General features: G+C 38.9%; 1 protein-coding gene across 1 annotated transcript; it reads left to right on the forward strand.

The window, feature by feature from the left end:
- The first annotated feature begins 6,344 nt into the window (after positions 1-6,344).
- On the forward strand, positions 6,345-58,778 carry l(2)37Cd (general transcription factor IIIC subunit l(2)37Cd). Its single transcript, XM_067146229.2, has 7 exons — positions 6,345-6,521; positions 17,255-17,519; positions 21,491-21,663; positions 25,822-26,025; positions 32,271-32,481; positions 45,610-45,824; positions 57,804-58,778. Exons 1-7 carry the CDS (start codon positions 6,402-6,404, stop codon positions 57,981-57,983), a joined length of 1,368 nt encoding a protein of 455 aa, XP_067002330.2. The 5' UTR covers positions 6,345-6,401; the 3' UTR covers positions 57,984-58,778.
- Positions 58,779-72,089: the final 13,311 nt, after the last annotated feature.

Below are 72,089 nucleotides of genomic sequence, written 5' to 3' on the forward strand. Positions count from 1 at the left end.
GAAGAACTGGAGTTATGTCAGCAGTGAGGATAAAAACACTAAGCGGAGGAAGCTGTCAACGCTCCGCAATATTTGAGCTTGTGAGTACGGTTCTTAAAGTGTTTCGTTTTTGTAAAGTGTGTATTTCTAAGTTCACTGAGTGCATTTACTGATGTGTGTGTTTCTTAGTACCATTTTACGAAGAGTGTGCATTTATCATAATCACCGTGTTGGTTAAATGTAGTGAACATGGGTGAAGTCATTCAAATTCGGACTCGCCCCCTTTTCTCTCGGCCTTCCCTTGACAGATACAGCTTTGCCGAGCTTTGCTAAAGTCACTGCCTGCTCGATCTGCATCCGATGGCTGCTTAAACTGCCTGCTCATTCCATACTCAAACGTGTAACACGCCTTACAAACAATCTGCCGCTAGATGGCAGCACCAAACGTACCCATTTACCGCGTGAATACAACTAGATAAGCATACCAGCAAATTTTAAAATCTGAAAGTAAGAGAAATATTAAAGAATTTTACGTATAAAGTGGTGCTCTAGAGAGTTATAGCTTCTGCACTTTTCGAGAAAGAGGTTTCGACGAACAAGAAAACATGGAAACTTTGTCTGTATGGTACTTCCCTACATTACTTAGTAGAGGTTTCACGACTTTGGCCACCACAGTTTCTGACACAAGTTCCTGGTGATTATTGTTACTAAAACACTTTAAAAACTTACATTGGCACAAAGAAGGTAGAACATAGTTTTTTATAGTCTGGAGCAGACTTGCAGATTTCTTGCAGTACGGTAGAGCCGCCTCAACAAATTTCTGAAGCCTCATAATTAGGCCAATAAATCGTTGCTAGGGCTAGCGCAGCTATCAATGGGGATGAATTAAATGAGGTAGAAACGTTATTCAAGCACGTGCTGCATTCTGTTTTTTCTTCGATTACACGCACTAAATAACCACACACTAATCCCTGGTAAGCAGTTTCCGAAGTGACACACACTGACTCAGGGGGCTCACGAAAATCTTCCAGTAAATCAAGTACATACTCAGGGAATGATAATAATAGACGGCCTATTAGGCGACTTGCATATCTGTGAAGATGAAAGCCCTACCTAGGATGATTTCTAATGCTGAAGATGCCACACACACCCCAACCCCCGAGCCACTGGAATTAACCAATTAACTAAATAGGCCCTACTTGCGTAAATAATAATAGTAATAAAAAGAGCAGTATATTGACACGATTTTATACTGCTAGCAAAAGACTCGTAATGGAATCTTAATCTGCTTACCCTCCAGGGTTGGGTTTTCCCTCGGACTCAGCGAAGGATACCACCTCTACCGCCTCAAGGACAGAGTCCTGGAGCTTCAGACTTCGGGTCGGGAGGATGAAACTGGGGAGGATGACCAGTACCTCGCCCAGGCGGCCTCACCTGCTATGCTGAACAGGGGCCTTGGAAGGGATAGACAAGGAAGGGTGAAGGAAGCTCCCGGCATTTGCCTGGAGGAGAAGTGGGAAATCACGGAAAACCACTTCCAGGATGGCTGAGGTGGGAATCGAACCCACCTCTACTCAGTTGACCTCCCGAGGCTGAGTGGACCCCGTTCCAGCCCTCGTACCACTTTTCAAATTTCGTAGCAGAGTCGGGAATCGAACCCGGGCCTCCGGCGTTAGCAGCTAATCACACTAACCTCTACACCACAGAGGCGGACAATGGAATCTATGACAGCATATTATTCTGTTTTATACTTTCACATTAACAGTACAGTGACCCCAGATATTATATTACTTAGTATGTAATACTTCAAACCTTACGCTTACCATTTTCTGCAATGGTGTTTGAAGAGCTCTTGTTAGACGTCTCTGTGCTTGAATCCCTTCTCTTAATCATCGCTGAAATTAGCGGTTGTTTATAAGCTGGATAATCAGGGAAAGGGCTGGGTAAAGATCCTGTTTTTAATTTTCGCGTTTTTCTGGTCACTTTGAAATCGTCATTTACGAAATGTAGACTGCAAACCACGGAATAATCAGAAGGAATCCATTTACTTCCCTTGCTGTTTCCTTCCCTGGATATAATTCTTAACCACTTTCGACGCAATTGTGTACTTGAAGGTATATCATGGAATGAAATATCACGGCATTCTGATTTCCCTTTCTTGTTTTCACTGAAAACAAGTACAGTCTATCCTATTTCCCGCTATTTCATCCGACAGGTCTGGAGCCGGTTGGTGCTGCCACCTGCTGTGGGTATTTGTAAACGGAGTGTTTCATTTAGTGCCATGTTAAAATGTTGCAATGAGCAGGCAGTGGCTAAAGTATTTGGCTTTGCCCACCGCCGTCTCGATCCGCCGTCTCGATCCTCTTATACTGCCTGCTCTATGCCGCTAGTTTAACACAGGAAGGCGCGACTACCAATAGTTCTCCAAATCGCCGTAAGAGTGCAGCAGTAGACGCACAATCTTCGCTGTCAGTGTGGGTGTAGCACTGTATTATTGGTGCATGCATGTGTGTGAAAACCTGAGTTATTTTGTACAATGAGTAAACGTGTCTGGTCACTTTCGTTCGTACAAGATATATTTTGAATAGAACTGTGAAATGAATTAATTATGTTATGTTTATAGATATTTCAAAAGTGATTTTAAGGTGTGGGTACTTGTTTTTTTCCGTTCGTGCAAGGTATATTTTTCGTAGAACTGAAACTTCAGATTCTTTCCCCGAAATATTCAACTGTTGTATACCATTTTGCCAATCTCGGCAAGGTCGTTCGCAGCCAGAAAATATACGACTCCATGAAATACCGTCTAGAACAGAATTGAGAGAAAAGCGGCTGTCGGCTTTATCTAGGCAAGGACCTAATGAAGGAAGTAATTGGATATCCTCAGATTAAGCTCGCATCTGTGCCTTTACACCTTATTTCAGAATTTGATGGAGCCTCCGCGGCTCAGGTGGAAGTCGCCGGTCTCTCACCGCTGGGTTCTGTGGTTCAAATCCCGGTCACTCCATGAGAGATTTGTGCTGGACAAAGCGGAGGCGGGACAGGTTTTTCTCCGGATACTCCGATTTTCCCTGTCATATTTAATTCCAGCAACACTCTCGAATATCATTTCATTTCATCTGTCATTCATTAATCATTGCCCCGGAGGGGTGCGACAGGCTTCGCTAGCCGGCACAATTCCTATCCTCTCTGCTAGATGGGGGCTTCACCGAGCTCGATAGCTGCAGTCGCTTAAGTGCGGCCAGTATCCAGTATTCGGGAGATAGTAGGTTCGAACCCCACTGTCGACAGCCCTGAAAATGGTTTTCCGTGGTTTCCCATTTTCACACCAGGCAATGCTGAGGCTGTACCTTGATTAAGGTTACGGCCGCTTCCTACCCACTCCTAGCCCTTTCCTGTCCCATCGTCGCCATAAGACCTATCTGTGTCGGTGCGACGTAAAGCAACTAGCAAAAAAAAAAAAAAAAAAAGATGGGGCTTCATTCATTCCATTCCTGGCCCGGTCGAATGACTGGAAAAAGGCTGCGGATTTTTTTCCAGAAGGTGATTAAAGCCGTGGAGGATAGTGGATTCCTTGTGATAAAAATTGTGACGGACAATCACAAAACGCCTTCATGTTCAGACATTTTGGACAACCTCAGATATCCAGACGACAATATTCCAATGAAACTAGAAAAAGGAAATCAAATTCTAACTTGCGGGTACCAGGTTCGTGTTGTTGAAGAGAGGATGGAGTGTGACATTTGTGTCAGCAACATTTCACTGCCTAGAGCTTCGACACCTCTAAATGGAACTGATTATACATCAGGACAGAGGAGGAGTTCGACACCCAAAACCTAGTTTTGTTGCTCTGGTGAAGCATCTCCAGGAGTTCGTTTAAACTGATGTGCCCTATTGTCGAAGTCCTTCAAGCGTACGAGCGTAATACGAGGACTTGCGACGTCTTCCCTTTCAGAATACTGGGCGAGTTGGCCGTGCGGTTAGGAGCGCGCAGCTATGAGCTTGCATCCGGGAGATAGTGGGTTCGAACCCCACGGTCGGCAAGTCTGAAGTTGGTTTTCCGTGGTTTCCCGTTTTCACACCAGGCAAATTCTGGGCTGTACCTTAATTAAGGCCACGGCCGCTTCCTCCCCATTCCTAGGCGTTTCCTATCCCATCATCGCCATAAGACCCATTTGTATCGGTGCGAGGTAACACAAATATTTTAAAAAAACTTTCAGTATGTGTTTTGTTACAGTATGAGGTCAAAGAACATTAGCAAAATGTTAGTGATATTATCCTCGCCAAGTTCGTAAGACCAAGGACCAAGGGGGATGTTTTCATTCCCCTCCCCGAAGGGGAGGGGCGGGCCACCTAGAAGGTTACGCCTTCTCTCTGGCCAGGAGATTTGGCGGGGTTTGGGGATTTGATGGGGTTTGTAGTTAAGAGGGAAGTAGCTTTTGGATTTGGAGATGTGAAGGAGTTTGGCCTCTTGGCTAAGTGTGCAGTATCTGCTCTTGTGCTTTTTATTAGGTAAGATACAATGGTGTTACATATTTACATTTAGAGATACATTGGTTATACATAGATACAATGGCGATTTTCATGTGGTTTACAATTTTGGTATTATACTAGGGGTTACAATTTTAGTATATGTGATTTGGGATTAGGTTTGACTGTGGGTAAGGTGGGATGACCATGGTTGGGAGCATGTGTGAGGTTAGGAGGTGGAGAGTGGTGGTACAGTTGTGAAGAGACAGGATGAGGTAGTGGAGGAGATCCAGTGAGGGTATGGGCGGCTGGTAGGGGCTAGAGTGGGGGAGAGGTGGGAGAGCTTGATGATATGGTGGAATTTGTGTAGGGGGTGGGCGGGGGCGGGGATGCATAGTGGCTGATGGTTGGCGGGTGGATGGGGGTGGTGAAAAGGAGGGTTCCACTCGGTGATATTCTCCGTAGATTTGTGCTCCGTTGTTGATGAGTTGTTGTACATCTCGTTCTGATGGTAATTGCAGGCGGACCATATAGGTAGGGCCGTGGATGTTTCGGATCCTTATGGCCTTCTTCACTGGGATGCCTGCAGTGCGGAGTTCCTGAATGATGGCTCTTGTAGGGATGTCCGGGTTGATGCCTCGCAGTACACAGCTGTGGATGGACATGGAAGATGGTGGCTGCTCGGTCGGCGTTGCTCGGTCGGTGTAGTACTCTTGTTCGGATGGTGTAACCTGGTCAGCGGTATAGTCCTGCAGAGTTATGTCGGACGTTGTTTGCTGTGGACTGGGGGGTTGGTAGATGGGAGGGGGGGGGAGGGTCGAGGTCATGACCGGGAAGGAGTGGCAAGGTGTGCTGATGGTGGTTATGGTTGTGGCAAGGGTGCTAGTAGTGGTTATGATGGTTGTGGTAGTGGTTGTGATAGGGAGGGAAAGTGGCATTGGTTTAGTCTTTATTGGAGGCTCGTGGAGGATGGGAATTAGTTCAGGTTTGGCTTGCAGTTGATCTATGATGTTCTGTGGCGGAGTTATTACTACGTAGTTGTAGTTCCGAAGGTTGACTCCCTGTAGTATTAGGCGGTGCACTTCTTGGTCGGTCCTGACTTGTAGTAGGAGGTGCTCTGAAGGTCTCTTCGTTCGGCCATCTATTACTCGAAAGGATTTTACAAATTGAGCATATTGTGATTTAAGTGTTTGCTGAATTTCAGTCTCTGGGATAGAGAGATCTACCCAGGGGAGGAGTACGTAGGGCATGGTATTGGGGAGGCGACTGCCAACTAGGCGTCTGCCTATTTGTGCTTTTTTGAGCTCGGCTGGGCTGCGATTAGAGATGTGGGCCACCCGGCCGAGAAAAAAAAGATTGGGATGAGTGATTTGCGCACTACGGAGATCGGAGAGGAGATGTCGTAAGACCTCTATTATTTCATATTGCGTTGGCAAGAACACAAAAAGTACGGTACCACTCCAAGCCTTCGTCCAGGAAAATCTTTAAATTGTGCATGAAGAGGCCAACTGCGACTTCGTGCAGATAATATTGCCGATATTTAATATTACTGATGTAATTTACGAGCTTAAGTGAACATATGACCATACTGCATAGTGTTTTGTAGGCTGTCGTCATTAGAATCAGTTTAGACCATTGTGCGTCTATGTCTGCCATCTAGCGGAGAAATTTTGTCGCAGCGTAGTCGCAAAAAGGCTCGCATAGAGCAGGCAGTATAGGAGGATCGAGACGGCGGTGGCTTTGCCAAGCGTACCTTCTGGCTTTAACTGTAGATGGCTCTGCCAGTGTATTTGAGCGGAGAAAATATTTCTGGGTTGGCTACTCTGCATGCAAGGATGTTGGTGAGATTGTTTATATTGTGTTTGTTGTTATTAATGCTGCCATGCTTTACCAGTGTATATGTTTGATGCATTAGTGGGTAATAGTATGTGACAGATGTATTTGACACTTTCGAAATGGACCACGAAGAGCCGAGTGGATTTAAAAAACAGTTTATTTGTGTGGAATACCCAGGAGTGGTCGTTAACGAAGAAAACATGTTGAGAACGTTAGGAGGAATACACAATATTTCGACGGTAGGCCTTTTATGCACATTAGTAAACTTGTAGGCTCCCATTTCTCCAGAATATGCACACATTTAATTCTTGTTAACCGTTAATTTAATATAGATTAGGTGGAATTTCCAATGTGTGTTAGTTGCCTATAACAGAACTGAGAATATAATTACGATTATGTTCTGTAAACTGAAATTTGAAGTAATGAGTAAAAGTAGATAAGTATGTGCATTTATTATTATTATTATTATTATTATTATTTTACGTGTTATCAGATTACACGACTTGAATGTTAGCCTATAGCTCTAATCTGAAGATCTGTTCTGACATCAGACTTTTTTTTTAAATCTGTCAATAGAACTTTATAAGTTTGTCTGTAAGTGTATGCTGTATAATTCATAAGAGGGTGCATAATTGATCTCTTTTTTCTTTATCAATTATTGTAGTGGACAGCATGTCAAAAATGTACAGTAGAAATTGCTTTGCCAATCAAAACAATCAGGGTACAAAACATTAGTCACAGTAGCCGAGATGAATGATATAGGCTTACACAATGGGAAGGTCATCATACATAATGAGAAGGTCTGGGAAAGTGTGTATTACAAACAACATTGCCTCTAAGACTAATGATTTGGTAGTCGAAAAGAAACGCAATTGTTTCCAGTAAAAGAAAGTAGGCCTACAAACCTTTACTTTCAAAACATTCTTCCAAGCAGAAATAAGGCACTATACTAGACTTAACTAAAGTTGGCGTCTGACAGGTAAGGTTGTAGGGAGGAGCACTGCACGAGCCATTTCACGATGTTGCCACATTCCAGCATTCCTTTCTACATACTCTTACCCCTGGCTTCCGGCTCACTTGTTCCCTCCTTCATTCTGACCGCTGTGATCTGTTGTAGACTACCTGGCCAGGCGGTGTCGTCCCATTTGCGATCACTCTTATACAAACAATCAGGTTCTTGACAGTGACAGGTTTGGCAACTTCCAGCAAGACGAACTGCCCTGAAGTTTTATCTCCATGGCAACCGCAGTCGCCCCACCCTCGTTTCCATGGCAACCATACAGCCACTCCCTTTATCCCGCCTTGGCAGGCAGTAAACGGACCTCCCTCTAAGAAATGTCAGACGCCAACTCTTATTATTAGCAGTATAAGTTAAAAGTCACGTACTACTCAAACTAAAAAGATAAGTTTTTGATTACGACACACATTAGAGTTAGTGAAATTCCTGCTAATTTCTGTTTTAAAAACAAGATCATGATGGCTTTAATGTAAATCAGTAGTAAAATTCAGTGACAGTTATAAAAAGTTTTTTTAGCCTAAAACATCAAAATCACCGGGCGAGTTGGCTGTGCGCGTAGAGGCGCGCGGCTGTGAGCTTGCATCCGGGAGATAGTAGGTTCGAATCCCACTATCGGCAGCCCTGAAAATGGTTTTCCGTGGTTTCCCATTTTCACACCAGGCAAATGCTGGGGCTGTACCTTAATTAAGGCCACGGCCGCTTCCTTCCAACTCCTAGGCCTTTCCTATCCCATCGTCGCCATAAGACCTATCTGTGTCAGTGCGACATAAAGCCCCTAGCAAAAAAAAAAAAAAAAAAAAAACCATCAAAATCTATATGTCCATACCCAATCAGTCATTAATGATATGCATTTAGGGCTGTTACCCAGGTGGCAGATAGTTTACCTAGATTTTTCTTAAAAGTTTTCAAAGAACTTGGAAATTTATCAAACATTTCCTTGATAATTTATTCCGATCCCTTATTACTCGTCCTATAATTAAATAATTGCCCCTATTTGTCCTCTTGAATTCCAACTTTATCTTCATATTATGACCTTTCCTACAATTAAGAGCTCTGCACAAGCTTATTCTTCTACTAATGTTATTCCATGCCATCTCTCCACTGGGAGCTCAAAAAATACCACATAGTTGAGCATCTCGTTTCCTTACTCCCAAGTTTTCCCACCCCAAAGTTTGCAAGATTTTCATAACACTGCTCCTTTGTCGTAAATCACCCAGAACAAATTGTGCTGCCTTCCATTGGATCTTTTCCAGTTCTCTTATCAAGTAGCTCTGGTGTGGATCCGATACACTGGAATCATATTCTGATTGGGGTCTTACCAGTGACTTATGCGCCCCCTCTTTTGCATCCTTACTACAATCCCTAAATACTCTTATAACCATGTTAAGAGATCTGTAACCTTTCTTAACAACCTTCTTAATATGACAACTATATCGTTGCAGACATGGCTTTCATGAGTGGTATATTGCGCCTGAACATGTCATCTTTTGTTGAGGTCCAGGGCTGATACAAAAGAATGTTGAGTGTATTCTGCGAAGTCTGAATATTCAGGCGCTGTGCTTGAACGTCGTCTTTTGTTACCTGCTGAGGTACAGAGCTGATGCCAAAGAATGCCAAGTACTGTGTCTGTGAAGTCTGAATATCTTTGTCCACGACTGGCACGGACGGTTCAAAGCAAGTAATGGAGGTTAAAAGTGTACAGGTGCTTTATTTCACAAAATATAACATCACCCCTGGACCAATAATACCATTAATTAACCAGTTACGAGCACAAGTCTATAACATGCCGTAATGCATTATCGTAATATGTTATTTTACAAGCAAGGAGTATCTATAATGAATGAAAGCAAAGGATATCTCAAAAGATAGGTTCTACATTCTCACAAGAAATTCTACATTTTACAAACAAAAGACTTCACAAAGCGCAGTGATCATATAAAGAAAGTTGTGTGCGATGTACATACACTGTATGTAATTGATGTATTTATGTTTTAATAATATTACTAGCCAAAAACTGTCAAAACATGTCATGGGGTAAATATTTAGTGAAGGATTTCCATATATGAGACATTCTTTGTACAATTACTTTTTGGCAGTATTAATAATTTAAAAAAATTATTACAGCCAATGGCCAAAAAGGAATTTACATTAATAATAAAAAGAGATTATTCATCTTTGCGAAAGGTTGTTAGAGATTCGTGCTGACAAGTACAATTCATAGCATGGTATCTTTCACAGATCTTGCCGCAACGTTCACACACAGTCCGTGACTGGTTGATGGAACTTTTTGGTTTTACACAACTTATAATGAAAGCCATGTAGGCTGTGGCGAAGCATGTAACCAAGTGTCTGGGTTCATATACCTTGCCAGTCTTTGTAGATCATCGAGTAAAATTCACTACATATATCTCTCTTCTTTGTGCCGGGCTGAATAGCTCATACGGGTGAGGCACTGACGTTCTGACCCCAACTTGGTAGGTTCGATCCTGGCTCAGTCTGGTGTGGTATTTGAAGGTGCTCAAGTATGTCAACCTCGTGCCAGTAGATTTACTGACAAGTAAAAGAACTGTGGAACTAAATTCTGGCACCTCGGCATCTCCAAAAACCATAAAAGTAGTTGGTGGGACGTAAAATCAATAACATTATTATTCTTCTCTCTTCTTTGCCCTTAATTTCTCTACAATCTGCAAATAAGTTGGCTTAATTGGTAGCGGCAAGTGATAACGAAGGCCCTCTACGAAGAAAGGTTCACATGTTAACTCGTACACGAGCCTTGAAGGTGTACATTTCAAGACACATAATCTTTCCCTTTTTTTTCAGAAAAATTGCTTTAATTTTTTCTAGTTGCTCTAACTACTTCATTTTCAGATGTGGCCATACAATTTCCAAACAACACGTGAGTATGGGTGTGACTTAGAGATCAATTTCAGGGCTGTTTTGATAGACAACTTATTGAGATTCTTTATGCCGTAACTCTATTCTGGCATGTTCTCAGAACAGTACATGCACTATGTAATACTGTACTTACACTGCAACTGTTATAACATTTGGATAGTTTGTCAGCTCTCACGGAAACCTGAGTTGTTACTGATGTGTGATGTATTGTCATGTCTGGTGGGTGGTTCGACCAAGGGGGGAAAGAACATGCGTAATAGGCAATCATACCATGCCTTGACATTCTAGACAGCAACATTTCATAGACTACAGTACTGTACGCTGACAGAAGGGAAGTTCTGTCATTGCCTGTTGGCAGGTCACTGAGGTCCCCTTTCATCTGAAGTACAGCCGTAAGGAGCTAGACAGAGGATTATACCGGAAAGATTCCAATTTCCTGTTTTCAGCAAAATAAGAAATAAAACTATGTTGCATCATTATGCAGACTTATTTTTATTAGTATTAAAATACAAATGATTACAATTATACAAATGATGATTATGATGATGTGAGATGGTGTGAGAGGGGGACAGGGGGCATACCCGGTATACACATGTATGAAAGTATGATATTTAACATCACTCCAAGCTATGTGTTATGTTTAAATGTCGTACTTTCATACATGTGTACGCCGGGTATGATCCACCCCCTCCTCACACTATCTCACATCATCATCATCTGCTGGTTTTCTCCATATACTTTCTTTCCATTCTTCAGCTGTGTTCTATCCTACCCTGATGTCTTCCGTTACTTTTATTAGTTTCTATTTCTTCTACCACATTCATCCCTACCAAGCTCGATAGCTGCAGTCGCTTAAGTGCGGCCAGTATCCAGTATTCAGGAGATAGTGGGTTCGAACCCCACTGTCGGCAGCCCTGAAGATGGTTTTCCGTGGTTTCCCATTTTCACACCAGGCAAATGCTGGAGCTGTACCTTAATTAAGACCACTGGCGCTTCCTTCCCAGTCCCAGCCCTTTCCAGTCCCATCGTCGCCATAAGACCTATCTGTGTAGGCGTGACGTAAAGCCAATAGCAAATAAACATTCATCCCTGATTTGTCTGATGTCCTCTCTGATACTTCTCAAGCATGCACGGTGTGATAGAACATCTCATTTGGGGCTTAATGTTGTCATCAGCTCTGGCTTGGAGCATTGTACCAGCATACAGCGAGCCACCTTTTGACAAACGAGCATACCACTACAATTCTCCAACAGTAAAATATTCTTAAATTCAAACCCTCATTATTGTAGAAGACTTCCTCGGGAACAGTCAAGATTTTCTTTTGAAGACGCTGAGCAAAGTGCTCTGCAAAACTTTACCTTGTTTTCTTGACACGGCATAAGCCCAAAAAATGATATAGATGTTGATTCCCATAGGGAACCTGAAATATTTGTCCCAAATGAGTAAATTTATAATACCAATATGGTCCGTTATTGGACATTGTAAATTTTCCAGCTAACTCATTCCTGGTTGCCAGCATTTTGCCTCCGTGTGCTAAGTTGGACTCATCAGTTGGTACTTAGCACACCCACCAAGATGCATGGCTAGTGCATACCGTGGAGGCCACTGCATAGGCTACTTGGAGCCATCAGCAGTGCCAATGCACTATGAGAGACTTCGTCTCATTACCAAAAATTGATGCCTGCTTGGCCATCAGATGATATAGATGTTGATTCCCATAGGGAACCTGAAATATTTGTCCCAAATGAGTAAATTTATAATACCATTATGGTATTATAAGCCCAATAGCCCATATCATATCTACAAGTATGAGCCATGAACCATCAATGTTAATGTATTTAGGGTTGTTAATACTATAATAAATAAAATCGTATTTAATAGCAATGGTATTTCCAGTTAGATTCCAGCTATTCATAAGTTAGAGCCCGCCAGAAAGATGTTTTGTTCAACTAAAACAATGATCCCCAATTCCTCAGCAAAAGATGCAATTAATCACATACAAGATAGGCCTACTATCAGTTATTAGCAGCTATGTTGTGCTTCATAATGCAGCATGGTATCTTCAAGATGGTTATGATGATGATGATGATGATGATGATGATGCAGAGAATGCTGTGCATCTTGGAAGAGAGGAGGAGCATGGTGCAAGAGTGAGACAGAGAGGATAGAAAACGAGAGAGGCAATTGCGAGAATAATGCACAATTAGTGGAAATAAATTTATTTTATTATTTAATAAATAGTTCTTTATCTGCCATTGAACCTACTTTGAAAGGATTTTGGTAAACACTGGCACAGGCAAGTACCAATTTAATAAATAAGTACTCGGGAATTTCAGTGCATCAAAATGTCCAAACTCTTATTATAACAATGATGTCCCTCTTTTTCTTTATTAATTTATTTGTTAATAGAAAAAATATAAGTTAGAAGAAGCAGAAAGTTATAATAAGCTTTCCTTCATCGTGATATATTATTACGAATAAAACACCGTCTTGTTTTCTTTCTCTAATTTATTTCAGGATGATCCAGGTAATGCACGCCCACACACATACGCACGCGCGCGCGCGCGCGCACACACACACACACACAAAATTCTATTCAGCTATGAATGGCCACACTCAATAATTGCTGTCTATTTACAAGTCACTGTTCCTTTCACACAGCAGGAAGTCCTGGCTCGTTGGAATTAACCTGAGAGAGCTATAATCCTATTCACAAGCTCACCTTGCTTTCACTTCTCCAAGTCCAGTCATGCCACACAGCAGCTGCGGGCTGACTGCTACTGGCTACAACAACGCACGATGACTGTTCCTTGGTTCGACTCCAGAGACAGTCTACTAATTCACACAGTCAAACACAGTGAACAACTAAACAGCAATAGCTCAACAGTGTTAAACAGCAGGACATTTCTCCTTTTAACAATGATCATTAACGCTGTTCCAATTACACTGACATTGGTCGAGTTGGCTGTGCAGTTAGGGTCGTGCAGCTGTGAGCTTGCGTCCGGGAGATGGATTCGAATTCCACGGTCGGCAGCCCTGTAGATGGTTTTCCGTGGTTTCCCATTCACACCAGGTACATGCTGGGGCTGTACCTTAATTAAGGCCACAGCTGCCTCCTGCCCACTCCTAGGCCTTTCCTGTCCCATCCCATCGTCGCCATAAGACCTATCTGTGTCTGTGCGATGTAAGGGAAATAATTTTTTTAAATTACACTCACAATGGCTGTTCCAATTGCTGATTCTACGGCAGTCCTCAGTCCACTGAAGTACACACACACACACACACAGTACTCCGACGCAGCAATAACTCCTCGTTCAGACCTTGGTGGGACACTGGCGATAGCTAACACCCTGTCACCTCAGCCCAGCCACTGAACCCCAATACACTGAGATTGTCTCCACCACACTGACTGACTATCCGTGACTAGCCTCCTTTTTATACCTCGGATGATGTGAACTGGAATATCTATATGTATAAAATAAGAGTTTTGTCTGTACATTGCTGAGAAATTCAAAAGGATGGCATTTATGTATCAGTCATGTCCACAGTAACAAGGAAATGCACTTTTCAATTTTCCGTAATTTCTGTCTGTACGTATGTATGTATGTATGTACACGCATCACGAGAAAACGGCTGAAGAGAATTCAATAAAAATCGGTAAGTCAGGGAATAAGCCGCTACAATCTAGGCTAAAAATAATTGTATTCATGCTGAGTGAAATGGTAGTTTAGGGGAAGGCCTAAAATTTAATTCTCATATATTTATGTTATTACAGGTCGTATTTTAATGAATTCCAGTATGCGAAGTCGGAGAATAAGTCGCTATAATCTAGGATATAAATAATTGTATTCACGCTGGGAAAAAATTGTAGTTTAGGGGAAGGCCTAAAATGTAATTCTCAAATATTTATCTTATTAGTGGTCCTATCTTAATAAAAAATCAGTATGCGAAGTCAGGGAATAAGTTGCTAAAATCTAGGCCATAAATAATTTTATTCACACTGAGTGAAATGGTAGTTTAGGGGAAGGCCTAAAATGTTATTCTCAAATATTTGTTATTAGAGGTCATATTGATAAATACTACATAACTAAAGATATATAGTATTAAATTTCCAATCATTAATGTCTTGCTCATTGTTATCGTAGCGGCTATGATCACAAATATATTCATATCAGCGCCGAGTCGCGAGAAAATTGGTACCGGTAAAGAGAATTTAATGAAAATCGGTATGTTAAGTCGGAGAATAAGGAACTACAGTCTACGCTATTTATTTATTTAATTGTATGGTGATTGTAACTACAAATTTATAAGTCCAGGTCCAAGTGTTTCAGTCACTCTACAGCACTTGAAAGATGAAACAGGTCGCTGGGGCTTCCGGAGTAGGCATGAAGAGGGCAGAGCAGGATGACATGGTCCATGGTCTGCTCCTCTTCATTGCATTCACACATTGGAGAATCCATCCAACCCTACTTATGGTGTAAGAAATTGCAGCATCCATGCCCAGTTCTCAGTCTCTTGAGGCGACACCATAGTTTTCTTGGGAGGTCGAATCCCTTCATTTTCAGGGTTGGATTTAGGTCATGAGCATTTGTTCCAGATGTTGAAATTGACCACTCATTATGCTAGCTCTCGTTTAGATTAAAATTATCCCTCAAGAGTCGGCCAGCGAGTATACTTGCTGGTCTCCTAGATCGAAACATTAACTGTCTCCATGTAATGAATAGAATTTAACTTTTGAGTCAAAAGGCTTAAATGAATATGAAAGACGACAAAATTCCTGGTGAACTGGTAATGAGGGAGATGACCAGATCTTCTTTGCTTCTCTCAGCAGAGCTTCCTTTCTCCTCAAGTGGGGTGGTGGGATATGACTAAGTACAGATAACCAGTAGGGAGGTGTTGACTTTACAGTACCAGTTATAATTAATAATTTTACACATCACAGAGCCGAAAGAAAACTAATTGTGAAGGCCTAAAAGATAGAAAGCTCATAACATTGATCAACAATAACATTACATTGACCATTGTTTGTTATGATGTGCTTTGTGTCTCCTATTGCCACTCATCTACGGTAGATAGGATTACTGTTGCGTACCGAGCATTTTCTTTATTTGCTTTAGGTCACACCGACACAGATAGGTCTTATGGCGACATTGGTATAGGAAAGGGCTAGGAGTGTGAAGGAAGCGGCCTTGGCACTAATTACTTAATTAAGATACAGTCCCAGCATTTGCCTGGTGTGAAAATGGAAACCACAGAATCCCATCGTCAGTGCTGCCGACAGTGGGGTTCGAATCTACTATCTCCCAGATGCAAGCTCACAGCTGTGCACCCCTAACCACACGGCCAACTCGCCCGGTCGTAGAGAGTGTAACAGCCTGCCTGAATATTGACGGGAAGTAGCTGGGGAGTTAGATATCTTTCTTCTTTAACATGCCATTCCTCTGGTTCATACATTTTCTGATACTACTGCTACGTAACACACTGGTTCATCATAGCATTCGAGTTATTTAATCCCTACTTTGAGGCAATGATTGAAATGAGCAGTGTGTATATTTAATGGAATAATGGCAGAGGAGTGTTCACGGCTGTCTGCAGCCTGGTCATTCCAGCTCTGGAACTTTGGACTGTTAGATCGACACCATAGTACTGGTTGTTAAAAATGATAAAATGTGCTATTTTTCATTTGGTCAAGTATTTTATATGAGAACATTGCTTTTAATTGCTAGATTCCTACTTCCGTTTTTGTAATGACCTATGTTGACCAGTTAGGAAAACCACAAAGTCAGTCTTTCTGAGAATCCTGTAGCGAAGCACGGGTACGTGAGCTAGTTTGCTATATGGCTAGAGACAGAACATTTTCGTTGCATCTCCCAAAAATTCACAGGGAAACCAGAAAGCAGAAAGGCCCGCGGGGAACTACCCGGTTGTATGACTTGCTAGCCCCTTCCAGGAAATACCAAAAGGGGCTACCTGAAGCCTGGCACGTAACTATATTATAAAATCTATTATATCTATAACACTATTTGGAAAATTTAAATTTAAAAAAAACAGGCCACCTGAGAACACTACACAATTACAACAAAGAAGTTTTTAAACAGTGAAAGAAAGAAAAGGTAGTACATGCAGGTAATACAAAACATGTGCATACTATTGAGGGACAAACTTCAACCACAGATTAAGATGATGTGGCTGTTCCTTAGGTGCATACATGTCCTACTCTGTAACCTTCATTTTTCAAACAAGCTGTTCTGTTTGTCTTTCCGGCATTGGCACAACAATGTGTTTGGTATCAAGAAGCCTTTGTGTTGTTGTGCATTAAGCCGCCATTGCATTGAGTCCCAGATCCGCTGATGTATCCCTAGAGTGTTGCATATACACGTAACAATACTAACATAGGGCATTTTGAACATTTCATGTAAGAAAGAGTTTTATGTGCCGGGCTGAGTGGCTCAGACGGTTGAGGCACTGGCCTTCTCAACCCAGCTTGGCAGGTTCGATCCTGGCTCAGTCTGGTGGTATTTGAAGTTGCTCAAATACGTCAGCCTCCTGTTGGTAGATTTACTGGCATGTAAAGTAACTCCTGTGGGACAAAATTCCGGCATCTCGTCTCCGAAAACCGCCAAAAGTAGTTAGAGGGACGTAAAAAACAATAGTGTCATCGTCAGGAGTTTTGTGTTATATACTGGTACGTTCTGTTCCTGTGTGTTTCCCATGATTAATGTACTATGTATAGTTCTAGAAAATGAGTTCAAACATGGTAATAAAATGTTTCCAGACCCATGTCCATATAACATATTTTATTCTTCTACGTGTGAGGAATGTGTCCTGAATATTTGGCCCTATCTTATTGTTGCACCCTGTATAAATATGGCAGTATATAAAGGTGTGGAATTGTCGTTATGTGTTATAATGTTTATCTTTGTCTCCTCTGTCTGTTGCTTGCTTATCTGTTATGTGTTCCTGTTTGTATTCCTGTTGAACTGTAAGAATGTTGATGTACATTCTTTTTTTTGTACTCAGTAAATTTTATGATAATTATTTACATTTTGTATTGTTTAGGCATACTTGGAGAAGAATCGGCGTCTGGAGTTGCGTTTTCGTCCTGATGATGTGTATAGTAAACCTGCCTGTGGTGAGAGGCAGAAGAAAACATCTCTGCTCATCAAAATAAAAGTTAAACGTAGAAAACGGCCATTGGAGCCTGAACAGCAATCCACACTACACGACTCAAAAGATAACGCTTGTGCATCAACATGTGATCCATCAATCATTAGTTCAGAAGTCATAATCATGGGAAGAATAGATACAATATTCCGCTTTGAGAGTAAGTGATAATAGTTGTTGTCTCTGTTTAATGTTTTTAGGATTGTTAGAAATTTAAATTTGACACTTTGGAGTAATATATTGTATGTGATTAATTGCATTAATTGTTGTATAATACATGTAAGTTGTAGAGAGTAATCTACTAAGTAAAGCAATATCTGATACACACACTCGCATATTAAGTACAAAAATACTGGAGGGAAAAATCAACAAGTTGAATAGCTCTGTGTGTTTATGCACTGGCCACAATGCGTCTCCTGTGGATGGATTCAGCAGGCAACAAATTGCAGTGTTGATTATCCTTGATAGGAGTTTAATGCTTGGATGCTGCCATTTTTCATAGGCTAATTGTGCTCCCTCCTCAATTTCTAGTCTAAATCACAGATACTTGTATTAGCATACCCTGAACTGCAACTTACTTAAATCCAGATGCAATAAATAACAAAGAACTGCACATGGGTTGAGAAAAAAATCCAGAAAGCACACGAAAAAAGAGACAAATATAAAAGGTTTATATACCTTATTTCACTGCATGATCACCCCACTTTTTATACCAAAATTTTTGAAAAAATTAGTAGGGTGCGACCATTACGCGAAGAATATTTTAGTATCATTATTTGTATTACTGAAAAAAATGTATAACTAAGTTGTATTTTATACAGGTTTAAGGTGCATGTGTATATACTGTACATCAAAATAATTCAAATAGCCCAAATCAAATGACATAATTTATTCGCAACAGTTCTAAGATAAAATTATAAAAGAATTTAATTGTATAAAGTCCACCTGTTCAATACACGTTTGCCATTTGATAAATGGCCTGTCTAAAAAGCTACATAGGACATGTTTCGACCTAGCCTAGAGGTCATCATCAGCTGAAATAACAAAAAGATGAAAGGCACACAAAAACAGTGATACATAAATAACTTGAGATAAAATACAATCAAAAAATGCAATGAAAAATCTATGTTTAAAATGTACATAGCTTCAATCTTGGACGAATTTAGTTGTAACAGGTGTGGGTCCGACCGTATTTAATACAACTATTTGTTGGCTGGAGGAAATACTTAAAGTTGTGAAGACTGTTAAATGTTGTTCTATTTGTCATGCTTCTGGAAACTGAGTGAAATTTTAAAAATCTGTTACATTTCTTCATGGAGAATACAAGTACAGCCAGGATTTCTCTTTCCTCCAGCCCTGTGCTTGTATAGATCTGGTTGGACTGTATACAATTAAATTTTTTTAGAATTTTATCTTAGATATTTATTTATCTTATTTATCTTATATTTTATCTTAGATATTTAAAGTCGCAACAGTTCGGCGAACGTTTTTCCAGTCTGAAAATAAAAATGAAATTACATTAATTGTTATTAATCGGAGCATTAAAATTAAAATATTACACTAGCAAAAAATTATTGCATTATTGTGAAATACGGACTTCCCAGTAAACAATTTACTCTAAATCTTCTAGGTTGTTATCGCTGGTTAGTGGTTTCGGTATCTATGTGTCGTCCTCGCTGGTGCTCATACCAGCATCAGATTCTTCATCACTGCCACACAGCGTCATTTTCGGATCTGTCTAGTGCGTTCAAGATCCCAGTCTTTTTGAAGCTCTTGGAGACTAGTTCAGGTGGTATAAGGTCCCAACTCCTCATTGCCCACGAACATAATAGGTCGAGGGATGGATGCCTAATATTTCCAGCGGGTGTCATGTTAGGCCACCGGGAATGACTACCTGTTGTCTTATTTTCATTGAGAAGTTGCTTCACTTCATTCATGAGGTGACCTCTGAATCTATCTAAAATAAGCAGAGCCGGCTGTTTCACTAGTGCACCAGGTCTTCTGTTCCACACAGTAACCCAGTCCAGCTTGAGTTCTACAACCATCAACCCTTTGGTTGCACTCGTACACAAACTCCAGGGGGAAACTTTATTTGCTTAAGAATCATTTTCCTCTTGAAAATTATGTAAGGCGGCAACTTTCTTCCGTCAGCTGTAATGGCATGTATTGCCGTGCATCATAATTTCTCACTACCGGTAGTTTTCGTAAATACACTCCATGATCCTTATAGTACAATAGTGCTGTTGCGAGGCATATGGTATCGAAAAAGACTGGAACCTGATCAGCGTTACAGATCTGAGAAAGTAAGTATAAATTTTTCTGGCATAAATGTGAAAATTTGCAATCTTGCCCATGTAATCAGTAAGCAATCTTTGACACACTGTTCTTCTCCTTCACACCAACAGACTGTGTCGTCACACGAACCTCCTAACCCACCCACAACTCGCCTTAAACTTAGTTATGGGAACGTTGTGTTTGCGCGCTATCTTCCATGCCTTCACTTGTAACATTTCATATGATTCACTGCAGCCAATGTTACGTATTTCATTGACGTACATGAACACTTTGTCAATTTTCGGACACTTCCCTGTTAATACCAATATAAATGTCCGTTATTGGACATTATAAATTCTCCGGCTAACTCATTCCTGGTTGCCAGCGTTTCGCCATTTACAGACATCTAAATGCACGTCTAGAATAATTTGTGTTTTTAGCTTGTTTCAATTTCTGCGAGTCACGCACCAAGTTTCCACACACTGAAAATTTTCTTCCCACAGCTGTTACCATGCTGTTCACTGAATACAATTACCTTTAGCTTGAAGGCCTCAGAAAGGTTTCTGTAATTATCCATAATTACAGATATATGCTTCATGCTTTAATGTGTTGCTGTGTAAATTACTGTCCGTAATTGTTCCGTATAATTGTATTCAAAAACGAAATATTTCTCCAAACATCCTGAAAACAAAATAAATTTTAAATTTTCATGCACACTTGTCTACAGTAATAAAGTCACTTACAAACACACACACATGCATGTGTACATTCCAGAGCAATCGATACTTCCGCGAGAGTACCTAATAAACCCTAAACGGGAAAAACCTGCATACCCTCCATAACGTGGAGAGGTCCACTAGAGGTGAATTACAAGGGTTGTAAGCAGGGGTGTACCTAGTCGTAAATTTCCCAGTATCGGAATGTTCGATTATGTATTATAGTAGACCACAAGAACATGACTATATTACGAAAAAAGAACGTATTCATTCTGATGTTTACCATTGATAAGAGCAAATATTAACTTTCTTTTTATCGTGAATAAGATTCTAAGTGGCTCATTTCGTCACTGTTTGCCTGCGCGTTCCGAAACCAGTGCACCCCTGATTGCAGGCTTTGAAAGCCTTGCTGGAAAATAAGTGTGTGCTGTGCCCTTATTTCCCGGCGACGTTGCCGATAAGAGATAACTTACAACCTTAAGTATTTCAAGTGGAAACTCGTAATATGTTACTGGTGTATAAATTGTACACTGTCTCAAGACCACGTCAAACTACCGGTAATCCAAACGCCATACGTATACTGGTATTTTTTATTAATTTATTTATCTATACGTTGTTTGACATCTCGCAAGCATGGATGTTGCCAAATTGCTGATTAACCATATTCGTATTTAAATTGCATGTTCATATGCAACTTAAATTGCAGTTCCACGTTTTAAACAGATTGATGAACAAAATTTGGATGTGCGACAATTATGCAATTAAAATTTAAAATCCGATCATTGTATTGAAAATAAAGATGCGACGATTATTTGGTGAAATACGGTAACTGACAAGAAATAAAGGTCAATCCCAAGAGAGGAGAAGGACCCTTTCACATATAATATAGGCCTAATATTTCAGAATTTTTAGAATTTGTTTATATGTTAAATTATAACAACAATAATCATCATTGTCACAAGTCTAATTTTTTAGTTCTACATCATATTATGTATGTCTTTTCTGAGTTGAATATTTACCATAATTTGTTATTTAGAACTGTCATCAGTTTGTTACAGTGAATTAATTATATTATCTTATAATTTTTTATTTTGTTCTTTTTCACATTTGATTCAAAGACAAATATTTTGTCTGTTCTCAGATCTGTGTGATTTTCAGTACCTGCCAATGAGTCTTGAATCAAATAACAAGGGCCCAATGCAGTGCATTTATGACACTTTAATGCCATCTGGCATCCCACCTGCTTCTTGGCTCTCTCTAAAAGCAAACTTGTTCTTGCCTCCAGCTGTCTTCTCTCGTATGGATTCTATGCAGGTAAATTAAGTTGTACATAATATATTCTGTTGTAATCCAAATTGTAGACCCAGTGCAAATATTATGTATCATAACAGTTCTATTATTACCATATTTACTCGCATATGGGCCGCACTTTGGATGCCAATTTTAAGGTTCCAAAATAGGGGGTGCTGCCTTTTTGCGGAAAATTTTCAGACAAAATTTTTTAAAAAACCTGGGGAGAAATGGTAGCCATTAAAACTATTATTAGAGAGGTATTAATATAGTAACAAAGAGATGCCGTGCTCTTACCAGTACAGCTTTTGACTAATACAACATTATAACAGGGGCTGAGATCGGTACATCCACCGTCATATTAAGCATGGTGAATATTGCTCAAAAACATAGTTAAAATGAGCAATGATTTCAATACAGCTTTACTAAAGATTGTAATGGAATTTAATGGCCTATCATTATGTATGACGACATCAGACTAGGATAATAGGCAAAACGTAAAGCGTTAGTCAGGGAGCATGGTCAAAGGGCGATGTGTTTTGACCAGCTTACTTGCACATCATCATGACAAAAGGTGAGTATAATTAACTTCAATCATAGATTTATTTTAATAAACCTTAAATTTGACATCAAGCTTGTAATCAGCCTAATAAACTAGTACAAGATGTGCATACTGTATGAAATGATGAAATGAATAATGTAGCCTGTGTTGTTGAACTCATCTCACAATATATTTTTTCGAATACACTCAAAAGTTTTTAACTTATTTACAAATGTACAAAAAACAAAGAAATTGAAACTATGCAGAGGCTATATATTGGTTTATATTCCATTCATAATTTACCAAAACTGTAGACCTTTCACTTGCAGAGGGGCTGGATTGTTTACTTTTTTAAAACTTGGAAGAAAAATTCATTATCACACAGTAGCATGTTATGAGAAAAACATTGCTTATGAATGTTTACTCAGAATCACAACCAGAGTGGCTAGTTTCACTTTCGTCTTGTGAATACCAATTAGGAATATGTTCTTCGGTAATGTTTTGCGTTTAAAAATAACATATGGAGGTAGTTTATAGCCGTCAGCAGTAATGGCCAACATCACCGTACAACATCATTTTTCGTTGCCGGTAGTTTTAATTAGAACATTTGCTGCTCCCTTCTCAGAAACAGTAGTGTTCCTTGGTATATCCAAATACACAGGGGTTTGGTCTACATTGCCAATCTGCAAGAGAAGATACAAGTTGTGCTGCCTTAACCTGATCATGTGCCTGTGAAACTCCGTAATTTTATTGGAACAGTGGTTAAGCATTTTTTGGCACAAAGATATTTTCCACCACAATGACATGTTATAATACCAATATAGTTGGTCCGTTATTGGACATTATAAATTTTCCATCTAACTCATTCCTGGTGTCAGCGTTTTGTCCCAGTGTGCTAAGTTGGGCTAATCAGTTGATAAATAGTGTACCTACCAAGACACATGGCTAGTGCATACCACGGAGGCCACTGTGTAGGCTAGTTGGTGCCACCGGCAGTGCCAATGCACTATGAGAGACTTTGTCTCATTTTCAAAAAATTGATGCCTGGTCTACATTGTCGATCTGCAAGAGGAGATACAAGTTCTGCTGCCTTAACCTGATCACATGTCTGTGAAACTCTATAATTTTAACGGAGCAGTCATTAAGCATTTTTTTGGCACAAAGACATATAGATGTTGATTCCTATAGGGAATATCATCTGATGGCCAGGCAGGCCCTTTCCCATCCTTGTGTCGCCAAAAACATTCAATGGGTTATTGCTACGTTTAACAACTACCAAATAAAAAATGAATATTTAACAACAAAAACATGATGGCAAGGTCAGTGTGGGAAGAAGGAAAAATAGAAAGGAAACAGAAAAGGACGAGTGCGTACTTATATACTGTATATATACACTTGGCTTCCTTGTGCAGTTCATGTCTTTTTGTGGTTGTTCTGTGATCCTATTTTTTTACCATCTGAATTCATCTTTATTGATTATATTTTCCTTTTTCCTTTGCTTATCCACCTTTTTTCTTATCTGACACTGCTCACATCACGATTGAAGTTTTTTTACAATTTTTTTATATCCCTCCACCATGGATAGGTTTTATGGCAACGACAGGATAGGAAAGGGCAAGGAGTGGGAAGAAAGCAGCCATGGCCTTAATAAACAGCCCCAGCATTTGCCTGGTGTGAAAATGGGAAACCGCAGAAAACCATCTTTAAGGCTGCCAACAGTAGAGCTCGAACGCACTATCTCTCAAATGCAAGTTCACAGCTGCGCAACACTAACCGCACGGCCAACTCGCTCAGTGATTGAAGGTCTATCAAGATGGCTCCCTCACTGTGAATCTTGAAACCTGTCTGCTGATGAAGCTGTGAAAAAATGAACTCATCGGGGGCTGAGAATAAGTGAGTGTATAAGAACTGGGACTGATGATGATGATGATGATGATGATGATGCTCGTTGTTTAAAGGGGCCTAACATCTAAGGTCATCGACCCACTGGGACTGATGACAGAGAGCCACCCTGTATGAAGATGTGGAGATTGTCGTCATCCTTTAGTGTTTCCTTTCTATTTCTCCCTCTTCCCATTCTGCCTTGTCATTGTGTTTTTCCTCTTGTCCTTGTCCTTTAGTGTTTCCTTTCTATTTCTCCCTCTTCCCACTCTTTTGTTCCTTCCTTTCATTGTTCCTGTCTTTCAATATAGGACTTGAACTGCACTTGTTTGTTCGGTACCATTACCTACTTGACTGTAAATTGACTATAAATGCAGTTGACCACATGGATCTGGAATTATTATTATTATCATTGTTTTTAAGTTTCAGAATTAAATTGGTAATAAACATGTACCGGTATCAAAATGCATTCTTTAAATTTTAAAATATAGATGATGAAGCAAAATAGTTGTAGAGTCCTTTTGTCAGACAGGTTATCAGCAGTGATATGATTGGAAAGGGCTGGGACTTAGAAACATCAATTAAGAACAATATCATGCAGAAAAATCTATTGAGAAACCCAGTTCTACCAGGATGCGAGGCGCAAACTATGAAGTGCAGCTCTTGCTCCAGAAAGCAAACCCCATTCTATAATGGGATGTTGTTGTGCTTGCTGAGGTATTGTATGGAAGGCATGGCTCGTAGATTTGTTTTTTCTCTGAATCTACTTCCATTGCTTGCTGTAGTTTGATCTCAGACCGAACAGTTGGATCCAAGACATAGACCATTGCTTCTGGTGTACTGCTAAAATATCAGCTGTCCTGTTGGAGCCATATAATGACACACAGTGTACATCCTCAAAGACTTACCATTTTCTAGATCGTATTGAAGAGGCCTATGCTCCTCATACACGGTGATGCCTGCTGCCGTTCATTCTTGGTACAGAATTCCAGTACATGACCAAGGGTTTCAGTCTTTCTCCATTCTTCACAGTTGCAAATTTTATATTATGATATTAGGTAATATAAGACTTTTGAAGCAGGGGAATATTGAAAACTTCATTCAAATTAATTTTGTGCAAAAATATAGTAAAAAACTTTTTCTTCAGTGTGTTTACACCAGAAAATATATGTGTTTATTAAAGATAAATAATCTGCTAAGGATTTAATAATAAAGTGGCTTCTACACAGGTTCATCATAAGTGCATCGTTTATGACAGGTTAAGAACTGAGTTATATAATCTGTATTTATCCAAATGGAAAACATATTTTTAGAAAGATAAAACATATCAACAGAACTTGTTTTCATGGAATACCGATTATTTTGATATTATCACCCGTTAGCTGGTGATCACATACCATTACTTCTGTTATCATTTTTTATGTTAAAATTCATGTTGAATTTAGTGTTCAGAATTAAGTCCATCCTAGAATGTTAAACTAAGATCTGTTCCTCTGTTCAAGATAAGTAATCCCAAGCAGCATATATACAGAGAGAGAGCTGCTTATAGACTTCTGACATTCTCACCTGTTTTGAGAAGTAGAATTAAAACAGTCCATTTCATTTTGTATTGGGGAGATGAAGGATTTTAGATTCATGTGGGTAGGTGGTGCTAATAGAGAACAAGAAACCCAGTTTTCTTATTGTTATAAATCTTTGTGATCATTATTGTTTCTAAATATAACACTTTTTCAATTCTCACTGTGTGTGGTCATTTTCAGACATACCTGTATCGCAAAGAAGCTAACGAGGACAACCCCAATATCCCACCCAATATCATTGGACGCACAAGACGAAGAAGATCAGGGCATGCTGTGTTTGTAACTTTTGACATAAGTAAAATACCAGATAAACCTCGAGATGTCGCCATCAAGTTCTTACATTTGAAATTCTTGGGTGAATTACACTTGAAAAAAATATCTAAGGTATGTTTCTAATTAAAATCAACTAATGTGGTGGCCTCAAAGATTACTGTTGTTTTCCTTAGAAGAAAAATACCCCTAATATCCCCCTCAGTTTTTAAATTTTGCAGTGTGTTGTAGTGGGCTGATATATAAGGGTCTCTTGTGCATTTACTTGCAGATAATCATTCTTAAGGTTTATTTATTTATTTATTTATTTATTTATTTATTTATTTATTTATTTATTTATCGTACGATGAATGTATGTACATATATATATAGTTTCAGAATAAATGTGCGTAGTCATAGGTCCGTACAATACTACAACTCTAGGTTTAGTATTTTAACCCAATCAACTGCTTCATCCGATGTGAGGTGAATGTCCATTAGCATTCCTTTGAAAGCTCGAATTGGGCAGTCAGCAACAATGTGGTGGATTGACTGAGAAGAGGCACCACAATCACAATCTGCAGAGCTAGTCCAACCCCATTTGCACAATATATAACCACATCTGCCTTGTCCAGTTCTTATCCGATTGATGATTCTCCACTGTCGTCTTGGAAGATCAAATCCTTGTATGCGTTTAGAAGGATTCATTCAAGTTAATCTTGTACAAAAATATTCTTAAAAAAACCTTTTTCTTCAGTGTGTTTATATGTATTAACTTGATGAGTCATATAATAATAGAGGCTAAAATTTCAGTAATATCTTTAAATATAGGTGAGTTGAGGCCGAAGGTTGCATTTTTTATTTTATTTTATGAAACACGATTTTTTCAATGTTCAAACGTAACCTTAGAGGATCTTAATTCAACCGGACCTAAAAGAAAATAATACCTGTGTAAGGATAACATACACGGATCAAGAAGGGTGTTAGGCGATTTTTTGAAAAGAAAGAACAGAAACCTCAAGCATCACACTATCAACGAAAGGTTAAAACAGGACTGGCGGGCACCACTGCCGAGCGATGTGTCAGACAACAAGCTGCATGCATCAACGGGGAAACGGGGCGGGGTCGGGAGGACGTGGATTCCGGTAGGGATAATATGCCAGCGTGTTGCGAACTGTTTTGTGTATTGGTTGATCTTTTGGAATTTTAAGCTTGCCAATTACTGAAATCAATAAATCAAATAAAATAGTAGGTTTTTCAGTAAGTTCATTAAGATTAAAATTTGGGTTGTAATACTGGTCCAAAAGAATGAAGAATTGCTCTGTTAGATCTAAAAGAGGCCCCTTGTTCAATATTTCAACGATATCCAAATCGTTGTTAATGCCGTAAAAGTTATGTTTATATCCGTGCGTATGCTGCCCTATTGCTGAAAATCTTTTGTATTTAATGGCGTTTATATGTTTGTTGTACCTGACTTTGAAAGATCTACCAGTTTGCCCTATGTAGACACTGAAACAATCATTACAGTGGAATCTGTACACTCCTGATTTATTGAAAGGATTGGGGCAGTTGACCTGGCTAGAATTATGGAATGTATCAAGGTTTCTATTGTTAGTTTTGAAGGCGATTTTTGTGTTTTTCTTTTTGAATATATTGGTAACACGGTAAATATCCGGGTTAAATGTGAAGGTTGCAAATGCTACTGGTTTCATTTTTTCTTTCTGTAAATTGGTCTTGGGTCGATGCTTAAACTTACGTATTATGCGTTCTATGAAACCATGATTAAAACCATTGTGTATTGCAATGTTACGTATAATATTAAGTTCTTTGTTCAGTTCTGCTTTTGACATAGGAACATTATAGGCACGATGCACTAAACTATTATAAGTAGCCCGTTTATGGCAAGAGGGGTGTAGGGAGTCTTGCTGTATGGTTAAAGCTGTATGCGTTGGTTTTCTATAGATTTTATATTTAAAAGCAAGTGGGAGTCTGGTGATAGTTACTGTAGGTCTAAGAAATTGAGGGTATTATTAATTTCAGACTCTATTGTGGATTTAATGTTAGCGTCAATGTCATTGAGATGTGCTAGGGTGGTAGCTGCATCGGTGTCACGTTGATCCATGATAATAAACGTATCATCTACAAACCTAGACCATAAGACTATATTGTTAAACTTCTTGTCTTTTTCTATTTTTTTTTTTTTTTTCTATTTTAGTGAGGGCCGATGACCTTCGATGTTAGGCCCCTTAAAACAACAAGCATCATCATCTATTTTAGTGTACTCTAAGTGATCAAGGTATATGTTGGCCAAAATGCCTGATGCCGGCGAACCCATGGCCAATCCGTCCTGTTTGTATATTATCTTATTGAATATGAAATAATTGTTACTAGTTAATAGTTTCATTATAGGCATGAAATCCGCTATTTCAAGTTGGCTGAGCTGACTATGAGAACGTAAGTTATTTAAAATAATTGGTGTAACTTTTTCTGGTTTGATATTTGCATATATGTTGGTAATGTCAAAGGTATGGTATGGTTGCAATTTAAATTTGTCTAGCCGTTGGATTAATTCAAGAGTGTTTTTGACTGATTTGTTCGCCTTGAAAGTGTAGTGCTTGCTCAAAAACTGTTGGGTGAATTGAGCTGTTTTGTAAAGTGGGCTAGGTCTGAAATTTATTATCGGGCGTATAGGAATTCCGTCTTTATGAATCATAGGTTGTGCTTTAACCGTTAGCAGGCCAGGGTTCATATTAATCAATTTATTCTTTTCACTATCCGTTAGTAGAAAATTTGTGTTTTTATGTACCTGTTTTAATTGTCTTTGAATGATCTGGGTAGGATCTTTGTCCACAACTGTGAAAGATTTATCTGTGAAGAAATTGTTTGTTTTTTCGATATACTCTGCTTTACATGTAATAAATATCATTTTTGGTCCGTATTGATGATATTTGATTGAAATAATAACATTAAGTTGGATGATTTACATAGATTTGTTAGCTAATAGTGGTACATGTTTTGCCTTCCCTGAAGGCATCATCAGCCATAGTCTTAACCTTAAATTAAAAATAAGCGTCTAAATAACATGTAGTAATGAAATGAATTTTAAAATCTTGAAGAGATTTGAAGTAAAATAACATTAAAAATAACAATGATGGTTTGAAAATACAATGTGATGAGATATAATAGTGGAAGTATTGACAAAATTAACTTAGAAGGTTGCTAAAATAAGTACAATGGATAAAACAACAGATTGTTATACAACAAGTAGTAAGATTGCATAAAAGTAAAGTTGATAGTCTGGCGGTTATAATTAGACGATGGCGAAAAATCGTATGTAATCAAAGTAAAGAAGAGAGAATAAAAGTCAAAGTTAGTCGAGAGATCCGGAGTTAATCATGATCTTGAAGATAAAAGACGAAAGTCAGATGCAGTCAACTTCTATTCACCAACTTCATAACCTCAACGTGTTCTACAACTTCACCATATGCATCTGACTTTCGTCTTTTATCTTCAAGATCATGATTAACTCCGGATCTCTCGACTAACTTTGACTTTTATTCTCTCTTCTTTACTTTGATTACATACGATTTTTCGCCATCGTCTAATTATAACCGCCAGACTATCAACTTTACTTTTATGCAATCTTACTACTTGTTGTATAACAATCTGTTGTTTTATCCATTGTACTTATTTTAGCAACCTTCTAAGTTAATTTTGTCAATACTTCCACTATTATATCTCATCACATTGTATTTTCAAACCATCATTGTTATTTTTAATGTTATTTTACTTCAAATCTCTTCAAGATTTTAAAATTCATTTCATTACTACATGTTATTTAGACGCTTATTTTTAATTTAAGGTTAAGACTATGGCTGATGATGCCTTCAGGGAAGGCGAAACATGTACCACTATTAGCTAACAAATCTATGTAAATCATCCAAGACGATTTTGTAATGATTAGGTGGTCTAATAAATAACTTAATGTTATTATTTCAATACTCTGCTTGGTCCATTACGACAGTAGCATTCCCTTTATCTTTTTTGGTGATAATGGTTTCTGAATTTCTGATTTTATCTTTAAGCTGAAGAATCTTTTTTCTGTTTGGAAGTTGTGTAGAAGATAAAAGGTGTGTCGGTATGCTGAAAATGTTGTTTATTTGTTTTTTAGCCTCGTGTCTGGTTTCGTCTTGAATATCGATGGGCAATTTATTAATGGCTGCTTCTGTCTCTATTACTAATTTTTCGGCCATGTTTGCTATATTGTAATTAGGCCAATTATGTTTAGGTCCTTTTGCTAAGATGTTTATTTCTTCTTTGTCAAAATTTGTTTTGGATAGATTGATAAATGGCGGGTGGAACTCGGGTAGGTGTTGGATTTGTGTATTAAGTGAATTTCTGTGCGGCTTGTTGTCTGCCTTGGCTTTGTTGAGAAGAACTTGAAGTTTATTATCTAGGGTGCACTGTTTTTGAAACAGGGTTGACCAAGGGAGGTCAGATAGGATAGATGAAAGTTCTCCTGCCCCCATCCCAAGGGGAGGACAGGAATGAACACTTATAGAGGGGCCATCTTGACAGCTCTTCAATCTTGACCCAGGAAGTGTAGGATAAGAAGATGATATGTTGATATAAGTTCTTTAAATCATTTCAGCAAAAGAATCATGTAAATCTTCATTGAATTGTAATATTAATATTGCAAACCATATTTAGCTGTAAAAATTAATATGCAAATTTGATTTTTTAAATTATGTGTACTTATTAAACCAAACCAGACCCCATGGCACTAGAGCCCTTGAAGGGCCTTGTCCTACCAAACAACTGCTGCTCAGTCCAAAGGCCTGCAGATTGCGAGATGTTATGTGGTCAGCACGACGAATCCTCTCGGTCGTTATTCTTGACTTTCTAGACCGGGGCCACTATCTCACCACCAGATAGCTCCTCGATTCTAATCATGTAGGCTGAGTGGACCTCGAACCAGCCCTCAAATCCAGGTAAAAATCCCTGACCTGGCCGGGAATCGAACCCGGGGCCTCCAGGTAAGAGGCAAGCATGCTACCCCTACACCACAGGGCTGGCATGTAATTACTAGGTTTTTAAAAAATCTTAGCATTGTTTCGTGAGTGTTAATGAACGTATTTTAATGATGCAAAATTTTCATTTCTAGCATTTCTAATTGCTGAGCTATAAAAATTTAAATTTTACTTAGTTAAACTGACTGATGCAATACAGCCTGGCATCAACGAGAAGAAAACTGAGTACATGTCATATACACAAGAAATGGGAGCCATCAAAGTAGACAGCAACAACATGCTGTGAGTGAGGGTTCCATGATAGCTGACAACAGCCGACTCATCGAGGAAGACAACACAATTAATGCAGCCTGGATTAAGTGGTGAATTACAACCAGCCACTTGTCAGCGCAGGATGATAGATTATCTAAAATCCGAAATCTGCTGTACTGTTACTCATCCTGACCAACTCTATGTCGCCAACTACAACTGAGACAAAACTCTGGCTTAGCGTAATGGAGACAAAGATGTTTGGGTGGGCAGCAAGCATCACTAAATTAGATCACAATTCCAACAACAGCATCAAGATGGCTTTGGACCAATCCACTAGAAAATGCATAAGAGCCATCTCCAATGATTGGGCATATTTTATGTACAGAAGTCGATGAAATTGCCAAGAGGTTGTCAGTAGAAGACCATAATAAAAACCTAAGCAATGTTGGGCTGACACACTACATAAAGACCTCAGGAGCAGCAATGTCAGTGACCATCCAGATGTGGCTCAAGAGACAGCAGATCCGTGTGGTGGACTCCACAACCAGGCAAAATAAACAATGAAGAAGAAAACTACCGGTACTTAGTTTAAGCCAGTGAAGGATGTACCTTGCCCTTTAGTTAAATGACTGCCAAGCTCGATAGCTGCAGTCGCTTAAGTGCGGCCAGTATCCAGTAATCGGGAGATAGTGGGTTCGAGCCCCACTGTCGGCAACCCTGAAGATAGTTTTCCATGGTTTCCCGTTTTCACACCAGCCAAATGCCGGGGCTGTATCTTAATTAAGGCCACGGCCGCTTCCTTCCACTTCCTAGGCCTTTCCTATCCCATCGTCGCCATAAGACCTATCTGTGTCGGTGTGACGTAAAGCAAATTGCAAAAAAAAAAAAAAAAATTTAAATGACTGTGTAATTGTCTAGTGATTTAAGCTCTTACATGCATTTTTGAATGATTAGTACCAAACCTAAAGTTTAAGTTCCACTTGCTTATTGGTATCTGGAAAGTCACAACAAAGGAGGTAAATGTTTATATAAAAACAAATTATTATTTCCTTAGGTTCTTCAGGTGTGTGTTAATGTGTGTGTAAATTTTATTTCCAGCTTTTTGCTCAGCGTCCAATCTGGTCTAAGAATGCTCTCATGTATCACACCAAGTATACAACCGACCAACTCAAGTTTCTGTTACCTGCTGTTGCATATTACTTTGTGACAGGTCCATGGAGGGTCATGTGGGTACGCTTTGGGTATGATCCCAGGAAAGATCCTAGTGCACGCAAGTACCAGACTCTGGACTATCGGCTTAGAACATCAGGTAAGGCATTCCAGATGAAAGTAAGTAAAAATCATGAAGGGTCAGTTCATGATCGTCCAATTAACCAAAAGCATAAATTTAATCCTCACCTTAGAAGTATGATAGCTGATTAACATCATCTTTAATTTTTAAATAAAAAGTCACTTATCAGAGTTTCATATTCCTCATAAAACTGGAGGTCCTAGTGCTCTGATCACAATATCTGAGATAAAAATACCTTACTTTGTCCCCCACTCTGCATGATTTTATTTAAATGTGTGTCTATGTTCCATTTTCAGATTTGTTGTGTGATTTTTCTTGATATTTATGAGTGGTAGGCTGGGCTGAATCTTAGATGTTAGGGTGCTACCCTTCTAAGTTCAAGTTGGCAGATTCCTTCACAGCTCACTCTGGTGGTATTTGAAAGTACTCAGACATGTCAGCCTTTAGTCTGTAGATTTACTGGCATATGAAAGAACTCGTATGATACCAATATAGTTGGTCTGTTATTGGACATTATCAATTTTCCAGCTAACTCAGTCCTGGCTACCAGCGTTTTGCCCCATTGTGCTAATTTAGGCTCATCAGTTGGTAAATAGCACACCTACCAAGACCCATGGCTAATACAAACCGTGATATGAGAATCAACATCTATATCATCTGAATCAATTTTTGAAAATGAGACGAAGTCTTTCATAGGGCATTGGTACTGCCGGTGGCTCCCAGTAGCCTACGCAGTGGCCTCCACAGTATGCACTAACTATGTGTCTTGGTAGGTGTACTATGTACCAACTGATGAGCCCAAATTAGTACACTGGGTCGAAACACTGGCAACCAGGAATGAGTTAGCTGGAAAATTTATAATGTCCAATAACAGACCAATTATATTGGTATTATAAATTCACTCATATTTCAGGTTCCCTATGGGAATCAACATCTATATCACCTGATGGCCAGGCAGGCATTAATTTTTAAAAATGAGACAGTCTTTCATAGTGCGTTGGGACTGTGGGTGGCTCCAAGTAGCCTTCCACGGTATGCACTAACTTTGTGTCTTGGTAGGTGTGTTATTTACGAACTGATGAGCTCAAAGCACACTGGGGCGAAACGCTGGCAACCAGGAATGAGTTAGCTGGAAAGTTTATGATGTCCAATAACAAAATTTACTCATATTTCAGGTTCCCTACAGGAATCAACATCTGTATCAACAAACTCGTGTGAAACAAAATTTTGGCACCTCAAATCTCCAAAAGACATAGAAGCAGTTAGTCTGATGTAGAACCAGTAATATTATTTGTGTGAAGGTGGATCAGAAAGTAATGCACAGCAATTCACAAAAAAGACATATAGGTTCTCTTGTAACATGAAAACCAAGTATCACCTCCCGTCATGACACTAAGTTAAATATGCCTCAGTTCTGTTCCCTGGGAATATACGTGCCTGCATGTAACTGATCTGATGTCTTCATCTGAACTGAAGTACTGACCTAGGAATTTCTACAGTGGTAAAAAGAGGTGAAAGTCAGAAAGTGCAAGGTCTGGACTGTATGAGTATCCCCCAGGCATGCTTCTCAGTTGTCTTGTGAACAGAAGCCATGCAGTCCAGACCTTACACCATCTGACTTTCATGTCTTCGGACCACTGAAGAAATTCATAGGAGGTCAATGTTTCGGTTCAGATGAAGAAATGAAATTGGTTGTGCACAGGTGGCTATACTCCCAGTGAATGGAGTCCTTTGAGCAAGGCATATTCAACATGGTGGTACAATGGGAGAAAAGTATCAAGAGACTTGGTTCCTGTGTTGAAAAATAGATATAACTTCTAATTTTTTTATGCATAACTTCTTTGTTTTTAGTACTCATTAAATATTTCGCAAATAAAATGTGTGTAAGATGTTGATTCACCCTTATATAGGCTCCGTGCGCTGATGGGAGAAATGCACCGCTGTGCTGCGAGTGGCGAACATTGTAAGTTAATGCGTTTCACCGCGCACATATCCGCTGTTGTCTCACTACATGCTGCCATGGCCGAGTATATAATAACAGTGGGATTTCAGAGTGTTTTATGCAGCAACAATTGGCCACATTATTCCAAACTTTCAGAAAGTGGTCATGTAATAAGTTAACAAAAAAAACAGTTCACAGGAAATAGGAACAGAGCAATAACTGCAAATGTGATCAGAAAGAAACATTGGTTCGTTAGATATCTTACCATTTTACGATAGAGGCAATATAGTAATTTATGTATTAGTAGTGGTGATAACAAGATTAGTGTTCATATACACATTCAACAATGCTGTCTTCAGAAAAATATCCTTGGTCTATTTCTAATGTGATACCCTGTTAGCATAGGTTAATGCTGCTAGGGAGGTGATTAATTTTAATTAATTTTAAACATGTAATTCATGAAGGCGAATAATTGTTTCCATGAAATGTAAGACTATTCCAGCTGTTGTTTACGCATTTTTCTCAGAACATGTAACCTCGCGTACTGATTGACCGTGTGAATGGTCTCGACCTCGCATCTTAAATGTAGGGAAAGAGATCTACAACAGGGGGAAGAAAGTAGAGAACCTTTTTCTGATAAAAAGGCTCAGGCTTGATGTCTGACCTATTGAAATTCCTGATATTGAAACCGCATGTTCACTATCAAAAATTATGCATGAGAACAAAAATTCAGAATCACTTAAAGTTGATATAGATGTTGATTCCCATAGGTAATCTGAAATATTTGTCCCGAATGAGAAAATTTATAATACCGATATAAATGGTCCGTTATTGGACATTATAATTTTTCCAGCTAACTCATTCCTGGTTCCCATCGTTTCGCCCTCGTGTGCCAATAAGTGATTATTTATATTGTGTGTCTGTATTTATAATATGATCAAGTCCATCTCTGCAATATAACGGTTGGTGCTACTAGCTGCCTTCCTCGGGGGCCCGGGCTTGAATCCTGACACTGCCAGAAACTTGAGATTGGCATGAGGGTTGGTATGTGGTTAAAGCGGTGCATGCAACTCATTTCCATTTGGGGTGTGCTTGGAAAGAAATGCACCACCTCGGGACGAGGACGTGAATTTACGGATGTAAAATATGGTATTTCTGTGAGCTATTGATATTGTGTAATGGAGGCCTATTTGTGTAATTATATTTGTCTACTGCCTTTCCAAATCCATTTCGTTAGGTTGTAACAGAATACTATAAAGTTTCACACTTTGGGCTGTAGTAGAGTACGGTATATTATTATTATTATTATTATTATTATTATTATTATTATTATTATTATTATTATTATTATTGTGGCTATAATTAAGACTATGGCAATACAATACATTGTGTATCTATTATGATGTGTGTGCTCTAAAAAAGATGGCCTACTGCAGCTTGCTTTGCAAATATAACATTGCAGTAATAATTTGTTTCTAATTGTTAACCTATTTGTAAAATGGTTAAAACACATGTTGTAAAGAGTTATTTTGTATTAATTAAAATGTATAAATCCCAAATTACTTCTTGCGATTTACTGCTATGATCCACTGTCTTTTCAAATGAATTTCATGAGGTCGTGAAGAAAACCTTTCTGTCACAGTATCTATTAATGCAGCCAACAACAAGCATATAGTTCTGCCCGAATGTTATGACATTAAAAATAATCATCTGATGATAGCATTGTAAATTGATTCTTCTTCTACTTATTCTACTTACTTTATTTTTGGGTTCCGCTTTCGCATTATACCCAGCCACTTGTTGTTTTATCGAGTAAAGCCAATGTTCTACTCTTCACGCCACAAACATGACTGGATCAACACATAGGGAATGTGGTCTTAGATTCTAATAATGGCTTTAGACAAAAACATAGAAAGGTTCAGTGATAGAGGGCCACTGTAAAATGATAGAATATATGTATCTAAACATCACACATATTCCAGCTTCTTATGGTCAGCTGTTGATGAAGGTGCCCCTAAGTAGTTCTCGTCATTTCCACCCGCAGCAGCACATTGCTAGATGCATGGAGCCTATATGAGTGATATTTTTTGTTTCATTATTATAATGTTTAAGGATTAATTTTTATATGATGGTTGATATCCCATAATAATGTCCTTGCCACCACTTTTGTCTGAAACACATTCTAATCACAATGGTAATTATAGTTTCAAAGGACCAAACTTTGAGATTATCCAACCCGAACCATCTTTTTATTTCTTCTACCCTCCTACTGTATACATACATGTGCTTCATTTCTGATGGCAAATTTTCTTCCTTAAGTGAACTACCACATCGATCATGTCGTGAAATGGGATTCATACTGCACCTTTTGCACACAAAGAGGAGAGCGAACAAATCAAATGAGATTCAATTCGTGATCTCCCAAATGACAATCCCAAACATAGGTTAAAGGAGGAAAACAGGAAGTGAACTCAGGATGCCATTGCAGTGAAATATTAACCTGGATCCGCCCAGCGTGCCATATATGGCACGGCAAACTACACCGTCTTCTTGGACTCTTATTATTGAAACTGCGTGCACTGTATTGTTTACTACAGTATTGTCGTGTTCAGAGAAGTCCCCCCTAACATCTTACATAGTTTATTTTAGTATATCGTACTCATTGGTACGATACAGCTATATAAAAGAGAAGTCTTGTTTTCACAAGTGCCAGTAATGGCTGCACCCTTTGAAATAAGTAACTCCTGGTTTACTTCTATAGTTATTTATATGGTCCCAGTTGTGCTATATTTTCTCTAAGGTCCTTATATGTATGAGGATTAGCTAAGATATGTCTTGGTGATGATAGGTGTCCTTTCATTTGAAGCAGAAATTTGGTGGTACTTATCTGGCACGCTGGGCGGAAGTGCTGTCTTTCTGTCCGGCACAACTCAGTGTATAATTTTTATAGTTCCGATGTTCCTTTCCGTTCATTTAACTTTTCTTTATCAACCTAGCAACGCACGATAGTATAAGCTGTAAATCACAGGATTTAATGTAACAATTTTTAATCACACAGAGTAAGTATTTCACATAAAATTGACACTACGTTGCGGTTTTCTTGATGAAATGTATCTTTTATGCAGTTATTCATCCTGTCTTTTCATATGCTTCACATCTATGGGTTCAGACATTTTTCTAAGTGAATTTCATTGCGAGAAGTACTCGACTTGTTGGAAAATTATGAACTTTCCGACGTAGAAAAAGTGTTCATGGAGCCTCCAGACACTGCAGCTTTGTCGGATGGTGACAGCGGGGATGAAACTGGAGGTGGCTTCACCGACAATTTACCTGGTAGCCAGCTTCAGCGAACTAATGCATAATGCATGGCAGCTGAAACACAAGTCTCGACAAGACATTTTTCACCTTGATTTTCGACGAACAATTGTCCAGACTTATCTTACATGCTACAAAGCTGCTCCCTTGTTCAGCAGATCTCAATGTTTTGGACAAAATGCAGTACAGGAACTTTGGTACGATGGAATGCATCACTGGCTTTCTATAATTCCAGGAGCGAGGAGAAAATTGCCTTGCTAGGCTTAGAACCTAGTGTAAAAAGTGCAATGTAGGTTTATATGTAGACTGTTTTACTTATTATCACTCGCACAAAGGTAATAAGTAGTCTCTACTTGCCTTTCAGAACATCACCGTTAGTGCTGTACTCACATGAACAGGTGACTTATCTCTGTACATACCGCTGCTATAATAATAATAATAATAATAATAATAATAATAATCATATGGCCTCAGCTACCGTGTGCAGACATTTCAATTTGACGCCATCTGGCTGTCTGCTCGTCAATTTCGACGTTCCGTTTTTACTCTAGGCCCACTAGATGGCAGACCGAGTAAACCGGAACTCTCTTGGGCGTCTATGGCTGAGATTTAATGAATTTTGTCGGGTAAACACCAAATGTGTCACCAGAGATCTTTTACATGCCGACATCGTACGACATGGAGTGTCGAATGGACTTCTTTCCGCCTTTCAAAAATCCGACTACCTCTGCCGGGTTTGAACCCGCTATCTTGGGATCCGGAGGCCGACACTCAAGATGTAATAAATGACTTGGGTAGCTTGTGAGGATTTTAGCATTATTATTTAAAATATAAATTCATTTCTTCTTACAATGAACAACTCAATTCATTTACAGTCCCGATAAAATCATCCCTAGCACAAAAATCAAACATCTAGGTATTTTTAATAGTTCTGGAACAACATTATTTTTGTAATATATGCAAATATTGAATAAAAACTTGTATACTGATGATTTACAAAAGAAAGTGTTGAATAAAGGCATATCTGTAAGCCGAATGCGGAATAACATCCATTCCCGTATGTGAAACAAAAGACAGCACTACCGCCCAGCGTGCCATATATGGCACAGGCCTTTTCTCGGAAGTTACTTGTCGAATAAATAAAATCAAAGCTTTTCTGGAATCTTCATTTGCACATTATCCAACGCTTAAAGTTGCAAGATGATTCTGAAAAAGTAAAATCTTGGGCGGATTCAGGTTAAGTGATAACAAAACAGTCTAGTCTGCAGAAAAGACCTGTGGAAAAGTATCAGGAAGGAAGAAAGATCAAGAAACGCCCTGGTGGAATGACAGGGTAAAAGATATAGTTAAAAGGAAGAAACAATCTTGGAAAAGATGGCTGAGAAACAGAACAACAGAATGCAAAACAGAATACAGGCACTGCAAGAAGGAGTGCTCCAAGGTGGTTCAAGAAGAGGAAAAGAAATGCTGGACAAAATTCACTGAATCTCTTCAAGAAGATACAACCGAAAACAAAAATATCTTATTCCCATGGATTAAAACGAAGAAAAACCCAGGTGAAGGTGCTAACTTCATTAAAAATGAACAGGAGGAAGTGATGACACAGAAGCAGGATATATTGCAGAGGTGGGGAAAATACTTTGAACAGCTTTACAACGTGCAAAATACCTCGGTACAAAGAGAAATCGACGAACCAGATTTAGTGCAGATGGAAGATAAGGAAAACGAGTTGTCCATGGCAGAGATTGAGTGGGCCACTAAAAGAATGAAAAGAGGCAAGGCAGCAGGAATTGACGAGGTCACCATTGAAATGATAATAGCAGCAGGAGTAGTTGGTCTACAATGGTTGTATAGTCTCTTCAGATTGATATGGAGAGAAAAGAGTGGATGAAAGGAGTCATTATACCAATTTTCAAGAAAGGAGACAGAAAGCAATGTGAAAATTACAGAGGAGTGACACTGATACCTCATACAGCTAAGATCCTTGAAAGAATCTTGGATAGACAGAATAGAGGGAAAATTCTGTGGCTTGGTTCTAAAAGGGCCAATGTCATTCTTTATCGAAATTGAGATATTAACTGATACAAACGCGTTTTATCCTGTCTTTCAACATGTTAAAAGGGCCAATGTCTCTGTAAGTATTAAATGAACAGTTAATGTTTAATTAAATAATGTTAGATTACCGATAAAGATTAGAGACCTGGCAATTTTTAAAGAATGTGATAGAAAAAATTAGCGTTTAATAAGGTGAATTCCACAAAGAACGTATAAAGTTATTTAAAGTTAGTTGTTGAAAAAAATAATTGGAAAACCATAAGCAAAACTTCAAACGCTCATAGCTCAAAAACAGGTTTTTTTGACATTGGCCCTTTTAGAACCAAGCCACAGAATTAGCAGAACACCAGTATGGATTCAATATTTACATTGAGTCAAATGATGGAAATGTATTGGGAATATGGAAAGGACATGGTAGTAACGTTTCTAGATATTGAAAAGGCATGTGACAGTGTCCCAAGGAATTTGGTATGGAAAACATTGACAGAGGCACAGATTGGGAATGAAACAATGCAGATGGTAATAGCATTGTATCAAAATTGCAGAAGCTGTGTTAGAACTAAAGTGGGTCAAACTGAATGGTTCAGAGTTGAGACAGGCTTAAGACATGGAAGTGTACTGTCTCCCTCACTCTTCATTATCATCATGGATAGAATTCTACGTAATATCAAGGAGAAGATGATGGATGAGCAGATAAAGTCTATGGTCTTTGCTGATGAGATTGTAGTTTGGGGAGATAATGAAGAGGAAGTACAGACACAAGTTGATTTATGGAATGAGGAGATAAGAAATTTTGGAATGAAGATTAGTACTGCGAAAGTAAGACTTTGATCATGACAAGAGGTAACAGAAAATCCAGGGGAGTGATTAAAAAAATAGGAAATGAACCTCTTGAAGTGGTGGAAAATATTAAATATTTGGGCAGCGTGTAATCACAAGATGGAAAGTTGGATGAAGAAATTGATTTAAGAATACAGCAGTCTGCAAGTTTCTACCATTGTGTGAGAGATGTTGTATGGAACAAAGATGTGCCAATCAAGTGCAAGAAGGTTTTATACTTGTCCTATTATAAAGCTATACTGACCTATGCTTCAGCAGTCTGGACGTTAACTAAGCAGAACCAAAGTAAGATACAAGCACCTGAAATGAGGTTCTTGAGGAGCATACAGAGAAAGGCAAGACAAGATAGAATACGAGATGAGGAAATAAGGAGAAGCATGGGAGTGTGTAAACTTCAAGAAGAGATTGATATAGCAAAGCTAAAATGGTTTGGACACATGATGAGAATGCCAGGAGAGAGACTGGAAAGAGGTCTAGGGGACGTCCTAGAATGAGATAGAGCAGCTCTGTTGTGGACTGCATTGCAAATAGAGGTGTTGATAGCAATAAAGTACTAGAAGAGAAATGGTGGAAAGATCGAGTAAGGTGGAGGGTTTTGGTACACTACCCTACCCAGAGAGAATCTGGAAAAAGGAATGGATGAAGAAGAAGTGAAAGGGGCATCAAAATTCACATATCATAAGAAAAATTATAGCGATTCAATTCAAAACATTCACTGAAGCTGATGCAAGCATGTGGTTTTTAAGTTGGTTGGAACAGTTAGGAATGTTGCCACAGCAAAATTTTGGGACCATAGAATGGGTAAAACTCGCACGGACAAGCCATGTATCACATGTAAAAGGCATGTGCCTTTAATGTTGTAACACACTGTAGTTGAGATCACATTTTTCTGAAGGAAATCCTTGTAGAACAATCTGACAAAACCGAAATAAACACAAACATTTGAAAAGATGGGTAAGGACCTGTAGAGCAAAAGCAAGTCCCCATGTTAGTGTGACATATGGGAATTGTAACAGTAGGGTGAAATTGGGTGCAACCTTCTTGGAGGTTGAAGATCATATGCCTGCTGAGGAATATAGATATGATGGACCTTTTGCCTTTCAGTTCAGACAGTCCAGAACATTCAGCTCTTCCTTGCTTCAATGCCTGTGTGCACACTTCCGTTCTGTTATCTATGAGCAAGTAAAGCTTCAAGTTCACTATCTAGTTGTGTGATCACTTTATCATTTTGTGGAACTGTGTCTAGTTGACAATCCAGCTGGTTCCTGTTGTACAAATAAAGAAGAACGAAGACTTTATCAACTGTGCTAAGTATTTGACAGTTTCTAAGGACATTTATCGGCCAACTTGAAGAGAGAATATGATTTAAATATTGGCCATTGTCAACATATCAGAGAAGAGTTTTTAAAGTTTATTCAAGAGATTGTTTTTAGTGTAGTTGGTACTTAAAATTTAGTAAATTATAGTTGAGTGTCTTCTTATTTCTTGTTGATTATTACTAATTTTATGCTATAACCTATCTCCACGCTCACCAAGTCCCTAGCATGAAGTAGGCCTATCAACCAGGATACGACAGTTATTACTTTTGTTTTAAATCTCGTTCATTCTAGCTTCAAATTATGTTCAGTGCAGTTTCTTTAGGCTGTTATTTTAAATCCACCACCATCATTATAATGGTTAGTATTGTATGTTCCCATCCAGCAGGTGAGGTTCACTTTCCAGGTCTCATCTCCTTCTCCATAGTGCTCTCTTCTGATGCCAACCTGCCATTGTGTTTATCCCACTATGCATTCCTCATGTTCCTATTTCTCTCTATATATATATGAGCCATTTTTTTTCCCCAAGTGTTACAAGTCCAAAATTGTCTGTTTTTCACTAACGCCACAAATGGGGTCCTTTATATACTGACAAAATGGTATATGTCACAATTTGAGAAGTTGCATGGTGAATGAAATGACTAAACACTTCAGGACCTAGAGGTTGTCTATATGCTTCCTATAATTTAAATCCAAGTCTTTAAATATCTCAGAACTGCAAATATGAATTTACACCATTTGGGGAAATAAACAGCTCATATATATGACTTGATTTGACATTTTTTTGTCCAGCACACTTGATCCGTATATATATATTTTTTTTTTCCTGGTTGTTTTACGTCGCACCGACACAGATAGGTCTCACGGCGACGATAGGAGAGGAAAGGGCTAGGAGTGGGAAGGAAGCGGCCATGGCCTTAATTAAGGTACAGCCCCAGCATTTGCCTGGTGTGAAAATGGGAAACCACCCATTTTCAGGGCTGCCGACCGTGGGGTTCGAACCTACTATCTCCCGAATACTGGATACTGGCCGCACTTAAGCGACTGCAGCTATCGAGCTCGGTGATCCGTATTCTTACGACGACATTGAAATAGGATAGTATTAGCACTAGGAAAAAAAGTGATCATGGCCTTAATTAAGATACAGCCCCAATATTTGCATAGTGTGAAAATGGGAAACCGTGGAAAACATCTTCAGGGCTGCTGAGAGTGTGGTTCAGTCCCACCATCTCCTGAATGCAAGCTCACAGCTACGTGGCCCAAACCACCTTCATTTTATATTTGAAATAAAGTCTAGTAATGTTTATGTTCTCTCCTTCAGTAAAAATAAATCCAGTTTGATTTTCCATAACTTTATTAATGGTTACTCTTGCAACCACATTGAAAATTTGTCCGACTGAAACTGAAGTTGAATTGTAATAGATGGCGAAGAAATATGAAAATCTGATTTTGAAACTATTTAGTCATTGATTTGCAATTAGAAAAATGACAAAATATTGTCTTGCTTTTGTTTTGTTTTCCATGTTATACTATAAAGCAATACTTTGCAAATAAATTCTTCTTTTCATTGGACCCTAAAATTCAGAAATTTTGAGAAAAAGTTATGTGGCAAATAGATTGCAGAAAAGCTCTCACTTTTACCAGCAAATAAGAATACTCCTCTGGGACCCCGAAGTTCCAACAAAGTCAAAGCTGGTGATGTTCAATCAATACTTCATAGCAATCTTAACCTATGGTATCGAAACATGCATTCTTACTAATAAGGATTCATCAAGGTTACAGACATCTGAAATGAAGTTTGTGAGGTCCAAAAAACTAAACTGGACAAGTTAAGGAATGACATGGTTAGAAAGGAAGCTGGGATTGGGACATTATTAGATCTGGTCATCATATCCAGAATGAAGGGGTTTGGGCATGTAGTTAGGATGGAACCTATAAGGGCAGCTTAATATGTTAACTTGGAGAGGTGTGTGGCAGGAAAACGGATGATGGGAAGATAAGAACCACTGAATTGACATCATAAAGATGGACATTGCAGATTGGGGAAGGACACTAGAGGATGTCATTAAACGTATCTCAATTAGACAGAGTGGAAGAGGCTTGTCAACAGTACCTTGGGAACTGGAACTGTAAAATAATGATGATGATGATGAATTATTATTTACTACCTTTTCTACTTCTTTCCATCTTCTATTCTAATACCGTTTTTCTCCAAATCCTAGAAGACCCCCACTTTTTCTTTAAGAAAAATAAATCAGGCCTAAAACGTGCTTTGTAAAATCATATGAATGCCTTTCTTGTGCACTACGCATTTTTAGACTATCTTTGTCTTCACGCCAACACCGAATATTGGCTTTACTTATGCCGTATTTTTGCAGGTTTAATAACCATTAACTTATAATTGGCATCTTAATATCAAAGAGAACCCATTGAAAATTTGCCGTTAAGACCTGTTCCACGCATCTCTACAATTCGATGTTCCATCAGGAAAATATTCCTGCTGTCTATAAAACTGTTACTTTTACTCAGCTTCAGGCACCGCTACATGCTCGTCTCACTTGCTGGGTTCAGCTGACTTCGGCTAGCGATGTGTAGGCCTAATAATGACGCTGACGTTGAAGGTCAATGAACAAGTTTATTGCCCCGTGGTATAGCCATTCCGCCCTTGCGTTTTTGCGTACATACCTCACAATTTCATCTTCTACTTCTTCAAAGTATCCTCATTGTGGGCCACTGAATGAATTTTTTGTACAGTAGGCCTACGCATTTTTAAGCTATTTTTGTCTTCACGCTAACGCCAAATATTGGCTTTAGTTAGACCCATGCCATATTTTCTTTCGGCTGTACAATTATTCTTCATTTTCGCAGCACTGTACAACCAGCTAGCGATGTATAATGATTGTCAAGGAGTCTTGTGGGGGGGGATAAAAAGAAGCTGCATGGTTACCTTAGTAGATACCAGTGGTGTTCATTACTGTTAGGTCATGAATGCAAGATGACCCTTGATTTTACACATGAGATTTTGGAAGAAAAAAAAACATCGCCTTGGGTTCAGAGAAATTTATTAATGTCTCCTCTTTTTCTCCCCCTCCTTTCAGCAATTAACCTTTCCTGTACTATTGGTTTTGTCACATTAGCTCAAGCAGGTCTTATGACGACATTGGGAGAGGACTAGGAAGAAAGTGATCATGGCCTTAATTAAGACAATGGGAAATGGCAGACCAAGGAAAATATCTTCAGGGCTGCTGACAGTGTGGTTCAAACCCACCATCTCCTGAATGCAGGCTCACAGCTACATGGCCCAAACCATGCAGCCAACTCAGTTGGTAATGAGTCTTTCCTTGTGTTCAAATTAGTTTATAGTGTCACACTACATGAGGCCCTTGTTCCTCTTGGACTAAGTAAATAGTAAATTTCCCGCACTATGCATCAGTTTTGTTTTTTTGTTTTTCATTCTTTCCTCCTCTTCATTCTATGTGCATCATCGTGTGCCTGATTTAAGGATTACAAGAACTGGTTTCAGTAATGTTTTGAGCTACCACTATACTTATGGGGGAATTAGCATCAAGTCAGGATGTAGATTTAAGCTTCCTCCGAGGAGCAGATTTGCTTGCATATTAACATTCATTACATGTATACTTTCAAGATAATCTCCTAATTGCATTTTCGTATTTTCAGGAGGACTGAAAACCAAAGTGAAAGCAAAACGAAGTTATTGCAATTACCTGCTGCCATATAAGTCAAGCCCTACTTGCCGACCTAAAACAGCTATCATCAGCAAGGAACATTTACAGAGTAAGGAAGCGAAAGGTAAAGAGAGTGAAAACCTAAATGAGAATATGTATGTGTTCCGACCAGGAATGCTGCCTCCATCCAGGCAAATGTTTTACCAGGTGAGTCCAAGTCTGTGAAGAAAATTCACTATATTTTATGAACTAAAGTTTTAACTTGACATTGTTTGGATTTTAAAATCTCATTCAGTAACAAATTATCTTACCAAGTCCTGTAAATGGCTCAGAATTTATAATAATGGACAAAATATAATAAACATATATTTTTGTAATAGATTGTTATCCTCTCAGCATTTATTCTGTGAGACTTATTGAATGATCTCACTGCCTTTGTAATCTCTCATTTGCTACTGGCACTATATTGTCTTCTATGCCCTGTACCTTGAAGTCTTTAAATCCTGGTTCTAAGCTCATTTCTCCTAGTGATTTCAAACATGGAATGGCCAGCCTATTTCTCCTAGAAAATCTCTCTTTCTTCATATCACACGACCCTACAATTGAAGCTGATTAATAATAAGTTACATATGTTAATAATAATAATATTTATTGATTTTGCACCCCACTACCTAATTTGGTTTTCGGACATGCCAGAATTTTGTCCAGCAATGGGTTCTTTCACGTGTCAGTAAATCTACCAACATGAGGATGACACATGAGTACCTTCATATACCAGTGGACTAAGCCAGGATCAAAATTACCATCTTCAGCTTATAAAACCTGTGCTCTACTATCAGCCATTACATCTAAAATTGACAGTAATTTATATAGTAGGAATATAACACCTATATGCTTAAAATGAATGCTTTAAAACTATGGACTATTATAAATTTATAGAATAAAAATGTAGTTTACTCAGTCTTAACTGTTAGAATTTGTTGATTCTAAAGTCCTCTCATTAAGCTTACATCAAGTGTGACGTAACTATTTTAGCAATTGGCAAATCATACTTCTTAGGTATTTCATTTTGCTGGGTTGAATTCTACTCTCATCCCGACTTGTCAATGTCCAGGTCTCAGCCGCATAAGTCAATATGGGTGCATAATACATTTTGTACATTATCCCTTTACACTTTCCTGGTACTTCCTTATTACCGACAGGGTCTCTTACACTCTGGTAGACCGGGCGAGTTGGCCGTGCGCGTAGAGGCGCGCGGCTGTGAGCTTGCATCCGGGAGATAGTAGGTTCGAATCCCACTATCGGCAGCCCTGAAAATGGTTTTCCGTGGTTTCCCATTTTCACACCAGGCAAATGCTGGGGCTGTACCTTAATTAAGGCCACGGCGGCTTCCTTCCAACTCCTAGGCCTTTACTATCCCATCGTCGCCATAAGACCTATCTGTGTCGGTGCGACGTAAAGCCCCTAGCAAAAAAAAAAATAACACTCTGGTAGAATGCATTGCCCTTGCTAATCTCCATGTCCAGCTTTATATTCTGCATGAATTCACTCCAGAGGTATTTGAAAATGTTCACGCTTTCAAGGTTTTGACCACCAATTTTCACAATGCCTTTCTCCTCGTGATATCACCGTGGTCTTGCTTTTCTCTGCACTGATTTTCATACCATACTTTTGAATTTTCTCATTCATTGCATCAAGTTGTCCTCAGAGATAATAGGCAGCTCTCTCGGGATATGAATATAGAACACAAGCAAACCATGTAAAAAAAACACAAACAAACAGGTATTAGAAATGCACACACAGTACATACAACCTATGAAAGAAACATGTCATCAATAAATTTACACTTCTCACCATTTACATCAACAGCCACATGGTCATAACAACTTAAGACCAATGTAGTGCTGAAAATTTTCAAGATTCAAATTTTAAAATGATTTTACAAAAGTTAGCCGATTACGATTATCATCAACCTCCCCTTCTTCCATAACCACGCTCTGCTACCAGTGCGGTGGCGGAAGGATTAGGGAAACATAAAATAATAGGAATAAAACGGTAAACTTATAAGTTTATGAAAAACCAAACCAAACATACACAATTCAAAACTTAACTTACAGATAGTTCAAACGACAACTACGGAAAAGACATGGAAGTGGCGGGAGCCCTATTGAGGTCCATGGAAAAGTATAATCTTATGGGGAAGAAAAGGTTCTCTATAATCACCCTAGAGTAGTATATTAATAATTAACAAAATGAAAAAGATACAAAATCAAATAAAACATAACAAACCAATGATATAGCCAATGACAATTAAGCACATTAAAACAAAGGATATTAAAATAAATTTATAAAATACAAACGGTAATCTTCCGATGAGATGGATTAAACCTTAACATAGAAGTTGACACAGAATGACGGGAGGCAATCTCAAAAGAAAACAAATCTTTACACGTGATTGGTAACATTGTTAATCAAGAAAAGGAAGTTAAATTTACAATTAGTTACAAAAATAATATATATTTCTCGTAATACTCTTTCGAAATTATGGATTATCATCATCCATATAATCATTTGGAGTAAAGAAACTAAATATTTGTGTTACCTGAAATACCGCGGCATCCCAATCAGGTCCGAATTCTCGATAAAATGTTTTCACTTATATCGCTGCTATCACTAAAATTATCTTTGTTGATACGTTATTCTCTCGCTAAAAATTCACCTCCACCCTTACTCAACACATTCTGAGTCACTTTCTTCACCTATATTCTGCTCATTTTCAATATCCGCAGTATTCAATCCCGCCATGTTTACGAACGAAACAGCTGACCCGCGCTCGCGGAAGTTCAGGACTGTTTCCTAGGCAACGTCAAGACAGATTATCGCTCTTCTTTTATTTCCTAAGCATTGTAGATCGTACTGCGTGTTCATAAATGCCTCGTAAACATTTCAAAGCCGAGGAAAATAAAGAAGTATCACATAGCTCGCGTAAGTGTGCAGATAATGCAGCTGGGTGCTTTCGGGCGCTAAGGACCGGAAGGCAAAGTGAAGAGTCGGGCGCTAAGAGCAGGAAAGGGTTAATATAACACATGTTTTGCCTATCTTACTACCTATTAATCTTAGTGTTTAGTTTTAATATTATTTTAAGTTTGGGATTTCTAATTTTCCCTATAAAACATTTGAAAAATCATATTTTTTGCTTACTTTTACAAAACTAATCAAAGTATGCAACCTTTAAATATTATCCAATCTTCTTGAAATTTGGCATGTACAGCAAAACCTCGTTAATTCGAAGTCGTAGGGACTCAAAAATTGGATTTCGAATTACGTGATTTTGAATTAACCGCCAGTTCATAATTCAGAAGTGCCAACTCTTGTCGTGTTACAAAATATTCTAAGGCCCGTTTCTGCATGCAGTTATCCTTGATTTACAGTTTAAACCTTTCAAATGCCGAGAAAAAAAAGCTATTTCCAAAATATATCCAAGAAGGTGCATTTACAGTATTCAAATAATGCACTTGGATAACTCACTGACAAACAAAACCTCATGCATTGAAAGAAAGAAAGAAAAAAAAGCATGATTCAAAGGGAAGGAGAAATCTATGCTGGCTCCCATGTACAAGTGCTTTATTCATTGGATTACTGTACTGTATGCATCTTAGATGCCTTGTACTTAACACAGAAAGTACCCAATGCCCTTAAAACATCGTGGCTAGTCGAACTTTCCTATGACTCTATCCTTATACGATTTACTGCCATGGCACTTTTCTCGTACTTCAGAAATGTAAACACTTGCCGCGTCACAAAGTATTCTAAGACCCATTAATGCATGCAATCACCTTGATTCACAGTTTAAAACTTTCAAATGCCATGGAAAAAACTATTTCCGAAAAGTATCCTACAAGGTGCATTTACAATATTTAAATAATGCACTTGGATAAATCACTGACAAATATAACCTCACGCAACGAAAGAAAAAAAATCACACAATTCAAAGACTAGGATAAATTATGCTACTTGCCCTGTGCAAATGCTTTATTTTTTGGATTACTGTACTGTTTACATTACTGGGCGAGTTGGCCGTGCGCGTAGAGGCGCGCGGCTGTGAGCTTGCATCCGGGAGATAGTAGGTTCGAATCCCACTATCGGCAGCCCTGAAGATGGTTTTCCGTGGTTTCCCATTTTCACACCAGGCAAATGCTGGGGCTGTACCTTAATTAAGGCCACGGCCGCTTCCTTCCAACTCCTAGGCCTTTCCTATCCCATCGTCGCCATAAGACCTATCTGTGTCGGTGCGACGTAAAGCCCCTAGCAAAAAAAAAAACTGTTTACATCTTTAGATGCCTCGTACTTGTACGGAAAGTGCCCGACGCCCTTAAAGCATTGTGGCTTATCGAACTTTCTTATGATGAGGGTATAAAGTTTCTCGCTTCCGTGTGCATTGCAACACAGTACAATGAGCCCCATCCTTGTATGATTTTCCGGCTGTCACTTTCTCCTTTGTCCAGCTCCGTGGGTAAATGGTTAGCGTGCTGGCCTTTGGTCAGAGGGGTCCCTGGTTCGATTCCTGGCAGGGTCGGGAATTTTAACCATCATTGGTTAATTTTGCTGCCACGGGGGCTGGGTATTTGTGTCGTCTTCATCATTTCATCCTCATCACAACGCGCAGGTTGCCTACAGCGTCAAATCAGAAGACCTGCACCTGGCGAGCTGAACATGTCCTACGACACTCCCGGCCCTAAAAGCCATACTTTCTCCTTTAAACCATAAGACCATTTGCGCTCGGCATTAAAATAAACAATGCAGTTTCATCGTCAATGACAATATTGTTCGGTGCCACGCTTTTTCGTCAACTGTCAGCATTGCCAGTGTTCGCGGCTTCTGTTTTTCCACTCACTGCCTGCTGCGTGATATTACGGCGTTCCTTAAAGGGTTGAATACAAAAAAAATCCGATTTCATTCGACTTAGCAATTATGAAACACACTGTAGACACACCGAAGTGAGTAAGTGCGGAAAGCTACCCCTCCGCGTTCCAGAACACACGTTCTATCATGACACAAATTTTTAATTTAAATTACTCTGTAACATACTATTGTTTTAAAATGTAAAGGTGGTTTCAAATTAAAAGTCTGAATTACGGTAATGCGGCCGACATCATACTTCGAATTATGAATTACCCGCATTTCAAATTATACAATCTAAATAACATGCAAAACCGTATCTCATGTTTCTGGGAACGAGAGCTGCTTTGAATTAGGCGGGATTTTGAATTAACTGATTTCGAATTATCGAGGTTCTACTATATATCTTTTACATCTCTGAAACTCGGAGTGTAAGCATAGTCTGCAAGAAATTTTACATTTTATTTTTTGCCTTACAAAATTAAGCACCTTAATACACAGTCTCCAACTGTTTCCTTAAAGCTGGCTTCTTCAAGGCCAGTGAAGAAGGAAGTAGAGTGCAAAATGAAGAAGACGCTGTGTTTGCCCCTGCAGAAGTTACTACTGATTGCTCAATAGACAAATTTTTTCTCTCTCTTGATGCAGTCATCACCATTGAAACAGCATTGGTTGAAAAGATGATGGAATCCCATATGCAAGAAGATGTAATGAAGATGATTGTGAAGATAATCATGTACTCTCTCATGCAAAGACAACTGCAGCAATAAACACTATATCAAGAAATACATTTCTGCTGCTGATGGAAATACTGGTAGTTTTGATAATTTGTATGAACTGGAAGAACAGATAAAGATGATGTATAAGAAAAATGCTAAGCAAAAAACAATATTGGTCTTTTATCAAAATATAGGCACTATAATGCTTCTGTAAGCAAATGTTAACTGTATATTGAAATTCCAAAGAATTAATAGTAATAAATTAATTAATTAATAAATAAATACGCCGAGTGTTGGGCGGCGGGAAATAACCTGACTCCCTAAGGGGGCCAATGGCTGTGGGCGAATGAGCCCCTTTGGGTGGGGTGATGGTCCCCACAGTGGAGGAAATGCCACTGGAATCCATTATGCAGCGTCTGTTCTCCAGGTTAGGGGCGGCTGCACAAGGCGTCTGTACTTCAGAGGAGCGGCCTCATTATCACCTCACTGGATCACATCCAGAGTTGTAATTCGGGACCTAGTCCCACACAGGTGACACCTTGACAGTCAACCATGGAAGATCTTTTAAGGAATACTCCACCGGCTGAACCAAGAGTTCAGAGAAGGCAGCATTCGGATATGGTGGGCTGCCACCTGAAAGATACCGTGAAGTCGGAGGCACGGAAATACCCCAGTACTACATACACGAATGAGACAAAATCAAGAATCAAACCAAAGCAGATAACATACTTCTCTACACACAACATAAACTCACTCATGCAAACCGGTAAACTAAAAGTGACCGGGCGAGTTGGCCGTGCGCGTAGAGGCGCGCGGCTGTGAGCTTGCATCCGGGAGATAGTAGGTTCGAATCCCACTATCGGCAGCCCTGAAGATGGTATTCTGTGGTTTCCCATTTTCACACCAGGCAAATGCTGGGGCTGTACCTTAATTAAGGCCACGACCGCTTCCTTCCAACTCCTAGGCCTTTTCTATCCCATCGTCGCCATAAGACCAATCTGTGTCGGTGCGACATAAAGCCCGTAGCAAAAAAAAAAAACTAAAAGTGATCACCGACATAATGGACCAACACAAAATTCTTATCATGGGATTACAGGAAATTAGAAACACTGACCAGGATGCCTTGGAATCTCAAGGGTACAGACTTTATAAAGGTATACCCGGGAAGAGAGTGATGAAGAATGTCCCACAATTTGGAACAGGATTTTTGGTCAGCCTTAAAATAATAAACTCAGTTCAAGAATTCAGATCACAGTCTCCACGACTCTTCAACGCTCACCTTAAAGGCATCTAATAAAATCTATACTATAATAAATGCCCATGCTCCCACTAATGATAAAAACAACTCCTCAAAAGGCCAGGAGGAAACAGGAGAATTTTGAAACCTATTGGACCAGATCATGAATAACATACCCAAGCACCATATAAAATTATTAATAGGCGACTTCAACGCTCAATTAGGCAGAAAAAGAAAATACCGTGACATCATCAGAAAATGGCCAGCACACAAGAAAACAAATAAAAAAGGAGAGAGGCTAGTTGACCTGTGTAGAAACCATAATTTAATCTCAAAATCTACATGTTTTAAGAGGAAACCTCAAAAACTCAAAACATGGAAACACCCTGACTACACTAAAGGAGAATGGCAACTGGATCACGTCTGCATGGACAAATACCACCACAAAGAGATCTATAACATCAAAGTCCTCCGAGGAATAGACACAGGTTCAGATCACTACGTAGTTAAAATTAACATTAAACTCACTCCCCAGAGGAGACAACAAAAGCAAGCCCTTAAAACTAAAAGAAAAATAGATCCTACCCAGCTAATCAACAACAAAAATTACCAGAAAGCAACTGAAAAAATAAAAATCACAGATAAACTTGAAGACTTAGTACACAACCTTAAACAAATTGCAGAAAACCTGGCTCCAATTAAACCACGTAAAAACACCAATGGTGGAACAGTGAATGTGATGAAACAGTGGAGAAAAGACATCAGGCATGGCTATTACATCAGTCCCAAAAGACTGAAGTATCCTATCAAAAGCTAGTAAAACAGAGAAAAGAAACTACCCAAGTCTTAAGAAGAATAAAAAGACAACATCATAAGGACACCCTGCAGTTAATTGAAGAACAGTTCAGTAAAACTCAATCAAGGGACTACTACAAAACCTTCAGAAAGCAGCTCCAAAAATATGAACCCCCGACCCTACTGACGAAGGATGAAGATGGTAAGCTGGCCCATAACAATAAAGACAATGCAGAAATTCTGACTAAACATTTCAACAAGCTTTTAAATTGTGAGGAACCTACAGAACTCCTTAATTTGGACACCAACACCCCGATAAAAACATCACCAGAGAACATCAATCCCCCCACAATAAAGGAAGTCTACCAAGCTCTGAATAAATTAAAAAACTACAAAGCACCAGGAGAAGATCAGACCTTTGTGGAAATCTGGAAATATGCAGGAACATCAGCAAAAGTTGCCCTCCATCAATAACTTGTCTCTATCTGGATTAAAGAAGAACTACCAGAACACTGGACATCAGCCCTCATTCATCCACTGCACAAACAAGGGGACAAAACTGACCCTAATAACTACAGGGGAATCTCGCTCCTAGACATAACATACAAAATATTTTCAATAATCATCCTTAATAGGATAAGTTTACAACTTGAGAAAGAACTAGGAGAATATCAAGGAGGTTTCAGACCCTGGAGGAGCTGTCCTGATCAGATTATGAGTCTTAAGTTGATAATGGACTATAACAGGAGAAGAAACAGAGATATGGTGATAACATTTGTAGATTTCAAGAAAGCTTATGATTGCATCCATAGAGAATCTCTGTTTAAAATTTTAAGACACCTTGGACTACACCCCAAATTAATAAACATGATAAAATTGACTCTCACCAATACCAAATCAAAAGTGAAGTTTAGGGGTGAAAAATCAGAGACATTTGAAATTAAAACTGGACTACGGCAGGGAGATGGGCTCTCACCACTATTATTTAACTGTGCTCTAGAAATGGTAATGAGGGAATGGTTTAGAAAATGTCCCCCCAAAATAGATTGGCCGAAAAATCAAAATAAATTGCCTGGGTTTTGCTGACGATTTAGCATTACTAGCAGTGGACATAAAAGAAGCAAAAACCCAGATATCAGAACTTCAAAACATTGCAAATAAAACTGGCCTCAAAATATCATTTGAAAAAACAGAAATTATGCCCCAAAAACCAACACAGCTAAAAGAAGTCACCATAAATTGTAATAAAAGCAAAATAGTAACTCAGTTTAAATATCTTGGAGAAGTAATAACACATAACTTAAATGAAAAAATCTCAATCCAAGTAAGAACAAATAGATTAGCTAAAGCACAAAAATTAACATAGGATATCTACAAAAAGAAATGTCTATCAATAAATACAAAAATAAAACACTACAAGACAGTTATAAAACCAGAAGCTACATATGCAGCAGAAACACTCTTTTACCTGAATAAATAATCCAAGACTGACAGACTTCAGAAAATTGAAAGGAGGATTGGAAGAACTTGCATCAACAACAAATACCAGAAAGATGGACAGTGGCGGTTAATACCTAACAAAGTCGTGTACAAAGAGCTAGAACCCATTACAGATACTATGCGTAAGAGGAGACTGGGATTCTTTGGACATGTCATGAGGATGCAGGATTCGAGACTTCTGAAACAACTAGTACAATACAATCTTGTCTCAAAAAATACCACAACAGGATGTAAATGGATCAGAGAAGTAAGAGAGGATCTGAAGGAAATAGGCCTTACAACAGAAGACACCACGAATAAGATAAAATTGAATACAAAACTCAAGAACACAAACCTCCACTTTACCCTTACACAAAACAAACCAACAACACGCACATTTTCAACTGAGGAAAGGGCACGAAGATCGGAGCGTCTGAAGAAGTACTGGGAGGACCGCAAAGCCCGAACAATCCCTTCAAAGAGACCTGAACGACAGACTGACTAAAGTGATCCTATGTGGTCGTAAAAGAAGAAGAAGAAATAAATAAATGGCTTCCGGTGTTGTACAAATTGAATAATAGATTGCTGGGCAGAAATAACGTAACAGTTACATGTATATGTTTTCCAAAATTTGTTTGCATTAGTGCATATTACCTTCTTTTTTTACTGCTGGATGCTGAAACATAGTTCAACACTTAATATAATTCTTTTTTAAATAAATTAATTGTACAAAATACAATACAGCAATCTACATATGACGAGCTTTGCAGTTCCCAAAATACATATCCCTATAGGTTCAGACAATAATTACTCCTACATGCGAGCTTGTAACATCAGTAATTAACAACCACTTAAGAACTAACAAATTCTGTCTGCAAGGTCAGTAAAAACATGTGTATGGCAGGAAATACTGGCTGACACCCTCTCCGTGCAGTACTAAAAGTGTAATTGTATGATTGATTTTAAATTTATTGTATAAAATGTATACAGTGAAAATCTTATATGAGTATCTCCTTTTAGCATTATCACTTTTGAGGTTTTAGTACGACAAATAGGATTTAATCTCTGTGTGGAGGTTTTCTGGATTGAAGATACAAAATAGTTGAATGCATTGAAAACACTGCATGAGGAATTTAATTTACCATTCATTTTCTGTTACATTTACGATTGTACAAAATTTCATTAATGATACATACAGTAGGGCTGCAGTTATCAAAGCCTTGATTATTCAAGTTTCAAGTCATCCAAACTAGCTCTCATATACAGGGTGGTCAGAAACAACGTGAACTGGATATATGAGCGTTAGAGGTTTGGTCGTACAGGTAAATAATTGGAAAAAAATAATTAGATATCTCACGCCGTTGTCATTTTATCAGCTAATGAAGTTGGCCTATCAAATCGCTTTGCAGCTGACCGCCTTGAGAGCGCCAATAAAAGAAATAAACTTCTCCAGGGGAAGGACTTGAACAAGGACCTCCTTGCTGATAGGCTCGACCGATAGCAAGCACAATACTGTGGTATTGGCTGAAACCCACAATGTGTTAGTGTTTGATGCCACATGTAGATTTAGCAACACCGCCTAGTAAAGGCCATTTGAATTCACCTCTGAATCAATCTGATTGGCTGATTCAGCAGCTGTTAAAATGACAACAGCACGAGATATCAACATAATTTTTTTTAATTACTTATCAGTAAGGCCAACGCTCTAACGCTCATATACTCGGTACACGTTTTTTACCACCATGGGTTTTTTTTTAATTAGGTGCATAAAAATAACATACAAACTGCCTTTCATAGCAACAATGTTGTTTGAAGAGCACCACAGCTTGTGGTGGAGACTGTACGCACTTGTAAGGGTAGAAAGTGGTGTACCTGACTTTCGGTGGGGTTGCTGATACATGAAGTGTATCGTCTGCCATACATATGTTCTTATTGACCTTGCAGCTTATACACTTTCTCTTAAAATGAATATAATTGTTTTCATTGGTTGCTAATTGAATTGGTAAACAATACATTAAATATTTTCATTAAAGCAACAATTGCTATAAGATAATCACACTCTGATATTATAGTTTTTTTTAGAAGAACTTAGAACTAAAAAACTTCAGATTTTCTTTTGGTTGGCATGTGAAAGATCTTTGGTGACTCGTTTGTAGTTTACCTGACAAAATTACTTAAAAACTCAGCAACAGATCGACCAGTAGAATTCCAGTTTCTCTGCCTTCTGGGACAGTAAAACCAACTGTGGAAATTGACTCGCAGGTAGTCAAAATAGTGCCAAATCAAAATTCCTACACTCAGTGGCCATACGATTATTATTTTAAAAATAATAATTATATGGATGTAAGTTGGCATTTCATTTCACATCTTTTAGGCTGCCAGAATGTCATTCCAGTTTTCTCTACCAAATGAATGAGAGACTGGAACTCTTTTAGAGGACCTACTACTCAGTATTTAATTGATTTCATCAGATAGACACCGAATATGTCACCAAAGCCCTTATTAAACATTGACGTGGAGTACTGAGTGGACTTCTCCAACCCCACCAAAATATGACTAGGACTGCTGGGTTTGAGCCCAAAATCTTGGAATCCAGAGGCTGACTATCTACCACTGATTCGTATAGGGAGCTGCTAAACTACAGTACTGATACAGTAAGTTACATGTTACACTTTGCTAAACTATCAGGACGGGCTGTTTTAATATGGGACTGGACCCAGAGACACATCCATAGAAGTTTGAAATTAAGACACAATACTACATTCTTGCAACACTATGAGCTGTGCTAAATGTGAAAATATTAATTGAAATTTGTAATGAACTATTCAAAAAATCCACCTCATAATTAGGGATATCAGTCTATACTGATACCTCAGGAGTACAAAGAATTTGCTTCTTAACATCTTACATCCACTCATCATCATAATGAAAGAGAAACAATTTTTTTTTAAATTATTTTCTGTATTGTGCTGTTGATGCTTTGCTAAATTTACCATTGCTGCTAAAAGTACATGCAAAAATAATTATGCATGTGTTTAACAATTTTGTGTTGCTTTTCAGTATTGCGATGTCTATGTCCCGGCTATTCAAGAAATGATGATTAAATTACCTCCGCCAGCTCCTGATGCTGTGTGTCATGAGCGCAATGGTTGGCTACCACAGGGAATGGATGCACAGTGCCGAGAAATCATTAATAAACTGGTCACTGACGTTTTGAGAAAGGAAATTGTGAATCGCTAATGAGAAGTTATGTTAAGAATGTTCCTTGTATCCTATTTTTCCACTGAATGAATTGAAATTCTAATGATCATTCCTTAAAAATTGATAAACCTTGTGAAAAAGTCAGTTAATTTGTAGATTTGGTGATATTGCACTGTGTTATATTATGTAAAAATGCCAACATTTCTCCTTATGTTGTATGCATTATCAAAACCAAGTATCAGATGTTTTTTTTCCATTTGTTTTACGTCGCACCGACACAGATAGGTCTTATGGCGACGATGGGACAGGAAAGGCCTAGGAATGGGAAGGAAGCGGCCGTGGCCTTAATTAAGGTACAGCCCCAGCATTCGCCTGGTGTGAAAATGGGAAACCACAGGAAACCATTTTCAGGGCTGCCGACAGTGGGGTTCGAACCCATGTGATCCATGTGATTTATGCGAGCTCACAACTGCGTTCTCCTAACCCACGGCCAACTCGCCCGGTAGTATCAGATGGATCTAGAGTCTTCCAAACATACACTTTGTAGTATTTGATCATTTGTGACGTGGTTTCAGTACAGGGTGTTGGTAATGCACATTACACAAGAATGTGCAATGTCAGCGTTTTAATAGAATATAACTTGGTATGATCCTAAAAGTCTCTCTCTACATTGAGAAGGCCTCGTAATTTTTTGCAGATGGCGAGCAGATTTAAGTTACTCATAACAAAATATTTGTAAATTCTGTATAATAAATGTGAGTTGATTTGTTGTTGTTGTTATTATTATGTAACAATTACTATAGTTCCTCTATGAATAAAAGTGTAAATAAGCTACTGTTTTATATCCTATTGATTATTACTGTCTAATTTATTTATGTTTTGCATGCACTATTTCTTGGATTTTCAGGAAGGAGGTTAATGCTTTGAGAAGTGAGTATATTGGATTAAAAACGCTTTTATCCAGAATTAGAAATTTATAGAGACATACATCTGAAATATTAAAAGGATGCCAGGTCTCCACTATGGTGACTGTAAGAAACAAATAATGTATCATGAACAATGAAAGAATTTGTATTGTAAATGAAATAAATTAAGCATAATTCTCACTTTGACTACAGCATCCACATAACTTAATATTAATGAAATCTTTCAGATTTTTCAACTGTGTGTTCACTAGAGCTTGGAAGTTGAAAATCTATAAATTGCCTAAAAAGACCTAAAAATATTCCCCAAAAAAGGACCTAAAACTGGCAAAAAGACGTAATAATGTGATCCAAATGCGTCCATAATACTTAATGAAGGAATACGATGTTTAAAAATGCAAAAGTCTGGTGCTATGCAACATACAGTGCGAAAATATACATAATTTTAAAAAAGGAACTCCATGTTTGTTAAAAAAGTACTTGCAGAATTTAGAATGAAATATTTTTTTCACCTAGTATGAATTCAGCAAGCCTGCAAAAGACATCCTGGAGAAAGAAATTGAAATTAGTATAACTAGAATAATATCTGGATTACCACACTAGGGTTACAGAATTGGAATTCGGAAACCTTATCTCAGTTGGCTTTGCAGTATATCACAATAGTCATCTCCAGGTTCTTACGGTTTTCAGATAGCACGTTGCGAAACATCGAGAAACATCTCTCCACATCATCGGTTGTTAAGGGTTTATACTTCATCTTCAAAATCATTCACATCTACACACTTTTCTGGGCTGATTGGCTCAGACGGTTGAGGCGCTGGCCTTCTGACCCCAACTTGGCAATTTTGATCCTGGCTCAGTCCGGTGGTATTTGAAGGTGCTCAAATATGTCAGCCTCATGTTGGTAGATTTACTGGCTCGTAAAAGAACTCATGCAGGACTGAATTCCACCTTGACATCTCCAAAAACCGTAAAAATAGTTAGTGGGATGTAAAGCAAATAACATTATTATTATTCACACTTCATTCAAGAATCCTACGAAAACGTCGTCCTCCGCGGAAACCTTCCAAAACATCCCAAGCTGCAAGGGCCACTTGGAAGAAAGGAAAACATGTCTCAGCGAATGTTTCAAATAATTCTGTTCAATTGGAAGACTCCGAGCAAATACATAATAGATTGTTAGTACACCTATGTGAGAAACACCATGGGTTTGCGTTGCCTATGAGTGGTGCCATAATGTGAGAAACACCATAGGCCTGTGTTACCTGTGTGTATTACATTACCTGTGAGTACTACCACAATGTGTGGAACACCGTAAGTCTATGTTAGTCATGATTAGTGTCCGGCTCCATGGCTAAATGGTTAGCGTGCTGGCCTTTGGTCACAGGGGTCCCGGGTTCGATTCCTGGCAGGGTCGGAAATTTAACCTTAATTGGTTAATATCGCCGGCACGGGGGCTGGGTGTATGTCGTCTCCATCATCATTTCATCCTCATCACAACGCACAGGTCACCTACGGGAGTCAAATCAAAAGACCTGCATCTGGCGAGCCAAACTTGTCCAAAAGCCATACGCCATTTCATTTCACTCATGATTAGTACCGCTACATGAGGAATACCATGTTTCTTACTTTCCTTGCAATAAGTACCATTATAAGGGGCCATTGACCTGTATCTTGAACCCATTTCCATAACGAGCATCATCGATTCAGGATTATGCTTCGGAAGCAGCCCCTTGGTCAGTATATACTATTGTTTTGAGATAGTTTCTGGGAAGGTGGGGTATTGTGGGTCGAATCCACTGATTGTTTTAAGTTCATAATAATTGTTCGCCGTCCCTTTTTTTTCTAGCCAGTGGATTAATTTAGGATTTTTTCAATATTGCATTATGGATCCACTGATTATTTTAAATTAATATTCATCCATTCATTCTTCAACATCACGTTTTGAATTCTGGTCAGTGGATGAGTTTTGGACTTTTAAATTGTCTTTACATTTTGTCTCGTTTCGTACATTTAGGGCCCAAAGACCTAGATGTTAGGCTCCTGTAAACAAAAAGCATCAACATCACATCAAACTGTATGAGTACAGAAATAAAATGGCGTATGCCTTTTTTTTAGTCTCGGCCGTAGGCGACCTGTGCGTCATGATGAGAATGAAATGATGATGAAGACGACACATACATCCTGCCCTCGTACCAGGGAAATTAACCAATGATAATTAAAATTCCCGACCCTGCCAGGAATCGAACCTGGGACCCCTGTGACAAAGGCTAGCATGCTAACCATTTAGTTGCTGGATTAATTAACCAACTGTGGGTTCTTCGTGGACGAAGAAAACCATTCCTCGGAGCCAGTCCTGATGGTTTGGTTGCTTGTGATGGTGTCGTACAAGTGAAATGCCTTGCCACCATCACTGAATCAGATTTGAGAGAAGAGGTGACTTTTTAAAAAAAATGTACCTGGAACATTATGAAGGAAATTTCCAATTAACACGAAGCTACAACTACTCTTCCATGATTCAAGGTCAATTAAACAAGAAAATCCACAGCTTGTTTCCAGTCATTCCGCCCGGTCATGAATGGAATGAATGAAGTCCCCATCAAGTGGCGATGATAGGAATTGGGCCGGCTGCCAAGCCTGTCACACTCGTCTGGGGCAATGATTAATGACAGAGAGATGAAATGAAATGATATTGGAGAGTGTTGCCGGAATGAAAGATAACAGGGAAAACCGGAGTACCTGGAGAAAAAACTGTCCAGCACATATCTCTCATGGATTGACCGGGATTTGAACCACGGAACCCAGCAGTGAGAGGCCAGCGTGCTGCTACCTGAGCCAAGGAAGATCTTCAATGTCTATTGAATATCACTAGAAGGAAATGATACGATTTTGTAGTGTACATAAGGAAAGGAAAGCTCTTCGTATAGAGGACAGAAAAAGATGAGTTACCGGTATGTCAAACTAAGATTCTTCCAAAATTAGTACAATTTTATAAGGGGTGTGTTGTGCCAGAAATTGTAGACAGTCTTAATTGTTCGAGGCATGAAAATCTGAGATCCCACCTTTGTGCTAGAGGCAGAATGACAAAAGCAAGCAGTAGATGCCAACAAACGAAAGAAGAGAAAGAGATCAGACACCATCAAATAGGGCAAGAAATCTGCATAAGTTTAGCTATTACGGTCGGGTGATATTTGTACGTAAGTTGTTCAGAAGATGATGTGTGGGAGCAAGGAAAATGTCTACCCCTGCATGAGCGGTTTAATATGGTGAAGTAGAAGAAGAAGAAAACTGAGAAAGTGTAGTATTTACAGCATGGGTCATATTCGGCCCCAGCATTCAATTTGACGTTTACCAACATAACTATGCGTTGAATATCACTTCCAAAGCACTAAGATGTACCTATTTCGATAATTCATCGCTATTCAAAAAGAATTTAAAAAATTATGTTACAATTTTATTCTAAATGAAATTAATTTCAAAACTATGTCTTCCAGGTGTAAGTCGGTAAAACTCTTCAAAAATGAATGTGATGATTTATTATTCTCAGATTACAATAATTGAAATTAATTAATAGGGGTCCTCCCGGCAGGGTCAGGAATTTTAATTATCATTGATTAATTTCCCTGGTACGAGGGCAGGGTGTATTGAATAGGAGGACCCCTATTAATTTCAGTTATTGTAATCCCACTTCAATACGGATCATAAAATTTCTAAATATCAATATTCCCACATCCGTAAGGTCGCGGATGCGAACTGTGTTGCAAGGGTGGATTTGACCCTGTTTTATGGCTGTATGCCCTTCCAAACGCCAACCCTACATGGAAGGATGTAATCACTACTGCGTGTTTCTGTGGTGGTTGGTAGTGTAGTGCATTGTCTGAATACGAAGAGGAAAGTGTTGGGACAAACACAAACACCCAGTCTCCGAGCCACAAGAATTAATCAGACTCGATTAAAATCCCAGACCTGGCCGGGAATGGAACCCGAGCCCTCTAAACTGAAGGCCTCAATGCTGACCATTTAGCCTATGAGTCAGACTTAATATAGAACAATATGAAATGTAAATAACTTATGACCGAGCTCGATTGCTGCAGTCGCTTAAGTGCGGCCAGTATTCGGGAGATATTAGGTTCGAACCCCACTGTCGGCAGCCCTGAAAATGATTTTCCGTGGTTTCCCATTTCCACACCAGGCAAATGCTGGGGCTGTACCTTAATTAAGGCCACGGCCGCTTCCTTCCCACGCCTAGCCCTTTCCTGTCCCATCGTCGCCGTAAGACCTATCTGTGTCGGTGCGACGTAAAAACAACTAGCAAAAAATAACATGTAAATAAAATAAGAAAATATTTTTTCAGGAAAATATTTGCTCATTATAATGTGTGTTGTGACCGTTCACAACCTCACCTCTAGTATGTCATGATACCCAGGAGATGAAATATGCCGTTTTCCGCGCCATTCTACGATAAAAACTGCCCGAGTTAGGATTTTTCCACCCGCTCCGGGATATGATTGCCAGTATGTTGATTCGCGCGACCCAACTCTATTTGCTGGTAATTAGCAGCGAGGCATTGCACGAACGCCTGTACTCGCAGTTTTCTCACTCCAACTGCGAGCAAGATGAAAGGAGGCTCGTTATCACCTTTCCTTCTTTCTTGAGGAGTTTGTTTGGGATTGAAGTGTCCTTTTTCCCAGTCTCAAGCCGTACTTAGTATTTCACCCACTGTTATTATTCAATTTACTATGCACACGCATCACTATTAAAGTACATTTGCACACGAATAACCAAGCGTGATATGAAATATTAGGAATCATTGCAAGACCATCAGTATGAGATAAGATGCTAACTAAGCACTTAGACCTTGTAGGAGTGTCACTTCCATAGACGTAGTGAACAAATAAATGAATGTAGTATAATTACAACCGTATTTGAGTAGAGTCAAGAAATTGGTTAATAAGAGTGATTATGTGTGGTGATGGTTGAAACAACAATACTGAAACACGTGTTGGCAGAGGTATGTGGAGACTTATTAATTTCTGAATTAGTAATCGTTGTTGGAATTCATATTGTGGACACTGGAAAAATAGGTTATCACTATCGCCATTTCTGTGGCCACAAATACAAGATGGATGATTAGAAATATGAAAACGATATTTGTAGGCGGGGGTTAAGGAGTGATTAAAACGTAATCGTATTATATTGATAATGTGCCGGCGCGTGTACGTACCTTTGAAGAACCATGGTTGTATCGGGATATTGGGCTGTAATTGATAATGATATTTTCCTGTCTTACCTGCAGAAAGTCGCCATAATGTTTGCCAAGCTTGATTAGCGTCTATCTTAGTGCGAGAAAAGAGATCAGAAATTGGAATTTTGATTTGTAGTAGGTTTGAGGTATGACTTGCCTCCTTGGCTGCAGAATCGGCTTGATCATTACCGAAATGATTAGTATGAGCTTTTATCCAGATCAACGTAATATAGACGCCTGACTTCTCAAGTTGATAAAGCATGTATTTAACCTCGTATAAATACATATTGTGGGATTGTGAAAAGGACTGTAAAGTCTGGAGAACACTTTGGGAATCCGTAAAGATATTTATCTTCCGGAAACCAAGACGTTGGACATATAATAGTGCTTGATAAATCGCATATAGTTCTGCTGTGAACATAGTTATAATATTCGGTAGAGGATATTTTAAACTTATATTTGCTTGAGAGTCAAAGAAAGCTGCTCCTACTCCGTTATGGTATTTCGCCCCGTCGGTATATATATTATAATCTTGTAGGTTTAATGATCCTTTAATTTTTTAGATTCTGTCCAGCGTGAAGATTGGGCAGATGGGGAGGAAGAAGGTATAATTATCGACGGTTTGAAAGTTAGAATATCATAATTGTATGAATACATAATTAAGCTCGGTGATCGTAGGATCGAGTCTTGAATATTCTGAATTTCGACATATGCCATATATATCGCTAGGTATCGTCCATTTGTTGGGGGACGCTGCTGGTAATATTCATACAATAATTTCAGTTTAGGAATTATAATAGAATTCGATCGAGCTATATGTTTGAGGATCATTTTGTTTTTGCTAGTTTTAACCTACGAATGTGAAGAGGTGGTTCTGTGGCTTCGACTAACAGAGCATTGGTAGGTGTAGTTTTGAGCGCACCAATACTTATGCGTAAGGCGGAATATTGTATTCTATCTAATTGTAGGAGAGTTTGTTTAGGTGCTAAGTCAATTATATGTGCACTGTAATCCAATGTAGATCGAATTGTAGCTCGATATAACTGTAAAGCTGAGGAAGGATCTGCTCCCCACTTACGCCTAGTTACTGTTTTCAGGATGTTAAGATAACCTTCTGACTTTCGATATAACTGCTATAGCTGAAAATTCCAATTTAGATTTTGATCTAGACAAATACATAAATACGAGTGTTGGGGGGCAAAGGGAATACTATAGCCGTCAAAAATGATAGGGCTTTTATCAAACACGCGCTTGGTAGTGAAAACCATTGCTGCACACTTCGAAAATGAAAGGTGGAGGCCATGGGAAGTTAGCCACTGATAAACAAGACACATAACTTGCGATATTGTGTTCCTACAGTTGTCAATGTTAGTATGGGAAAAATAAATTACATAGTCATCAGCAAAAGCTAATATACGTGCGTAAGGGGTTACAATAGATTCTAATTCTTTCGTATATAAAGCGAATAATATTCCACTCAATATAGACCCCTGTGGTAAGTCATGTGATGTTTGACGACTGTCGGTTTGGTATTGAGAAGATTTTAGTGTTATGGTACGGTTTGTGAATAATTGATGCAAAATAGATATAAAATTAAAATTAAAGGGAAATATGCAGTAAGACTGAACCGTAAGCACCTTTGATGTCCAAGAATATAGAGATAGTAGTTTGCTTCCTCCATCTAGCTAATAAAATATCAAGTATCAATATTATGATAGGATCTTGCGTACTGCGTCCGCGCACAAAAGCAAATTGATACTTAGGAAACATGTTATAATATTCCAACGTCCACACAAGTCTTCGAAGTAAAATTTTGCAAAACGTTTTTCGGATGCATGAACCTAAAACTATTCCTCGAAAATTTTCTGGAACGTTTGGGCATTTATAAGGTTTTAATATTGGAGTTATAAAAAAGTATTCCATTGCGTTGGCACTTGAACGGAATTGAGGATATCATTATAATACTGCATTAATAAAACTTGAGCTTGAGAGGGGAGTAATTTAATCATGTTATACGTAATGGCATCTGATCCTGGTGATGAACTATTTACATAGGATATTACTGCTTGAAGTCCATTATAGGTTATTGGTTGTAGCAATGTAGGAAATTGACGAGGATCATGAGCTGACAAGGGTATAAATGGGGGTATTGCCGAGGCCGGGGTGATTGATTGTAAAAATTCTTCTAATACCGTGCGAGGAAAAGAATGTTGGGTTTGATATTGGAAAGTTCGTGTAATCATACGAATTGCATTCCATAATTGAGCAGAGGGTAGGTGAGGGGTTAAAGAGGAGAGAAATGTTTGCCATGCCTTACGTTTCTTTGAATTGAAAATTAGTTTCGTTTTCGCGATATGTTTACGTAATTGCAGATAATTATATTGAGTCATGGACTTACGACATAATTTGAATAACAGTTTGCGCCGAGATATATGATCGTGACAGTCTTTATCCCACCATTTGATTGCGGTAACTGGAGGAGGTCTAAATGTCTTGATGGGTCTGCAAGGGTGAAATGTATTTAGATAGTGGGTCAAAAAGGCAAATAAGGACGGAAAAGTTATGTTGTTACCATGCTCACGTTGCAGAATTTGATTAACATATTCACGATAAGCTTGGGGATTAAAATTTTTATATGAGTGGACGTTACTTACTGTTTGCAATATTAATGATGTCGGGACACATTTACTAAGATCATACGTGATGATGATAGGGAAATGATCGCTAGTGTGAGTATCAGCCAAAGCATTCCATGTGGTAACGGGAACCATGTTCGTACGGCAAAGTGTTAGATCGACCGCGCTAGGTGGGGTACCCGGAGGGGAGATACGAGTCGGAGAGCCGTCGTTTAGAATTAAAAAATCGTATCTATTGGACATTAATAATAAATTTAACCCTTTTGCTGTATCTGTTGCACTTCCCCATTCGGTATGATGACATTTGAAGCCTCCTACAACGAAGATGTGTTTAAATTGTTCAAATTGAGCAAAAAATTGCGCCCATTGTCCTTGGGTAATATATATTTGCGGAGGACAATATATATTTAGAAAACAAATATTATTATAAATAAGTCCTACTGCATAAGTGTGTGGTATCAGATATTGAATAGATAACGTAGTATAACTTAAAGAATTCTGAATGCACGTGGCTACTCCGTCATAACCGTTACCATCGTGTCTTATTATCTGATAGCCAAATAATCGAAAATGAGAGTGAGGTTTGAAACACGTTTCTTGTAAAAATATAAGATTAGCCTGAGTCTCTTGTATTAGTAATTGTAATTCATGCCGCTTGGAAATGACACTTCTACTGTTCCATTGTAGTAGTCTGACCCTGTACTGATAGTCATAATATGACCCCTTAATTTATAAAGTGCATTACTATGTTGGGGTTCGTGACCCAAGTGTTGTATTAACATTACGCGTTATCTTTTGACTGAGAATCTAGGTCACTAGCATAGCTCATGGAGTACATCCAACGTGAGAACTAACATTATACCGTACTTCCCTCATTCATTCACCACTGCCAACTCATCGAGTTCAATTGTTTTTGCCCTAATATTTAATATAAATCGCGAAATACTCAACGGAGAGTCACGTGCAAACATTCATTTGAATCAGAGAATTTTTCACATAATTATGAAGTCGAGAAGTGCTCTACATAATTGAAAGAACGGTAGCTACGCCGTAACAAGGGCGCATATTAATGGTTACCAGATTTTGGGTCCCAACCGTGGCAACGAGCTCAAGGATTCCCCTAGCGCTTGTCATCATTCACCGACAGAGACAAGAAGACGCTTTTAAGATTGCTTGAGAATCCACGAATCTATTTTAATAATATCCACTGAGTGAAAATGGGAATACAGGAGCTACAATTTGATATCCCGTTCGTCACTCTACGTTACGTATTACCGGAGCACATTTTGAGAAGGGGGTGTGCTTTACCCCCACTGCCAGCTCCAGGGCATCTCGCCTATATAGTAAGGAGCTGAGGAACAGACACCATCAGTTCATTTTCAGTTCGACGTCAGTTCATTACCAGTTCGCCGTGATTTGTTTGTGGGTCCTTTATAAAGAAACCATTATGTAATGTGAGCAGTGTAATGCAGAGATTGATTAAAATCTGTGAATGTATGAGGAAATAACCACAATCTGATTAAGCTGTTTGCGCGTACAGTGTGTCGCTAACAAATATAGTAGGAACTGTGAGAAACCGTGATGATCGCTGTCCGTGTGTCGAAGAGGTCGTGCATCGAGCCTCATATATCCCTAAACTAATACGGCTCAATTAACATAAATAGGCACGCATTTAACTAAGTGCGTGGATCGAGTGTATTCGATATGAACGGTTTTTTTTTTTTTTTTTTTTTTTGCTAGTTGTTTTACGTCGCACCGACACAGATAGGTCTTACGGCGACGATGATTTGAACGTGAGATATTAGGAAAGTGCATGAACGGCTCATTGTCGGCATGATTAAGGGCAGTGCCACGTTAGATCAACCCCTAACGCAGTAGAGAGCTCGACTTACGGATGACTAAGTGCAGTAGAGTATGCCTGAATTATTGTTGTGTAATACGAGAGTGCTAACACGTTAGTAGCTTATCCAGTGACGTTTCTAAATGAACCAGTGGAGCTTCAGGACCTAGAGCAGCTGTCAATAAGAAGGATAGGTAAATGAGAAGGGAATAATGACGGGCTTCAGGGACATAACCGTCATTAGGCTGGGGTTCTTGTGTCATTGAGCAGACCCAACCATATATTTAATCTGTGATGTGTAATATAAACTAACACATTCACATGAAATAACTTCCCCTCATTTATATAAGAAGTCTACAAGAACGTCGGAGTGAACGAAATATCTAGCTGCCTGCCGGAATTTTGCCCTGTGTAGCAGAGAGAACGAGACATCTAGCTGTCTGCCGGAATTTCGCCTGGTGTAGCAGAGATCGTCTGGAACTTCGCACGAGATCAAACCGTCATGTTCGTGGTCAGCAGTTGGTGATCAAAGGACCTCACATCGCTGGTGGCAACATGAGGGCCGAGTAAATACATGGGTGTGCCCTCCTGTAAAGCTGTGTTCGTGGTTTCCTGAAGGATGAGTGCAATTCCAACTATTTTGTAGCTTTGAAAGTCGTCTTCTAGTGTAAATATAAAGTAAATTTTCATGTATATATAACAGAGGTCACTAGAACGCTATTTCAGCGGGATAACAGCATTTTATTTGACGGGTTTTTATAGGAAATATTTCTTCAATGGTTGGGCAACCATATTTCGTTTCTGTTTATTTACAAGGAATAATAATAATAATAATAATAATAATAATAATAATAATAATCGTATGGCCTCAGCTACCGTGTGCAGACATTTCAATTTGACGCCATCTGGCTGTCTGCTCGTCAATTTCGACGTTCCGTTTTACTCTAGGCCCCCACTAGATGGCAGACCGAGTAAACCGAAACTCTCTTGGGCGTCTATGGCTGAGATTTAATTAATTTTGTCGGGTAAACACCAAATGTGTCACCAGAGATCTTTTACATGCCGACATCGTACGACATGGAGTGTCGAATGGACTTTTTTCCGCCCTTCAAAAATCTGACTACCTCTGCCGGGTTTGAACCCGCTATCTTGGGATCCGGAGGCCGACACTCTACCGCTGATCCACAGAGGCAGCTATTACAAGGGATTATAGTGCATGATGTAGATTTAAGAACCCTAGATTAACTAAGTGCGAAGTGTCGTAAAATAATATGGAGTAAATATTCTTTATAAATGACTCAGGTCATGATATGATATTGCGAATGTAGATGAAGCCCCTTTCGAGTTAAATTGATTAGCGCGAGGAATATGCCGCGCCACAGATAAAATAATTAAGGCCAGAGGTAAATACGAGATGTAAAAAGTGAGATGATCCCCAAGAAAGGAATTATATATTCCGCTGTGAAAGGATAGATTTAAAGGGATCCAGAAAGGTGTCCCGTTGAGTCTTGAAAGTGAACCAGGCCACGGCCGCGTGATATATGACACCCCGGCAGAAAGGGACGGGACGGGCATGAACGGTCGCTCTGTCTGTGAAGAGTAGAGGAGTATTGTCTTCGTAGTTCCCCTGAAATAATGATTCAAGCTATTAGTTATTATTGACACCGTCGATTGAGCTCCATCATTCTGAGATGAAAGATCCCACCAAATTTTTCTTTAACTATTTAATGCGCATAGTGTCGCAGATTATCGTATTCATGTCTCAGGAGAACCAGGTTCGCTCCTTGGATACAGTGAAGGTTTGCGTTCACTGTTACTACCGACAGATGGATTGAACCTCCTGCACTTCATCTAGTGTATTTAAAGTGCATATGTTTTGTATATTTTATAACAGGAAGTGCCAATTCTATATTCATGAGATATTGGATGTTGAAATCGTTCCATGTTTGTTTTTGTATACAGGGTTGCAGCGTTGTACGTAATGTCATGTGGATATATTTGCTGGAATCCTAATGAAACGAGCGTGTGTATTATATTGTATATTCAGCAATGATTAATTTAGGGAAGTGTTGTGATACGACTTTCAAAGATTTGGGAATATTTACATAAGAAACGTACGTTAACTTCAGTTCATCCGATCATAGGATATCGTAACTTGATATAATTTGAATATATTAATTCTCGACAGGTAAACAGAATTATAGCAGGGTATGCGCATACTAATTAAATGTGTGCGCAAAGTGATAAGTATAAGAGCAGAGTGCAAATAATTCGAGAGGAAACGCCTCTCTAAGTTTGAAATAATGTAAATAATTCAATAGGGAACGCCTCTTAAGTTTGAAATAATTGAACGTAGAATGAGGTGTAGAAAGAGACTACCGAACATTTAAACGTCAAGATTACCTTAAATACCATATGTAAAGTGTTTTGTATGGCATATCCATGTGAATAAGATGTGTTTCACTAGTACAGCAAAATTGTAATATAAGATATAGTTCCTCGTCTCATTAGTAATGTACTAGTGTTCCTCTCATAATTAATATTCCCCTACTATAGAGATTATTAGAAGATTATCGCCCCATCGGACGGTCCAGTCAGGCCCGAAATGCTATACCGAATCAGCTAGCGAATCATTCTAGTAGGGGAGGATGAGACTTCGATAACCGGGCTGAGTTCGAAGCTCATCGCAGTTGCTCCAATCTAATATCATATTTATGAACCACGGTAACTTGTTTATGTACTGAAGCCTTGGACAGGTACAGCATGTTTCATTACAGAATGTGAATTTTCTTTTTCTTAAACCGTTTACCGTCGAGGGGTGGTATTTCCCTCGGACTCAGCGGGGGATCCAACCTCTACCGCCTCAAGGGCAGTGTTCTGGAGCGTGAGACTTTTGGTCACGGAGGTAAAACTGGGAGGGAGGACCAGTACCTCGCCCAGCCGTCCTCACCTGCTATACTGAACAGGGGTCTTGAGGAAGGGAAGATTGAAAGCGATAGACAAGGAATAGGGAAGGAAGCAGCCAAAGCCTTAAGTTAGGTACCATCCCGGCATTTGTCTGGAGAAGTGGGAAATCACGGAAAATCACTTTGAGGATGGCTGAGGAGAGAATCAACCCCCTCCACTCAGTTGACATCTTGAGGATAAGTGGACCCCGTTCCAGCCCTCATACCATTTTTCAAATTTCGTGGTAGAGTCGGGAATCGAACCCGTATCTCCGGGGGTGGCAACTAATCACACTAACCACAGCGCCACAGAGGCAGACTAAATTATTATACTTTAACCTATAGGATTCTGTAAGTTATAATCACAGAATAAAATTATGTTTATCAAATCACAATAAATCACTACTGATCTGCATTTAGGGCAGTCGCCCAGGTGGCAGATTCCCTACCTGTTTGTTTTCATTGGCTTTTCTTAAATGATCGTAAGGAAATCGGAAAATTATTGAACATCTCCCTTGGTAAGTTATTCCAATCCCTAACTCCCCTTCCTATAAAC

This window comes from Anabrus simplex, chromosome 4 (assembly GCF_040414725.1).
Source record: "Anabrus simplex isolate iqAnaSimp1 chromosome 4, ASM4041472v1, whole genome shotgun sequence".
Lineage (NCBI taxonomy): Eukaryota > Metazoa > Arthropoda > Insecta > Orthoptera > Tettigoniidae > Anabrus > Anabrus simplex.